The sequence below is a fragment of the Mytilus galloprovincialis genome, chromosome 1 (assembly GCF_965363235.1).
Source record: "Mytilus galloprovincialis chromosome 1, xbMytGall1.hap1.1, whole genome shotgun sequence".
Taxonomy (NCBI): domain Eukaryota; kingdom Metazoa; phylum Mollusca; class Bivalvia; order Mytilida; family Mytilidae; genus Mytilus; species Mytilus galloprovincialis.
The window spans coordinates 78,797,440-78,851,406 of NC_134838.1; the positions used below are offsets into that span (position 1 = coordinate 78,797,440).

The following is a 53,967-nucleotide window of genomic DNA, read 5'->3' on the forward strand; positions in this document are numbered from 1 at the left end:
TAATAATAATAATAATAATAAATTCTTTATTTAAAGAGGGTAACTCAATTAGAAATAGTCTAATTTTCATTGAGGCCCTCAAACAAAATACATGCATACAGTTAACATTCATACATTCATACATTAATTTACAATATATATTACTAGTATATACACAATTCAATCATTGAAATATACAAAGGGTAATAAATGACAATATTTGATATATTTTGTTAGAGGAAAACAAATTAGTTGACTTGCATATAATTTTCAAGAAAATGATTATAACTATGTTTCTTGAATAATTCCACATTAGTCTATAAGAATGCATTGCAAGCAATATTGAAAACCAAAATTGTTATCCATGTGTTTTCTACGTATTAGGGAGTACATTGTATAACCAAGATTAGACACACAAAAAGTTCTACTGTTATAAGAAGATTCCAGCTGAAGGTCTATTTTAAATCCCTAGTTTTCAACCTTTAAAATAATAGATAAAAATAAATAATGCTGTAAGTTTTTGATTCAAATTAGGTAATAAACATATCAAAATAAAACAACAAAAATCTGGAAACAACAATATCACAGTTTATACTAATACTAATAAATGTACTAATAACTCTCTGATGCAAAAATTCCAATGAAAAATTAAAACACTAGTGGCATGTTAGAGTTGGTCTTGACACATCAAAAAGGATGTTAGCCATAGTTGCCATAGATTGGGAAAAATCGTAAGAGTACCTTTTTATGACTTTTTAAGCTATAACAGATGTAAATAACAGATGTAAATTAAATTCAAAGCATCTTGATAATGATTAGAAAAAAAAAGGAAAAATGTTTGTTACTTCTGCTGATCATGATGTAAATGATCCCACAATTATTTTAAGCATACATAACGTAATAGAACCACTTTAATAAAGCAAAAGGAAAATGAATCAAGAAGATGAGAGGTATCTATCAATGTGTCAAAAACCCAACAACACCAACAATAGAAAACTTCTAGAGGTCTAAATACTGCTTGTAACAGCAAAAAAAGACAATTGACATGATTCTGATAAAAAATACATGAACATGAGAAAAATGAGGTATGTTAAATGGCAATTTATCTGCTAGTTCCAATCTGTAAATACAAGCAGTGTCAACCAATTGAATAGATTAACCAATATCATTACAATGTAATATCATAACTTTTTTTTTTCTTTTCACGAACAAAAAGTACTACTAAAGAAATTTTTATCCTCAAAAGCCAACTTTGGTCAAACAACAGCTAAAACAACAAATATACATTTTTGCACAACATAAGGGAATGTCTCTACATAATAAAGACAAGAGACTGCCAGTGTATATACTCCTAAACTAAAAGTTCTACAATCAACCAAATCTCTACGCATCTAGTAGACAGGTTACAATTTGAAAGAGAGAATAATTGTTCAATATGAACAAAAAAGAGATGGACAACAGATGACTAACGATGGCAAAATATTCAAAAAAATTATGCAAAACCAGTGCATTTATGTAAAGCTATAGACATAAAATGACATGAAAAATGTAAGCTATGGTTACATGTTTAGATATTATTCAAATCAAAATCCATGTTATGTAAGTGTTGTATATCCTGCTCCCCTTTTGTGTTTTACAAAAAAAATGAATATTCAAAAGACAAAATTTATAGACATACTAGTAGGTCATAAAAAATACATTGTGTGATTATATTTCAAGTTAGAAATAGAATTGGACAGATATAATCAGCAGAGTCTTTGTAATGTCTGTCACAATTTGGACAGGCAACAAGGCAAAATTAAATTTCTTCAATTATCAATATATATTTGGACTAAAAAAACTTTCACACATATGATCTACATTCAATCTTTAATTGTACCGTAAAAGTTAGTTTCTTAAACCTTATTTAAAAAAAAGTTAAAAAATAAACATCTAACAGACAAAACACTAACTACAGCAAACCTTTCATTTATTTTATGTACTTCGAAATTTTTTAATTCCTTTTTGAGCAATATTAATATTTATCTATTTGCAAATGGTTGTATGAAAATCCATTACATCTTTCCATTATATGCTTTTTGGTTTTATATAATTTTAACTAATTCAAAGTTAACTTTACAATCAGTATAAAAACATAAATATGTAAGATATATATTTCATAGAAACAAATTATATGTGTAACAGAAAACATTGCAATATAGTTTGTAAATAAATATATATAAACAAATCTCATATAATTTTTGGCTGGTGAAAAAAATAAATTTCTAGGTTTAAAAAACACGCTGAGATTCAGATTTGACAATTGAAAAGTTTGTTCATCAAAAGTTATAAAATCTGGAAATAAAAACAATCATAAATATATTGTGTTTCAAGGTAACCAACAATCAAATAAGAAAAAAGTCTCTCAACCAAACAACATTTATATTTATAAAAACTGTCATAATCATCTCCCTTTACTGCTTTGAGCAAAAGATTAAATGTCTATTGTATCATTGATCCAACCTATTAATACTGTAGTTCCTGACTTATTCTTCTCATCAATGATGAAATGTAATAACAAGTTTTATTAAACCATTTAAAAAAACACTCATGTTAAAGTTGATATTTCAGTGTTATAAAATAATTAATGTCAAAAAAGATTTGGGAACTTCATTTCCTAGTTTAAGATATATGTTGTTACAATTGACTTAAAGCACTTTTTGTTTTAAAATCTGTGTTTAAAAAAATTATAAAAATAGCACTTTTATTGGATATTTGTTTTATATAATTATTGCAAAAATAGTCCATTTTGTTAAATGCATGTCTTATTTGTTGTAAAAATAGCACTTTTAATCATTTCTAACTGTAATTATTTTCCATTAAGTTAAATCTATCACTGTTTTTCTGGAGCTGGTCAAATATTATCATGAGAGCAATCACTGTTAACTTTTCATCGTTATCAGTTTGTCTTGGAAAAAACCATTTTACTCATGATCTTCAACCTCGGTTTTACACACACCTGCTTATAACTAAATAACTGTTCTTTATATACAATTTTGAATGTATTTCTAACAAAGATTCTGAATAATTTATATCACAGATTGATACCCTGTGAGTCTGGAATCGTAAAAAATCTTCATTGCTGCCTCTACAGTAATAAATACTGTCATTCAAACTTTGATCTGTTCAGAACTTTACAATTTGCCAGCAGGTTCTGGCTTACTCCATTTGTATGTTCCAGTGTAGATAAAATCCCTGTCATGACAAAGTTTATCACTTTCTTTTGGACCACGGCTGAAAAATAAAACATTTTGAAAATATGTTCATATTTGCATGAAATTGAAATAAATGAATCTAAGTCTATTTTAAGTCTACAAACAAAACTGCTGTACATAGCTTTTGTAAACCTGTTTAAACACAGTATCCCATTCAGCAAAAGGAGTATACAATAACACAAAAATATCAGTCAATACTTAACTATGATACCACAGTTTCCCAATGATTAATTGATTGACTGATTGGTGTTTAACGTCACTTGTGCTATTTCATGACTGTTAGTTTTCATGGTGGAAGCCAGAGTGCCAGGAGAAAACCATAATCCTATTTAATTAATATTGGGAGTCAAAAACAACTGCCTCATACCGAATTTGACCTCATAACCTCAGTGTTGTGATATAAGTCTCTTTGACTTTATAAACTTACTGATTGAAGTTTTTATGATACTGCTGTTCACTCTATCCTCTATAGTTCAAAACAATACCTAAATATTTTTCATGTTTTTCTGTATAGTTTGTTTTGTGCATTTCTCCAGATTATTGTGTTGCTGAATGAAATCTTCTATGAATAGACCATTTTCATATTACAGACTTTTGACTTGAAATATATTTTTCTGACAGGTTACCTGCTCTGTGGTTGGACACCCTGGTACTTGGTCAAGCAGCAGCAACGTAAATAAGTAAATTGAAGATTTTAATCAGTACAATTTGGAGGGAAAGTTTACTGTTTAATGCTTCCTATACATGACTTAATCATGAGAAAGCAGTACTTTTTCCACAATAATTGCACATTTTATAAATTTGATTTTACTTATTTTGGTTGCTCATAATTGACAGAGTACCAGGATGTCTTACCACAGAGTGATTATCCTGTCGAAGAAATATAGAAACCAGAGTCAAAAGTCAGTAATATGAGAATAGACTATTACAGCTAACAATATTAGGTGTAGGATGGCATGATTTTTATTACAGCAGGATATGTAAATTGAGATAGCTTTCATTAATAGTACAATTCTTTTTAAACTACAATTTTATCTTTCATTAATAGCACAATTCTTTTTATACTATAATTTTCTATGAAACCCTTTTATAGAGTCATGTGCTTCTTCTATTAAGTTTTTAGTGTGTGTTCTTAAATGTACCTTTTGTTAATTTACTGATGACATTAAAAAGGGGGAGGGGAAATATCATAATTTTTTTTTTACACCTCCACATTTCCATATGCCTGTCACAAGTCAGCATCCTCATCAGTAGTGGACAAATGGTATTAGAAGTGGGGCTTTCCAGTTGTTATTGTACAAAAAACCAAAAACACCAATTTGTAAGGTAACTATATATAAGGGTTATGACTATTAAACAGTAAATTTTAAGACCTTCAAATTGAACTTTACCAGTATTTAATGGTCTATGATGTTGTGTTGAAGTTTTGAAAGATTTGTTTAAATAGCATTATGGTTATCATATGGAAACTGCTTGTTTGGTTTTGAAACTATTGTGATCTAGTGTCACTGATGAGTTTTATGTAGAAGAAAAGCATGTCTGGAGTATCAAATAATAAGCCTGGTACCTTTGATAACTATTAAGGTAAGTAAAAGGCATAGCTCTGGAACATAACATTAGAACAAACGAACAAGGTGAATACAATAAAGCCCCAACTTCTAGATTGGAGATATAACCTAAAAAAATCTAGTTAGTGAGGTGTATTTGTTATTGATATGTAAAAAAAACTTGGTATGTAAATATATTTATTAATGATAAATGAAAAGTTAACAGAAACAATATATATCTCAGAAATTTATAACGTAATAGAATATACTTTACCAAGTACATAATAGACCCATAAATCTAAAATGCTAGATTTTCCTTGTAAGTTATCAATGAACATGTTTACAAAATTCTAGAAGATGTGACATTACCTTCATGGTAAAACAAAACTTTGACCTGATATGGGACCAAAAAATGAATGAAAAGGCAGGATAATGGGTGTGTGCACATACTGGAAAACATTAATGCCCTCTACTTTTAAAGTTGGGACATAAAATATTTTATATAAAAATCCAATCTTAACCATTTTTTTTAAATTCCCATCTTTGATGCCAGAATTATTTACAATTTCATTTCACTATAAGAAGCTTTTATTAAGTTCACTGATGAAAAGGGTATTGGTTGAAATAAACACAACCTTATATGACCCTACAACATTATGCACGTGCCTGACCAAAGACTGGAAACTTTTCAGTGGTTGTCTGATTTTTTGTAATTTGAAGAATTTCTTGTTGTGCAGATGATCTGTGGTAGTCCTTTGAGACTTATTATGATTTAAAGCTTTATATATTTTATAGACAACTGTCTATTATTGAAGACTGTATGTTGCCTTTTTGTCAATAAGTTCAAACCAAAGACTTATTAAAGCAAATGATATGTAATGCCTCTCCGCTAAGCATGAGGCATGAAAGTGCAAGACTGCTTGACTCAGAGTAATAAAATATCCAGGAAGGGTGACATGTGTTTCTACGAACTGTTACTTTGTGGACTAGCACATTAAAAATCTGTCTGAGCATGTAGGTCTAGTTAAAAGAAGGGTAAATTTTACAGCTGGATGTTAAACAGCCATAAAAGAGGCCCCTCATGGGGGGGTCCTAGTAATCACATAATCACCATTTTTTTGCCAATATAATCACACAATCATTAAATATTTGCTTATCTTTAGTAATCAAATAATCATAAACTAAAAATACAGTCCTAGATAATCAAATAATCATGAAATATTTGGCTTAATAATCAAATAATCATTAAAAAAACGGCCAAGTAATCACATAATCAAAAACCCCATGAGGGCCCTCATAAAACGCTGTCTCATGGACATTTACCATTATCTTCTTTTGTTTATATCTTAATATCTTGAGATTCATACTTCCAGAATGAATGTTCACATGTATAGATCCTCATGAATACATTAGAAATCCTTTGACGTTACAATTTCTTAAACTTTCAACAATGTCAAAATTATCTCTTCTCGTTGTGTTAGAAAGTTGGAAATTAGTAGAATATTTTAATGTACAAAAGACAATTAATTTCAGATAACTATGCTACAGTACATTCTATATATATTTTGTATTCCTGCACCATATTAACAGATAACAAGTACATGTAAAACTATTTGAATAAATATATGAAATATAATATAACTATAAAATATGAGATAAATTGCTTTTTTTCTATTGTTCTGTTTACATCAATGTGTCCTACTTTTTGATAAGTGCTCAATCTACCTACTATATTGCAGTTTGCATTCACACGAGAATTTGGATTAAGAGTGAATTTTCTGAATAAGTAGCATTTTTTCAGATTCAATACTAAATTGATTTCTGAATACTTATTTTTTTAAATAAATTTTACATGTTTGAGGAAACAATATTTAAAATGAAAAGAATAATATTATGCTAAGAAAAAGCTGTGTCATGTATTCATGCTTCGTTTTAAGCCAAAGTATAAATAGAAATGAAAAATAACATATCACAATTTGTAGAAATCTATAAAAAATATAGTTCTATTCTCATTGTTCAGGAATGTAACAAAAACGATTTATAAGCCTGCTTTAGTCTCCTTAGACTCTGTCCATCTGTAAGTCCCTGTGTACTTGAAATCCCTATCTGCCATGAATTCATCTGATTCTTTTGGTCCACGACTGAAAGGACACACAGAAAAAACACTACACTTACAACAACCAAACCAAAATATAAGACCAACACCAAGGTATACCAGGGTTACAATATATATATAAAAAAAAACATACTAAAAGAGAGATATTGAGATACAGTAAACTGAACACAAGTAAAATTGTTCAAAGCTACTGCCACACATAGTTGTTTAGTAATTGTTTATTCCATGCAAAATATATTTAACATACTGTGGATTCGTTAGTATTTTTGGGATACTAATTTTAGTGGAATTTGATTGTACTAGTATAGGTCAATCAAATTTAAATGTTCAATGGAGTACACATTTTCTATCAGCTTGCAATGTAGACTTTGGTAAAACCAAAAAGTCAAATATCCACAAAAACCTGTACCCATGAAAAATAAATGAATTCAAAGTAGATCATACCATTATGTCAATTTAGCCTAAGATCCAACTATTCTAATTAATTTATATAATTAAATAAGTATGAACTATTATTTTTTAAGAAAGAGAGGACAGTTTTTCACATCTGTATTTTTTCTTCTTTATGTGAATTCTGTTGCATTTGAGTAAGCAGTGAACTATTTGGTGGTTCAGTTAAGAAGAAAACAGATCATGTAATTTCTTTTTCAGAATCTAATTCTCCATGGGTGATGTGATTGGTTAAATATCCAAAGAACAGTACCTTGTTAACCAATCATTACAGTTTGGTTAAAACCATTGAAAATATTACCCATAGTTCATTAGATTCTGAAAACAAGGAAAAGGTGAATTGCTACTGAGTAAATATAAGGATACAACACAATGACGTTTAATAAAACCACATGCTAGTTAAATGATAATTTTTTAAGAAAAAAAAAAACATTTAAAAAAGTTGCATGCTAATATAGTAAATAAATGGAGTATCTTCAAGAGATGTCAGGTAAGCACCCTATTCAACAAGAAAGTTGTGTTGTTTTATAATATTAAATTTTATAATATTAAAGGTAACACAGAAAACAGAAAATGTTTTGAGAATATGAATTTTGTCATGCATCTGATTATGTATATCTGGTATGATGATAAAAATGTCTAGGTTATGTTTATTAGTAAATTAGAATTACCAAACAGTTTTAATTTCAAAAACATCACTTGAATATATATTCTAAACAATAAAATACACATGTTTGTTATATGAAGACATTCTTGATGTCAAAAACCAAATCTGAAAACTAGCATGACTAGTTGGATTAGATTTCTGAACCTTTTCATCATTTCTGTAAATTTATCCTTCTGTATACACTTGCTTTCCAAAATACTTATCTTCAAACTTTGGAACCTAATATAGAAGACAATGTCAAGTCCATTGTCTCTGAGTGCTATAACATTTCAAAGAGTCCATCTCCAATTGTTTTATATACAATTTAATATTCAATTATATTCCTTAATATTAGTTCATCAATCTTTAATAGAAGTATGGTATATTATAATTTAAATTATGTGGTATGAATTTGCAAATTCTAAATTATTTTCTCTGTTTGACTCTTTCAAGACAAACAATATATTACCTGCTTAAAATCTATAAATATACATTACAAAAAACAACATCCAAGGCATTACACCAAAACAACAGATCATCTTACCTTCCATAGACATAAGTAATAGGTTTTGGCTTCTCTGTTTCAATCTTGTTAAGTAATGGTGTAAATATTCTCCAGGCTTCATATAATTCATCAGATCTAACGAAGTTTATCTGGATACCAGAAAATACATCTAAAATCAACCTCTCATAGGCGTCTGGAAGTTTGAGATCCTGTAAATTATAAATAATTCTATACAATAAAATGTATTTTTACAATTGTAATGCTATAGAGAATTAAGAAGATGTGGTATGATTACTAATGAGACAATTCCCCCCTCCCCGAAACAAAATGATGAAGAAGTCATATTCTTACTAAAAACTTTTTACTTCACAAACTGTTTTTGTTTCAATTGGGTCTACCTATCAAGAATCCTTGTTGTTGCACAATGTATAACATTCCCTTGATATAGGTATATAACAATGAAAGTACCATGTTCAATAATTATATATCAATGATAATAATGGTCATTTGGAGATTTGAACTACTGGTATCATGACAGTGTTCATCCTTCCAAAAGTTTTATGCTGTCATAGAGTCATAAAACTTTTCTCCATTCTTTTGTATTGATATTTTCTAGGACTCCAAATAAGTGTTTCCATCTATAAATCCCATCTTTGGACTTATATATGGAAGAACTTGCCTTGTATCTAGAAGAGTAAGAGAGATCCAGCTCTGTTTCTTCGCAGTTGAAAGACATCCCTGGTGACTTTGCCATCATTTTAAGATATACAGCTTCATCAGGCTGTACTCTTATCACCAGTTCATTTCTCTTTACCTCCCCTTCAGGGAAAATATCTCCAGCAACATCTTTGAATTGTATCCTCACTTCTGCTTTTCTTTCATTCAATGCTGAAGAAGAACAATTAGTGTTTTCTACTATCATTATTCTATTATGTACATTATTGAGATATAATTTAATTTTGGATGTAACTCGTCTTCTGATTGGCTGACGTTGTTATGTTTACCAGCTCATAGACATAATTTTGTTATGAGACTGTGACATCATCAATGTTTTTTCATGGTTTACTCCAGTTTAAATTGAAATTTAGAATTAAATTATAAGAAATAACTGAAATATTTCTGCTGTCTATTCAAAATAACATAAAAAATGTGGTGCACACTGTAAAATAACCCACATTTTTTATGTTATTTCTTTATAGACAGAAAAAATATAACAGTCATTCCTAAAACACACAATTCCTGTTATCTTTCATGCAAAATTAACCCTAGATGAATTTGACAATTCTGTTTCAGCCCTTTTTAGCCAGATATCTTAATGTTGTAGCCTATCTAAGCATCTAAGCCTATCAAAGCATCTAAGCCTATCAAATGTTTGGGTCTGAGCATTACTAATAAAGTTAAATCCAGAGAGATATTTTGGAACTGCAAAATTTTTAAGTGTTTATGTGATGTGACATCACTGAAGCAGACTTTTTTTTAACTCCTCAAAAGGTAAAAGCTAAGATTACAATAATTACTTACTTCTTATGAATCCTTATTCTTTAACCTGAAAAGCCTTTTAAGGATGAGGTCAAGTGTTATGTAGGTAAATGGAGTACATCATAAAAGGTTTGTCTCAAGTCTTAATAAATGTCTGATGTTTAATGGTTCCAATTGAGACTATTGTTGCATAAATCTGTCTGAGGACGACCATCTTCCCATTTTAAATATATACTTGCCTTTTCCACATCTCAGTATAAAAGGTACACCATCCCATCTCTCATTTTTCACATGCAGCACAGCAGTAGCAAAGGTGGGAGTCACAGACCCTGAAAATAAACAAAAGCTTTGTGAACAAGTTATCAAAATCTAAAACAGCTTGTTTACAGTTCATCTGTACAGAGATCAACATATGGTTGATAGCTCAAAATACACAGCAAGGTAAAGTCTATAGATTTCAAAAAAATATCAGCCAACTTAACCAATAAAACTAACAAGAGTGCACACACTGAAATGTCTCGCCTTCTTTACTAATCATTGATATTATGTTGATAGGCCTATTAAGTATAAAGCTTTATTACAACTGTCACATAAACATTACATTAACCAAGATAACTAAACAAAGACTAATGAACCATGAAAACGAGGTCAAGGTCAGATGAACCATGCCAGGCTGACATGTACAGCTAACAATGCTTCCATAAAACAAATAACGTTGACCTAATACTTATAGTTTAAGAAAAATAGACCAAAACACAAAAACTTAACACTGAGCAATGAACCGTGAAAATGAGGTCAAGGTCAAATAAACCTGCGCTACTAAATTACTAATATATAAATCATAAAATATTTCCATACACTAAATATAGTTGACCTATGGCGTATAGTATCAGATAAAAAGACCAAAACTGAAAAACTTAACTTTGACCACTGAACCATGAAAATGAGGTCAAGGTCAGATGACATCTGTCCGCTAGACATGTTCACCTTACAATCATTCCATACAACAAATATAGTAGACCTATTGCATAAAGTATGAGAAAAACAGACCAAAACACAAAAACTTAACTATAACCACTGAACCATGAAAATGAGGTCAAGGTCAGATGACACCTGCCAGTTGGACATGTACACCTTACAGTCCTTCCATACACCGAATATACTAGCCCTATTGCTTATAGTATCTGAGATATGGACTTGACCACCAAAACTTAACCTTGTTCACTGAGCCATGAAATGAGGTTGAGGTCAAGTGAAAATTGTCTGACGGGCATGAGGACCTTGCAAGGTACGCACATACCAAATATAGTTATCCTATTACTTATAATAAGCGAGAATTCAACATTACAAAAAATCTGAACTTTTTTTTCAAGTGGTCACTGAACCATGAAAATGAGGTCAAGGACATTGGACATGTGACTGACGGAAACTTCGTAACATGAGGCATCTATATACAAAGTATGAAGCATCCAGGTCTTCCACCTTCTAAAATATAAAGCTTTTAATAAGTGAGCTAACACCGCCGCCGTTGCCGCTGCCGCCGCCGCCGTTGCCGCCGCCGCTGCCGCCACCGGATCACTATCCCTATGTCGAGCTTTCTGCAACAAAAGTTGCAGGCTCGACAAAAACAAGAATGTGTCCCTAGTACATAGATGCCCCAAAAACTTTATCCTGAAACTTGCACTTTCATTTTCTATGTTCAGTGGACCATGAAATTGGGGGGAAATCTCTAATTTGGCATTAAAATTAGAAAGATCATATCATAAGGAACATGTGTAATAAGTTTCAAGTTGATTGTACTTCTACTTCATTAAAAACTACCTCAACCCAAAACTTTAACCTGAGGTGGGACAGACGGACAGATGAACAAAGAACGCACAGACCAGAAAACATAATGCCCATAAATGGAGCATAAAAAGCAAACAGTTTCCTAGTCTGAGATAAACGTATCTTGAATGTAGAAGATAATATTTTGCTTGGTTTGTTCTTGTTTCCTCAATGATTTATACAAAACATGTCCTTTGATTTATATTGGGTTCTTTTCATCAATGATTTGTACCCAACATCTCCTTTGATTCATATTAGACTAAGTTATGAAAATTACCTTTAGGAACAGTAGGGTCATCAAGATAACCTTGTGTCTCATCTCCTTTACCACCAGGTTTTACCTACGTACTGGCCTAAAACTGTATCCTTAATATCTACTGACTATGGTGTGACAATTACCTTTAGGAACAGTAGGATCATCAAGATAACCTTGAGCCTCATCTCCTTTACCACCAAGTTTACCTACATACTGGCCTAAAACTGTATCTTTTATATCTACTGACTATGGTGTGACAATTACCTTTAGGAACAGTAGGATCATCCAGATAACCTTGTGTCTCATCTCCTTTACCACCAGGTTTACCTACAAACTGGCCTAAAACTGTATCTTTTATATCTACTGACTATGGTGTGACAATTACCTTTAGGAACAGTAGGATCATCAAGATAACCTTGTGTCTCATCTCCTTTACCACCTGGTTTACCTACATACTGGCCTAAAACTGTATCCTTTATATCTACTGGCTGGATGCTCTTCAATACTTTAACCTGAAATACAAAAATAAATGTTTAAGCAGTATGTCTGTTTTTATAATTTAAGTAGTAATTTTTATACCATCTTTTGGTGTGTAAGACACATTCGGGCATAGTACGCACCCCCCTTTTCACTATACTATATCAAATTCTAGCCAGGTACTAAAAGACATACAAGCCTGCAAGGGAATAAAATGAACTACTATAATCCGACATCCCAATAGATAACAGACCTTTTCATTACGTATGTCCTCAGCATTTGTAGTAGGTGGTTTTTCCATAGCTACTAGGGTTAGTATCTGCATTAAATGATTCTGCATCACATCTCTGTTAAATAAAAATTATATAAATATATACCCAATCCAAATTAATATTTATAAACCATATGAAGTTCATGGGTACAATGTAGATTCTTATTCCAAATCGACATCATTTCATATAGGATAAATATATTTTATTTGAGTGTCACACATTTATTGATACAGTACATATACAAAATGACAACTTTTCTTTGGCTTAAACAATAAAAATGTTTGGTCCAAAATATATACAATATAATGTCAAAATGAAGTTTAACGCTTTTAAATTGATATGATATGTATCATGGCAAAACAATCTAAGCTACTTTCAATCAACAAAAAATATTGTAATTTCAAATTAACATAGCTAAAACCATTTCCTCCTTCAACAGCATCTACATAATTGGTTATTGTTTTTATTTTTGAGGTAATGTTACTGTCTTAATGTTCAATGATGTATATGTATTTATCAAATATCTTACAACTCCTTTTATTTAAGGAATGACTGTAATATTTTTTCTGTCTTTGAAGAGATAACATAAAAAATTTGGTGCACACTGAATAACGCGCGTAGCGGGTTATTTAACAGTGTGCACCACATTTTTTATGTTATTTCTTCAAAGACAGAAAAAATATTACAGTCATTCCTTATTAATTTTTTATTATTCATAATAAACCATGAAAAACGTTGTTGACGTCACGGTCACATGACTAAATTATGTCTAAGGGATAACAACAAAATAACGTCAGCCAATCAGAAGTCGTGTTACATAGATTTAACATAGATAACTATGATCATTTAATAATTACTGGTCTTGTACCTGATGATTCCAAACTCATCAAAGTATCCACCTCTTCCTTGGGTACCAAATGGTTCTTTAAAGCTAATAACAACAGAAGCTATTCCATCTCTGTTCCAGACAGGACTAAAAATTCTGTTGGCAAATCTACAAAGAAGACACTGTATATTATATAGATGAAATATTAAAAAACATTCCAATGCATGAGGCAGAAAATCAAAGGAGTAGGTCCGGTAAGGGCCGATTTTGGACTCAAATTTCAAGTTCATCTAACGAAAGATTTTGGACACTTTTTAAACACTTAAGTGTCTATTTCAATTGATTCAATAAGTTTTTGGGAAAGATTTTAACTGATTTAGTCATTAAAAACAGATGGTATTTGTCAAAAATGAAAGTGGCCTCATCCGTGTTCATCCTCAACCTTTACATATGTTATGTATTATTACCAAATACAACTTACATTTCAATATTATGAATGAACACGAATGCGGCCACTTTCATTTAAGACGGAAACCGTCTAAAATTTAAATAAAATGCTAAAATTGTGAAGATTTCAGTAATTTAGCATGACTTAATGATGCTAGTACCCGATATATGGACCATAATTTGGTATTCGGCCTTTAGTTTCTTTTTGTATCCTTTTTTATAAGTTCTAAAATTTTAACTTTTATTTTGTGGGTTGTGTTGGTGTTAGAATAGTATGAATGGAACAGTTGAGTTTTTCGAGAAAAAATTAATACATTTTGATTCACCGTTTACGTGACAGGAAACCAAACAAGAAACCAATCTTTATTTTCTTTATTTTGCACAATATAATTCAAAAGGCATAAATAATAAACACCATTACTAGTGTTACTTGCTTCATGTTAATATTTAAAATCTATTTTCTATGTTATATTAAAGTTTTTTTAAACGTGACAGGAAACCATAAGAAACCGAAAGCATTTTTTTAGTTTTATTTTATTGCAAAATCTGCTTAAAATAATCTGAACAGTACACTTTTCCTTAAAATCCATCTTAAATGTAACAGTATTATAAAACTCCTAAATATGTGCTTGTTTTGAAAACAATTAGTACAATTTATTCAGAATTTTCCATATTTTCTTCATTGATACAGGATACCATAATCGTTGTATCTTGATGTTTTGGCCAAAAAAATATATTTATATTTGGTTTTGAAATTCCAGTTATATAAAATTTATTCCAAATCATTGGCAATGTAAAATTCTTTAAATCCAGTAAAGAAAAAAACTTTTAACTTGGAATTAAAATCTTTAAAATAGGCACCATGTGATATTTGTGACCTGTACACCATCTACATGGTTTCCACATTTTAACCTACTTTAGTGGGCTAAAATCAATAAAGTACTTCGTTTCAAGTCATGCCTGGTAAAAGTTTACTTTTCCTTTGACAAGTTTATTGCGTTTCTGAAAAGTGTTTGCTGAACATGAATAAAAAAAAATAATTAAAAATTGTGACAAAGTTACCAACTTTGTACATTCCAAGTGTAACGGTATATTAACATGCATTTTTCATTTAATTATCTTTATTCACCTAAAATATCTAGTAATATTTACTGCTGAAGCAAAATCAATACAACGAACATCGACACCATGATAAGAGACGTAATTTCGATTGAATTTTCCAAGGACCCTTTACATCGTTATTGGGAAACGTAGTGTGTTTAAACGTCGGTCAAATCTGAAATCGATTTTGTCAAGTCATTGGGCATTTATTTTCAACCAAGATCGTATGTAACATTATGCACATAGGAAAAATAATAGACCCCCGGCGCAATCTCTTTGAAAATTGTATTTTCCTTTTTTAAACAAGTCGAAACAAGTCTACAGATTATGTTTGCTAACATCCCGTTGGAAACAAAAACAATGTTTAGAACTAGTATATCGTATGTCCGGCTGTAAGGGCGTGATCACATGTTAGTCACATGTTTTACGTATGACCGGAAATGATTAGAACTTAAGGACAAAAACAATTTTAATAAATAACTGGACTTCTGTTTCGTGTGAAATGTAACGCATAACGATAACGTCATTTTCTTACTTAATTATTACGAAGATCAAAACAAGAATGTAAATCATCTCTGATTTACCTGTTTGAACATCTCGCGAGAGTTCATATTTGCATATTGTTTTTAAGAATTCTATTACAACAAAGCAGATTACATCATCTAAAATTTGCATTACGAAATCGGACACAAAAGTCACGCCACTGTTATTACATCTGCTACATAAATACTTATAGTTCTCGGCATTTTCTTCTCACTATTCTTATTGGTCGATGTTCTTTGTTATTTGAAGGCAAAAGTTACGAATTTGCCGGTGACGATTATCTATAAATCAGTCAGCGTTATGCTCTTCGGACGCAAAAAGTAACGCGAGAAACGACACAAAAATACGGTTGTAGAATCTTTGAAATTCGTATATTTTAATTTTTTTTCTAGGGAAGAGTAGCATACACTTGTATGTTGATAAAAATAATGGCATCTTTAGATGTAGTTACAACTTTTCTTACAGTAATTCACATTTTATCACTTTTCTATAGTTATAGGAAACGGAGCCCAATAGCAAATTATGGTCCATATGTACATTGTATTGTCAAAAACAGCCCATTTTTATGTAGCAGAAGCATTCTACTTTCCAGTAAATATCTAAAAGATTACATTTTCACAATTTTGTAAAACTGCTATATTTTGGGGCCAAAAAGTGGTCTTACTGAACCTTCTCCTTTCAAACTTATACATATATTCTTTCACTACATTTTAAAAAGGCAATGCAAAATTAGATGAAGTCCAGATTCCCCAATCACTTTTAGAATAGAGTTATTACTATTTAAAACAGGTATGTTTCAAACCAAAAAGCTGGGAAGCGAAAGGCATAAAATACTTAAAACAATTAAGATGAAAAAGTATGTTACCAGTGGCGGATCCAGAAATTTTCATAAGAGGGGGCCCACTGGCTGCCTAAAAGGGGGTGCTCTTGCCATGCTTCAGTGATTCCCTATAAAAACAAACTAGTTTTTTCCCAAAAAAGGGGGGCCCGGGCCCCCTGAAAAACCTGCAAAACTCTGTCCTTGGTAACAGACAAAAAATTTGACTAAGGACAACTTTACCTATAAAGGAAGTCACAGTTTGAGTATTATACAATACAATATACTGCTTTTGACGTATCAAATTCTCTACATGGCCACCTGATGATTCAATTTTAATAGAATTACCAAAAACAGATCTCTATTTGTTCCATATACATTTGTACAAAAATGACCCTATGAGGATGAGATATCTAAAATTTTCTACCCTACTAAAGGTTATTTAGCCTTAGAAGCCTTAGAAGGGTTGGCAATTTCAGATATCTCAAGACTCATAGGGCTGTTTTATGATACAATCAATGGCATTCACCAGCAGTGAATAATAAGGTTATTAGCCAATATAAATACCAAATTATACTGTGAGGTGATAATTTAAATTGTATACCTTAAAACCATGAGATTCTGTACCATTTCTTTCCCAAGGTAATGATCTATCCTGTATAGCTCCTCCTCTTTAAATAATGCTGACAGATGATTGGACAGTCTGTTTGATGATTCTAAATCTTTTCCAAAAGGTTTCTCAACAATCACTCTTGTCCATTTATCACTGAAATAAATTATATTTCATGTATTATGCAGATTAAGATTTCAGACCTATACATTAATGATTGAGGAAAAATGAAGGAACCTTAAGTGAGCAAGCACAAATACTTCACATATGCCATATATTTTTAATATGAAATTTTTAAACAGCTCCCCATCTGAAAAAAAAAATCCAACCCATTTCGGAGAGGAAAATGCTGCAAAAAATAAACACATGCATTTATCAATCCTTTCATGACATTTTGAAAGACTCAACCAAAATTAAAATGAAGATTCCACAATGACTTTTTTATAAAATATTAAAGTAAAAATATTCAGAAAAGTTTTTCATAAATTTAAAATAAAGTTTAACATTAAATTTACAATTCTATGAAAATACAGCAAAAGATTGATTGATTTAAGTGTTAAACACCAATTTAGTCACTATTGTGCTATTTTGTGGGGTTCAGGTTGTATTGGTGAATGGAGCTCAAGTGCCCAGAAAGAACTACCAGCCTTCTACATGAAAACTGACAATCCTAGCCAAATAAGATTGGAGTCGAGACTTACCTCTTTGACATGCATATAGCTTTTAGATTAAGGGTGACAGATTCATACACAGTTGGTAGAAGAGCTAGATAAAACCTTACCTCTTTGACATACAGGTATCTTTTAGATTGAGGGTGACAGATTCATACACAGTTGGTGGGAGAGCTAGATAAAACCTTACCTCTTTGACATACATGTAGCTTTTAGATTGAGGGTGACAGATTCATACACAGTCAGTGGAAGAGCTAGATAAAACCTTACCTCTTTGACATACATGTAGCTTTTAGATTGAGGGTGACAGATTCATACACAGTTGGTGGAAGAGCTAGATAAAACCATACCTCTTTGACATACAGGTAGCTTTTAGATTGAGGGTGACAGATTCATACACAGTTGGTGGAAGAGCTAGATAAAACCTTACCTCTTTGACATACAGGTAGCTTTTAGATTGAGGGTGACAGATTCATACACAGTTGGTGGGAGAGCTAGATAAAACCTTACCTCTTTGACATACAGGTAGCTTTTAGATTGAGGGTGACAGATTCATACACAGTTGGTGGGAGAGCTAGATAAAACCTTACCTCTTTGACATACATGTAGCTTTTAGATTGAGGGTGACAGATTCATACACAGTTGGTGGAAGAGCTAGATAAAACCATACCTCTTTGACATACAGGTAGCTTTTAGATTGAGGGTGACAGATTCATACACAGTTGGTGGAAGAGCTAGATAAAACCTTACCTCTTTGACATACAGGTAGCTTTTAGATTGAGGGTGACAGATTCATACACAGTTGGTGGGAGAGCTAGATAAAACCTTACCTCTTTGACATACATGTAGCTTTTAGATTGAGGGTGACAGATTCATACACAGTTGGTGGGAGAGCTAGATAAAACCTTACCTCTTTGACATACATGTAGCTTTTAGATTGAGGGTGACAGATTCATACACAGTCGGTGGAAGAGCTAGATAAAACAATCTATTACAGCTGCCTTTTTGTTCTATGGCTTTGTTCAGTTTAGAGAAATCACCAGGAGAGTCGTAACTACCAGCTATATATTCATTGATTTTGAAAAATTGCTCTACTTTTTGTTCCTCTCCATTTTTTATCTAAAAACAAAGAAAATACAAACCTACAATGAGGGAAGTATTATACAAATAAACAAAAACAATCACCTGAACAGTGAGATATTGCTTGAAAATAATACATAATGTATTCTGTGTATTCTGTAAACAGGAAGTTGGTGAGCAATGGTTGTGAAAACACATCACAAGGTATAGCATGCTCACATGAAGGTTGCTTTCAAATTTCAATTCAGAGAGCCTCAATCCAAAGTTCCATAACAAAATTATGACATTTACCATCCTGAGGATATATTTATTCCTTACAATGCATTTAATCATTTTCAAAATATAAAATGTGATGTTCATTTTTAAAAATACTTGAAAATTTACTTTACTATGAATAAAAGATGGTGTAGACGTCACTGATATACAGCAATTGGACAACACAGGAAAAATCATAAAACTCATCTAAGAGCCAAAAAACAGTCTTCAAGAATGGAAGATACATATAGTCAATTTACCATAAAGCTTAAAATGTCCAAATTGTAGATGGTTGTAAATAAATCTAAGAGAGACAGACTACTGAAGATTTTCTCAACACTAAGCACCTTATATATGTAATCAAAAACAACCCTGACAAAGTTCTGGGCTTTGGAGATGCTCATAGAATGCACAAGGATGTGAAAAACATTCTAGTCATCAATACTTTGCCTTTTTTATTTATACATGTAACACTTGTGTTTCTGTTTACCTTCATGAAGGGCAGTGTTTTCTTTTTGATATCATCCACAGTAAGCTTACTTCTGGAATAACCAATAAAATATGTCTTTGGTGGTAACAATCCATCTCTAAACAGCCACCTACAAACATAAAATTGTGTTATTTACTGTGTGCTACAAACAAAATGTGCATTTGGTGAAAAAGTCAATTAAAAACTTTAAGCTTAAAATTTCCTTACATTTGTTTAATTAGATATAGGAAGATGTGGTGTGAGTGCCAATGAGACAACTCTCCATACAAATAACAATTTAAAAAGTAAACCATTATAGGTTAAAGTACGGCCTTCAACACGGAGCCTTGGCTCACACCGAACAACAAGCTATAAAGGGCCCCAAAATTACTAGTGTAAAACCATTCAAACGGGAAAACCAACGGTCTAATCTATATAAAAAAAATAAATTAAACAACTCTGGGGCGGATCCAGCAATTTAAAACAAAAGGGGGGAGGGGGTAACTATATGTTCCCATTCAAATGCATTGAACATCAAAAATAAATTGGGGAGGTACTTATAATTACCAATGTCAGAATTATTTTTTTTATCGCTATCAATCTGAAGCTTACCACAAACATTAAAATTGTCTAAAATATTGGCGATTACCATAACACTAAGATATTTCATGTTATACTTTTAATATCATCTCTCCTGATATGCACTTGGAAATTATTAGGACCAGCCTTAACATATTTATGTATTTTAACACATAGTTTTCCAAAATCCCAACATATTTGCCTTTAAAATATTTCATCGAAAAAAACCATTATTATATGTAATACAAGCAAAATTAACAGCATGCATAACACTTTTTATAGAAATTTTCCATATCATTTTTTTCAATTCAACTTTTACCTCAGAGTACAAAGGATTATTTCTTTTTCATTTTCTCACGATGAAAAGTTATTTTTAAAAAATAATAAGGGAAAAACAAACAAAGGGTTACAAAATAGAATGAAACACTATCTTTTAATAATTTATCATGGTTCATTTTAATTTTAAATGTCACGAAAATTTGAAATTGAGCTTTCTTCATAAACCAAAGCTAAATATTTTAAATATTTTTTATTTGTTTTTCAGGGGTCCAATTTAAGCCTTTTTATATACTGGCCAGTGGGACTAGTGGACTGAAAAATATACTAGTCAGAACTTCAACAAGAGTGCACACGCTGAAATGTCTCGCCTTCTATACTTATCATAAATTTTGCTATATATGTCTCTGATATTATGTTGATAGTCCTAAGTATAAAGCTTTATTACAACTGTCTCATAAACTTAACATTAACCAAGATAACTAAACAAAGACCAATGAACCATGAAAATGAGGTCAAGGTCAGATGAACCATGCCAGGCAGACATGTACAGCTAACAATGCTTCTATACAACATATATAGTCGACCTATTACTTATAGTTTAAGAAAAATAGACCAAAACACAAAAAATTAACACTGTGCAATGAACCGTGAAAATGAGGTCATGGTCAAAAGAAACCTGCAATACTGACATAAAGATCAATAAAATATTTCCATACACCAAATATAGTTGACCTATGGCATATAGTATTAGATAAATAGACCAAAACTCAAAAACTTAACTTTGACCACTGAACCATGAAAATGAGGTCAAGGTCACATGACATCTGCCCGCTAGACATGTACACCTTACAATCATTCCATACAACAAATATAGTAGACCTATTGCATATAGTATAAAAAAAACAGACCAAAACACAAAAATTTAACTATAACCACTGAACCATGAAAATGAGGTCAAGGTCAGATGACACCTGCCAGTTGGACATGTACAACTTACAGTCCTTCCATACACCGAATATACAAGCCCTATTGCTTATAGTATCTGAGATACGGACTTGACCACCAAAACTTAACCTTGTTCACTGATCCATGCAATGAGGTTGAGGTCAAGTGAAAACTGTCTGACAGACATGAGGACCTTGCAAGGTACGCACATATCAAATATAGTTATCCTATTACTTATAATAAGAGAGAATTCAACATTACAAAAAATCTGAACTTTTTTTTCAAGTGGTCACTGAACCATGAAAATGAGGTCAAGGACATTGGACATGTGACTGAAGGATACTTCGTAACATGAGGCATCTATATACAAAGTATGAAGCATCCAGGTCTTCCACCTTCTAAAATGTAAAGCTTTTAAAAAGTTAGCTAACACCGCCGCCGCCGCCGCCGCCGCCGCCGCCGCCGGATCACTATCCCTATGTCGAGCTTTCTGCAACAAAAGTTGCAGGCTCGACAAAAATGACATTCATATGTCAAACACCAATATAAATGATAGATGTTCACTTTTATTTTCATGCTTTCTTTTACATGTACATATATACATAAATGTAAGGCAAGTAAAAGAGAGTCTTGATCCTGATTTTGATAAAGGCTTTGATAATCTCAATGATTTTCTTTATCAAAATCAGGATCATGGACAGAAAAAATGTCAACATGGTCTTCAACATCACCACAATCCTATCCTTTATTCCCCTAGATTTTTTGTGCAGTTCTGATTGTTCATGAGCAAATTTTTATGTAAACAAACTAAAATTGTGATGCAACCAGCGATTTTTATTTACAAAAACCACCAGTTGACAAAATCGAATGGTCCGACGCAAAGTCTACTGGTCTTAGAACACCAGTCCAGCGCTAATTTTGATCCCTGTTTTTATTTTTCAAGAACATTATTTATATGTTGCAAATAAAACATAACACTAAGACAATTTCAAAGGTAATTCATGATGCATCTAGAAACAGAATTACAAAAAGGTAAGAAACCATTAAGCATGAAAAAATCTATAATATAAAGATAAGAAGATGTGATATGATTGCAATTGAGACATAGATGTGGTATGGTTGCAATTGAGACATATATCTACCAAAGTTCAAATGAAATGGATGTAAGCAATTTAAGGCAATTGTACAGACAGCTTAAATGAAAATATTCAAATGCCATGTTTCTAAGACACACCTCTCTTTAAATAGCATCTTAGGGTTTAATTGGGGATTACTTACCAAAGTGTAGGGTATATTTTCTTCTTTGCAAGATCTCCCTACAATAAATAAAAGAAATACAGCTTAATTTTTTTTTTTTTTCATATATGATAACCACTTTTTTTTCAAAAAAAGCAAACAAAGTTAATTTTTATAAAATTTCCATTATTTTATCTTATACATGTCATAAGGAGTTGATTAACAATATCAGTTATCTTAACTTATTTGTAGGTCTTATCTTACTCATCATTCTTGCTGCTTACCGTTTCTCTCAATCTATTTAATTTTGGATCATGGTTCAGAAAAACATGAAACTGGCAATAAATCCTGAAAGGTCAGAGCTCTGTCTGATAATTTTAGGAAGTAGTAAGCATGGTAAGTGGTCCGAGACCACAATTGTCGTCCCTTGATTTTCGTTGTTCACGAATATAGTCCCTAGTGTTGACAGTGGGTTACTTGCCATTAATTTGTATACCCCTTCCAAATTTATTTCTCCATGTTTAATGCCTCAAATGGCAAGTAGGGGGGTGAAATTACACTGTAAAAAATTTGGGTCCAAAATTTGAAAGGAAAGTAGTGATTTGGTCCAGCTGAAAAAGGTTGAAAATTAACACTTTGGAAGCTGTCAAAAGATTCCAAGACGCCCTAAACATAAAATTGTCCATATTTTGAGTTAGAGCCGATGAAGTTTTCTATAATTTTGATATAATTTGTCCCAACAGTAGTACAACACACTGTAAAAGTTTCTTTGAGAATTCGCAGGTAGGATTTTTTTTATTTTCATTTATGTTCTAAAAGAAATGCACTACGAAATAATTGTGTTCTCGGACCAAGTAGATGGATCTTGTCATTCATAGAATTTATGTCCATTTCATATTTTCTCTAAATCTTATATAATTTCACAATAAGACAACTGTGTCCATTTAAATTCTAGCAAAAAAGGTTTTTTTTCAATTTTTTTTTTACAAAAATTAAGGTTTTCCAAGAACTACAGTTGTGTTTCCTTTTTTCACCATGAGAACAATGAAAATCATAAAACATAATTTTAGGAATATATCTCTGATTAATTTTACCCTTGTGCTATATTTTTTTTTTTAAAGAAATCCAGTCAAACCAATTTTGAATTATTGAACAATTAATCAAATGTTTGATTAAGAACTTTTTAAATAAACATTAGGTCCCATAACTCAATTACAACTTTTTTAAAGGGAACTTTTTTTATATAATCATGATTAACCCTTTGCATAAACAAAACCAATTATCTATATTCATGAAGGCAATCATGAATTGTCAAACAAGAGACAGACAGACAGAATGATTTTGTAGAGCACCTCTAAATCTTGGGCCCTTATATCATGTATATTAGTCATAAAACACACATACTTAACCATGTGAAAATATCTAAGGCTTTTTATTTACTTATGTCAGCTAAAATCTTTCAATATCAACTAAACTACTTTAATTGACCTTTCTTTATTTTAAAACAAGATATCATGAAATTAAATATTTTATTACTTTCAACTTTTTTTAAAGACAACTGGGGCATAAGTAACAATACATCTTATCAAACTTCATGCATGCTTAGATCTAAGGTTGTATATGACATCCTGTTACTAACTTCCTAGTATATACCTATGTATAAGAGTGTCATTGTATATGTAAAGAAGGACTAACCACATGGAAAAAAATCTACTACCTTAAGGACATCTATATGGAAATAAAGAAGAAATGAGGTGTTTTTTCCCTGTCAACTTGTTATTGATTTCACTTTTAGTTTTAATCATCTTATATCTGCGACATTATTGAATATTTCTACACTTTAGTTAATCATTTACAAACTTCATTACCATATAAAACCAATAATTTACTGACTTTGAACAGTTGTTAAAATGAAACTTTCATCATAAGGATTACATGGAGATGTGGGTTGGAATTGTCAGTCTCAATGAGACAACAACCCCAAAACACAAAACACCCAGAAAAGATGAGGTTAAACAAACAGTCCTGAACAACAAACAAATAATTAAAAGTGTCTAAACTATAAGTCATGCAGTCTCTTAAATTGTTCCAAAATTTAGACACTTTGAGAATAAATATCAAGGACTAATAAAGATGTGCCTTCAATTAGACTATTTTTTATATTACCAACTTTTGACCCCAGAATTTTTGTCTTTTCAAGAACTTACATGTACATGTACATTTTGTACCTATTCTGTAATAAGACATTCTGGTACAAACATGTAATCAATGCAATTTAGGGGAAAAGTGAATTGTTTTCCAATTGTTCTGTCATTTTTTTATTATAAAAAACACAAAACAGAACTTATATATAAATGCAACTTTGAGGATTTTTTTCTAATATAAATGCTTTTTCATTTAACATGTTGAACATGTGGATAAAAGTTGTTTTTATTAATGTTTTAGGCTCTGATGATATTTATAGAATTCATTATTCAGTTTCAAAATAAAAGACCAACAGGAAGCATAAATCATAATTTTGGAATTATCCATAACTGCCTTATAACAGTGCAAGCTGTTTATATCTTTTAATGTCAAAAATCATAACTCAAAATATTTTTTTAACAGCTGTATGAATAGAAACCACACTTGTCAGCCAATTTTATACTATAAGCTTTATATATGTATGCTATAATTACAACCATATATTTTCAGATGTAAGTCAGCATGCAAAACTTCATCTCAAAGAGTATCCCATACAAAAACATGGAATAATATCGCATGAATATGAGAGCACAAAAAGGAGGAGGGGGCAACAATGCTAATTAATGGTCTTTTCAAAAAATACTTATTCATAAATACTAATTTGCATATATTTGCCACCCTTTACCTCTGCCAATGTCTGAAATACAATTTCAAAGGTTTCAATAAGCTTCTAAGTACTATATTTCATAAACTACAGTGTACTTTTAAATCAGTAGTGGTCCACCCATTTATGGGCCTCAGGTAAGATAATTTATATAACTATACACCATGTATACATGTTACCCTATCAAAATCAATAAAGTATTGTTATTTAAGAATTTAAACTAACTTCCTGGTCTGTTCCCTTTGTTATTAACATGTGAAATTTTACAGGGGAGAAATGCATATAACTGAAAGTGTTCTGATAGGTTTTTTTTTACCAGTTAGGTTTGAAAAATCATATTCCTGTATGGTATTAAAAAAAGAAAATATGAAATGTCCTAAGTAAAGTTGAAATTTAATAAAGAACATGAATCACACAGATTCAGCTAGACTTTTTAAATTCATCTTGCTATAAGGTTTTACATGTATGAAATACTTGGGAAAGATTCCTTCATGTTAAATTAAAATCTAAAAGTACTTAGTTGTCTTTAAAGGTTGAATATGCACTTATGACCAGGAAAATTCTACAAATATCAGTCAGGTTGTAATCCAATATACATGTATGTAGTATACATTTATACCCAGAAACCTACACAAAATTCTGTATACCATGGTACAAATGTATACTAATTATATACATTGTATACATGTATACTTCAAATAATTATGACCGACAGTTTTGACCTCAAATCAATAGGAATCTCCCCCTTATCATTTGCTGATACTAGTAATACACTTTTGTGATCATAAATCTAAGTAAAGTTGCATTCCATATGTAGTCTCTTCTAAGTAAGTATGACCTTGCCCTTTAACATGGTGACCTCAAAATAAAAAGGAATCTTGAGTTACATGTAGCATCCTAAAACAAAATGATGTGACAAATAAGTCGACAAATGTGTATCCCCTGCCTATGCTGCTAAGGACTACATAGTTGCTAGTCTGTATGATGATCTGGAAGGGTCCTTTATAACTCTTTTCTTTAATTTTTAGGTCATTTTTCTCTATTCTTTAATACATGTTATTTATTTTGCCTATTATGAAAACCCTCATCCAGCCCCTCTTGAATAATATGATGAGGTGTATCACATTCCCCAATCTAGATTCTATGATAACTTTCCACCTTAGGCTGTCAAATTTAATAAAAATTCCTCTTAAATTTCCATCATTGAATAAACATGGCCTTTATACATGTTATATCAATAATTTCTGTGTCATTTGGGATCATTGCACATGTTGCAAGGGTTTGAAATCATCATTTGGGGACTAAATAATCGTCTTTTAAATAACCAGTATTAAATTAAAATTCATGTACAAAATATGTTTATATGTATATATTACAATGTATTATACATGTTATATCTTAAAAGTCTCTCATAAATCTTTTTAAGATTGGTGCATACAATGCAAATGTTTTATTTAAATGTTTTAAATCTATTTATAATGTGAATCTCATTTAATGTTTGTATGTGGTGAGACCAGAGACATATAATAACATATTAAATCTGAATCTATAAACTTTAATTTTTAGTATTTAAAAAAAATTTACATTCGAAAGTTTTTAATTGTTTGATTTTTTAATTATAATTGTTCAGAACTTGTTAACTGGATATTGACTTAAAGTTAGAATCACATTTTAGATTGACTCTGACATTTGAATGGATTTGCAAGTTGAATAAAAACTGTAGTAGTGTCAAAATATAGGACAAGAAATAAACCAACACTTTAAAATAATATTGTGTATATATGTGCATTAGCGTAAACAAGGTAAACAGTGTGCACATTGACTGTGCAAAATTTGATAGGAATATTCGTATGTGTCATCATTTGACCTCATCTCTCGCTTGTAAAGGTTATCTGGGAGATCAAATTCAAATATCTTGTACAACTAACTGACTAAAAGAAAAGAGAAAGAAGAAATGCAGTAAAACTGAAACCAGTTAACAATGACATTTCAGATCAATGTCACTGTTTTTAGGGACTAACAACACAAAGTGTACTTACCGATGCACCTAAAACAACAAAAACATGAGATGCTGCTCCACCCTCATAGGCTAATTCATCCCTCAGGATGGAAAGCATATCAACTTTCCCTTGCACTGCCATTTTCCCCAAATACTCGTCTGCTACAGGAAGTAAAATGTCGACTTCCGTTTCCCTAAAAGTGGGCGTGTCACATTTAAGACCCCTCTGTTTTTCTATAAATTCTTTTTTGTATTGCCTGTACATTAATTTCTGTGTCTGAAAACTGTTGATATCAATGGTCAATAACCGTTATATCAAGGGTTTGATCCATGATCCGACTACCTGACTAATGTCCCTTATAATGATACAAAAAATTAACCGAATGCGTGACCTTTATTCAAGTTAAACACTTGACTAGTGTCATTATCTAGAACTTGATGTTCTCACGGAGAATAGTTTCATATTGATTTTATATATCTCAGTATTTACTGTTTCAAACTGTATATCGATCTTTAGACTTAGTTACACTTTTGCAGTAGGTAAAAGAAGTCAGAAATGTATGTCGTGGCGTTCCTTGTTATATATTTTTTGCAAGATGATATTTCAGTTAATGCAGTCGCCTGAAGATTTCATAATTATAGCTAAAAAAATGGGGGAAATAAAATATTTTTAGCAGTATTATATATTATTCTATATAATTTTCCCCCATTTTTTCGCTATAATTATGAAATCTTCAGGCGACTGTGGTTAATGCTGCATGGTTTTGTAATTTTACTTCATGGAAATGTGGTTTTATAATTGGTTCCTTTATCCAAATCTCTAAAAATAAATATTCCAAATCATGCAAGGTGGCATTATGATCATGGTATGCGAGTGGCTTATTATAGAGTGGTTATACTTTGTGGTTTGACCTATCAAAATCAAAATATTACATTTTAAAAGACTTTCTCATCATACCACATGTTATGGTCAATTTCAACAAAAACTTGGTCTAAGGCATTTAAAAGAGACATGATAGGCAGTATGGTTGCCTGCCTATACTTGCTAACATCCACCTAATATTAATTTGAACACTGGTGCATAGATATATAGCTGTCTCATTGGCAATAATTCCACATCTCCGGGTATTTTGATATTGTACCGTTAGAATTCTTCAATCTTACTGCAGACGAGGAGACTATGAATACGTATACATCATATATAAACAGCAAGCCAATAATTGCTGCTTTCCTTATTTGGGTATTGTTTCACAAGGTAACTTTCGTGATACTATACTGATAGGTGTTTTCAAATTGGACTCCATTGGACAGTCTTGTTGAATCGAAAAAAAGCCGTATTTGCACGAAACATTTGATTAAGACCAAATACAACTGTGTGGGGACATAATACGCGAAGGTTCAATACTAAAACATCCTTTTCACTTACACCTTTTAAACAATGACTTAAAATGACCTTTAAAGCTGACCAATAACGAATATGACTGAAGAAAAAATAACACAGATTCAATATGAAATCATTTCATGACACCTGACTCTGAATTACAGCATGTCGCGTGCGTCTAATGTTATGCAGTAATACCAATGTCATGACTGTCTTATGCATGTAGACTAGAGTGAGTTTTGAGCGCTGACAGACAATTTAACCCGCCATCACCACGTTCTTTATGACGGTTGCTGCTCTAAGAAACTGTAGTGCAGTGGTTAACGATGGTTGTTGTTTTCCTTCATCGATTTGATTGGGTAAAATCTTGACCAGACCGTTACGTTTTTTTCCGTTTTAAATTGTGAATTCGCTGGGTCTTTTATCGCTTTCTATTTGGTATGGGTTTTGCTCATTGCCGGTTTAATTAAGATCGTCCGGCGACCAAGCTGTAATTGTTCCCAAAATTATCTGAAATAGATATAGTGGTCATAACAGATTTTTAAATTCATAACAAAAGAATTGCATGGTATAAAATTCGAGAATATTGATGCTCGTTACTTTGAGTTACGAAGTAATAGTAATACAATTCTCTTGTGATCCACTTTCTATCTTACAGAAATATACAACTATAATTCGTTTTCTCTCATTTACAAACAGAGTTTGAGACAAAATATTACCATGGTTACAGTAATGTTTTTTTATGTCTTTTTTTAAGCTAGAGGAAGTCGTGTCTGACTTTTATTTATAACTTCTGGTTTTAGAGGATATATTAATGGAACCCAATCAGAAATGTTCGGAATGCTAATGCACATGGAAAGAACATCACCATCCATATATGTATGTGGAAATTAAATTATCTAGCTTCTTTGATCTTCTTGTTTTTGACAAGTGTCTGAACTGGGAACCGCGACTCTTTAAGAACAGGTAGGCAAGGAGATGCGCACATGTCGTTCCCATAGGAGTGCTGACATTTTGTTGAACAAAGTCTACCTTCAAATTCAACAAATATGTTGTCAATAAGAAACGCCAGCATACTGATCACTTGTTCCTCTGTGTAGCATGTTTTACCTTTTTGTTCACTATTCACATTTATTATTTAAATAATCTTAATTAAGGAGGTTCGCCATTCAGTTTCAAAATAACAAGCTTTTCACCACACTAGAATAAATTGAAAGGGGATTTTTAAAGGAACCAAAAGAGCAAAAATAATATATAAGTCAATGTGCATGCTTTCGAGATACCAGTCATTAAAATTCTGGCGGGAAAACGCTCTCTTTTGACTTTTCAATGCTTTATCATTGACAAGATCACAGTCTCAAAAACTTTAAAAAAAAAAATAACAAAGATTATATAAGACTTTCACAGATGGCTCACAATTACACATGCAAAAGATTACAAAAAAAAATATATAAACTGTGCTGTTTTGTATCTCAAAGTAATAAATTTATAGCGTATGCGAGACCTATACCTCGAACTTGACATGCACGGTCATCTCAGTACCAGAATCTTTGACAAGAGGGGCGAAAGATACCATAAATCAAACTCATAAATCGAAAATAATCTGACAACGCAATGGCTATAAAAGAAAAAGACAAACAGACAAATAAAAGTACACATGACACAACATAGAAAATTAAAGACTAAGCAACACGAACCCCACCAAAAACTGGTTGACAATTGAGACGATTTTAATTTTGAAATTATCAATTCCCCCCATATTAGTAGCAAAATACCAACTTCAACTGCATATCGGATATACATCTGCCAACTTATTCGGTATTCAAGAGCTTGCAGCTCCTACTAAGACTTTGTAACACATCACCAGTGTAGGAACAGAAAGTTGATGAACCAGGGGTATGTCAAAGAACGTCTCGTCATTTTTCTAACAAAAAGTTCATCGCGGAAGGTACCAAGACCTGGTTGATAAATATTCCGTATTCGTTCACAAATAGTACATGATGGTCTTGAAATATGGATTCTAGGTACAGGCGTTGTTTATCATCTTAATAACGTGTTATATTATTCTTTTATTTGTCTTTGTCAATATTATAATACGGTTTAGTCTGTTATTATTGATATCCGCTGTCAATGTGTTATTTTTTATGATAATTCTCGTATTCTTGACTTTCATTTTTGCTAATGTGCTTTGTCTATATGCCTTTTGGTGTCTCTTTGATACTTATGACGTGGCTCTGTACTTATACAGCCTGTTGTTGTGCTATTGTTAAACATTTGTGTATTCTTGTTTTTCATTTTAGCTAATGTGCTTTGTCTATGTGCCTTTTTATATATTTATTTGATACATATATAAGACGTGGCTCTGTACTTATACATCCCGTCATTGTGTTATTGTACTATGGTAAATTTGTGTATTCTTGTCTTTAATTTTTTGCTATAAATATGCTTGATCTACATTGTAATGCCATTTTGTGCTTCTTTTTTTACATTTTTGTTTGTTTTTCGTGTAATTAAGATTAAAATAAAATGTTGACTACTGTACCCCTAATTTTTGACATTTTAACCTATTATATTTGTTTGTTTTGATGACACATCGTTGTCAATATAACGGGATTTGACACGACTGTCATACAAGTGAGAGGTTTAGCCACTAGCTTTAAAACCAGGTTTAATCCATCATTTTCTACATAAGAAAATGCTTGTACCAAGTCAGGAATATAACAGTTGGTATCCATTCGTTTGAAGTGTTTGAGCTTTTGATTTTGCAATTTGATCAGGGATTTTCTTTTTGAGTTTTCCTCGGAGTTCAGTATTTTTGTAATTTTACTTTTTGCTATCATTTTTATGTTGGAAAGCATTGTGGATTATTTCTGTTTGATGATTTTTTCAATTTTACATGGGGAATGATGGTATGCAGGGTTCAGATAAAAATAATTTCAGAGAAAGATCGAGATTAAGAATTATCCATTATTTACTTTTTTTTTAGATTTTTAAAATCCACAATGGTTATAATACCACTACGCGAGTTGAGAGTTTCACAGTATTTCTGAAGACTCTGTCAAAATCGTTGTTAATATAATGGACAGTTCTTACGTCAAACATGCAGATGAGCCGGCAATGTACTGTTGTTTGAATGGAAACAAGATAGATAATATTTGTTGTTGTATGCATTGTGTCGAATTAAAAAAGTATATTTTTTTTTAAATTGGACTTGCATGAAAACATTTTGAACTGGACATTCGGCCAACAAAACTCAATCAATCAAATAATCATTTAATTCTACAAAACTAATAAAATTAAATACAAATGTCGTTGAATATAACAGTATAAACGCATAAGAGTGCATATGCAAATCATTTTAAACTTAATAGGAATATTGAAGGTAAAATGGTGCACAGATTGCTACATGCGTAAATTTAAAGAAGCTACTCCCAAAGAACGTATGTGATGCATGCCAACTGACTCTAATATAAGCATAAACTTATTGTTAAATTTCGTCTGGATCTGTCTTTATAAAAAGCTGAACTTACACGCACAGTTGAACAAAATGGGAAGCTACAGTTACAGCTGTAGCAAATGTTACATGATTCTAAAGTTCATGAACTAGGGAAAAAAAAAACACTACTTTAAGTATAGAAGATTTTTTTTTACAAATGTACAATTCAATTATCATAATGAAAAAAGAAACACAAAATTGAAATATCAAATATATTCATTAAAACACAGCACAAAAATTCTGAAAAATTGGCATAATAAAGCCTAAGATGTGGTTAAAACACTACGTTTCTGATCTCAATATTTACAAGGATTTTTACAGTTATAATTTCAAATGGAATCTTTATACGTTCCCTCTAGAATATTTACCATAGCATTGCAGTATTTTTTTAAAAAGAAAATTAAGAGGATAGCACTCGCCTCGAAGGTAAAAATCCTTTCAATAATTTTTCAAAATCCTTCTGAAAGGCAAAATGTCTGAAATAACCTCAAACTTCACCTTTTGAGTAATATAGTCTAAATTTTCCATTCATCATCATTGATTCGTTTTGTCAGCAAAACCAAAATACCTTTTTACTATTCTGTTAATTACTTTGATCAGTTCTAGGGTGTTTATTAGTAAGATAACTGAACTTCGAAGAAAGTTCAAAACGGAGTCTCTAATCAAATGGCAAAAGCAAAAGCTCATCAATCGAATGGATAAAAACTGTCAATATTATACCTTATATAGATAACAGTAATTTTCTTATGAAGAAAATGATGAATTAAACATGACTTTAAGTAAGCTAATCCTCTCGTTTATACGACAGTCATATAAAATTTCATTACATTGAAACAATGTGTGAACAAAATGAACGGACACAATGGGTAAAAATATTAAGAAATATGAGTACAACAGTCAAAATGTGTTATAATCTTAATCACTTTAAAAAAAAATGCCAACAAAGAAAAAGAAAATGGCACATAGCAAAAACGAAAGACAAGAATACAAAAATGTATAATTAGCATAATAACAGAGTGACGGGATGTAATAGTACCGATCAACGTCAAATGGATATCATCAAAAATAGACTAAACAGTAAAAATGATAATTTACAAAGACAAAAATAAAAGAACACTGTGAATCGTAGTTAAGATGATCAACAACGTCAGTGCCTATTATCTATATCTCATGACCATCGTGTAGTATTTGTGAAGTGGATACGGAATATTTATCAACGAAGACTTGGTACATGATCTTTCCGATGAACTTCTTCATGTGTTAAAATAAAAACGAGACGTTCGATGATATAACCCTGCTTCATCAACTTTCTGCTCAGGCACTGGCGACGTTTTATAATTTGACGAAGTCATAGGTATAATTCTTAAGATAGCCATTATATTTTTTAGGACTTGTTAATACCGCTATTGCCAACCATGTAGAGACTTGTAGTCTGATATATTCTCAGTGTCTTATTAGATATAACAAGATGTGTTATGCGTGCCAATGAGACAACTCTCCATCAAAGTCAAAGTTTGTAAAAGTAAATCAAGATAGGTCAAAGTACAGCCTTTAACACGGAGTCTTGGCTCACATTGAAGAGCAACCTTTAAAGGGCCCTAAAATGACAAGTGTAAAACCATTCAAACAGGAACACCAACGTTCTTTTCTATATACAAAAACGGGAAAAGGGAAATACTTATGAACCACACCAACAAACAACAGGCTCCTGGCTTATAGCTATTTTAAAAAGTCTTATTATCTTACAGACAATATTTTTATTGGAAATAATGCTCTAATTAAGTAACCTTATTGGAAGTGTCTTTTCCAACTTTAAATTTAAAAGCCATCTCACGTAACAAAGTTTATTAGAATGAAATTCAAAATAGTTAGTATATCAAATATAATAAAGCTCATATTGAAATGTCAATGTTATATCGTCAATATGTTCCATGAAATTGACCCTATCTACAAAAATCTACTTGACTGTCATGACTTTTTTTTTTATTATTATTAAATTTGCAAATAAATTTCTTAAATCAATTCAAAGTCAAAGAATATTTATAAAATTGGATATACATGTTCTGTTTATTTCTTTCTATTCCATATCCATATCTGATCTCCACTTCCGGTACATTCAGAAAGTTTTAATTTGTTGTTATAAACTGTCAAACACAGCCAAGAATCTTTATGTTGTATCTGATTGTCCTAAAATTGACAAATTAAAATGTCATTCAAAGTAATCCTTTTTGTTTAGACAGAAAGCACTTTCTATTTTCACACATTTAAACTTTGCTTATAATGATCATTGTCACAATCGTTATTTCTCATTATTATTAGCCCCTGAGACTACAATTTCTATTGAATCTTGTAGTCTAGTAACTTACAGTTGTTATTTCCTTTTTCTATCGCATCATGGTGAAAAGCTATTAGTTCATCTTGAGATTATTACAAAAAAAACCCCACTTAAAACTGTGATTGGCTGCTTATTAGTGTAGCCAAGAGATATGGACTTTGGTTATTTATATACTTTTGCATGGTTTTATTTTGTATGCTCACTCAGCATCTCTTTATAACACAGTTTCAGAAAGAGATCAGAGAAAAAATGCCGAAATATCGGATATAATGTATTTTATCCAAGATTTTATATTAATATGTGAACGAAATGACTTGTATGGTGCGTTTTGGATCTTGTAAATATTAACATCGTGATTTTTTTTCATTTTTTCTTATAGACATTTCAATCATGTAATGCCTTCTTTAACAGGCACCGAAGACAAGCATATACATTTGTTTTATCACAAAGAAATGCATGGTTCAGTGGTTGTCGTTTGTTGATGTGGTTCATTTATAAGTGTTTCTCGTTTATAGTTTTTTTTATATAGATTAGACCGTTGGTTTTCCAGTTTGACGGTTTTACACTAGTCTAGTAATTTCTGGGGCCCTCTATAGCTTGCTGTTCGATGTGAGCCAAAATCCGTGTTGAAGACCGTACTTTGATCAATAATAGTAAACTTTTACAAATTGTCTCATTGGCACTCGTACCACATCTTCTTATATCTATGCATGCGTTTTTTGTGTGCAAAAATTTACTGTAATGTTTGACATCTTTCTTCTAAAATAGAACACAATATGTTGAAATAATTTGTTGAAAGCTTGATTTACCTGTCGATATTCCCATTGAACAATTTTATTAAAACTACATTTCTCATTTCCAACACCATCCTTTCCTTTTGATACCAAACAGTCAACTCCGTGTCGTATTTCTTTATCCGCTGACCATTCCCAAAACTAAATGTAACAGATATGCTTTAAATATACCTATGAACATATATTTAAAAAACTTTTATACAAATTACTGAACAAAAAAAAAAATCACATAAGTAATATTGCATGCATTTATTTTCATTAGTACCGACTTTCGCAGAGGAAGAAACGATTGCATTTTCGTTAATATTTGATTTCAATTTTATACCTAAGTCTGGATATAAACCTATGGAAAAGTTTTATTCAGCTGAACATTTAAATTCGTGGTAACGTATACTTACGAAATCCACGAAAATGAGTATTCAAAAAAAAATAATGAATGCAAAGTAGGTGATAGAACTAATGTATAGTATGTCATGTTGATTGTTACGAAATGTCGCCGATTGGATGACTGTGCTCTCGATTTTCATAACTTGTCGTTCTACAAGAGTGAGTAAGGAACCGTCAATAAGAATATTTGAATAGTTCTACTATTTTTTATATATCCCATGCTGTTTAAATAAATTGATTTACATTCGAAGACCCCCAAAAATTAGAGCTTTCATATCTTATTACATTTTCAAAAATACAAATCTGTGCATTCGCTTTTTTTTTTAATCCTTATGCTCATAAGTTTGTGAAAATGTACATATACAGGATTTAAGATAAATAATAGTATTACTTCAAAAAATGGTTGTCAACATTCTTAACCGTAGCCTTACCTGTTCATTTCCTCTCCAATAGCATTTATCGAGGACAATTTTCCTATGAATACTCAAGCAGGTTTTCTGTCCAGGTCTTATAATCTACAATGTTAATATTCAATTGGATAAAGACCTTTTTGAAACTTTGTTTTAGAATTTAAAGGACCTGTCATTCCTTCATATTAATTTTTGGTTCTTATTTTTGTTCATAAATGCTAGTTGAATAAACCATCTCTTTTCGACCATTGTACTTTGATATATAGATTTAAGAAGATGTAGTATGGGTGCCAATGAGACAATTCTCCATACTAGTCACAATTTCACCGCATTTATATAAAAACCGGCAATATTTCATTCTTGTTGCAAATGTTTGAATAAATGTACATCGCCCTAAATTACTGAACGTATTGATTGCAAACAGTAAAAAATATTAAAGTAAACAGTAAACTACCAAAAATATTCCGATGAAAATTCAGGACGGAAAGTTCCTAATCAAATGGCAAAATCTTATTACGAAAACCATCGAACGAATGGACAACAACTGTCATATTCCTGACTTGGTACAGGCAAATTCAAATATAGAAAATGGTGGATTGAACCTGGTTTTTATAGCGCCAAACCTCTCATTTGTATGACAGTCGTATCAAATTCCATTATATTTATCACAATGCATGAACAAAACAAACGTAAAAAGTACAATTGTCAAAATAGGCGTACAGAAGTCATCACTGTGTCACAATCTCAATTAACACAAAAACAAACAAAAATTTAACAATGAAGCACAGAAAGCATCTATCAAATTTTACAACTACATTCATCCCTTACTTATATATGTATTTTAAATCAACCCATAAAGCAGGCATGGGGTAATGCATGGTAATGCATTACAAGTAATCATGCATTACATTTTTCCAAGTAATTGCATGTAATGTGTAATGCAGCAATTTTTGCATTACATTTAATAGTAATATAATGCATTACTTTAACAAAAAGTTGTATAATTTAATGCATTACATTGCATTACATGCCATTACTTTTTTTTCGCAAACTACATCTTTAAAATATTATTGTTCTTAACTAAAGCAGAATTTAAGATTTCTTGATTAACTAGTATATATAAATCATTTGAATATGTTCTTTATTTCGTTTTATTTCATATATTTTCATACATTTTCCTGAATAAAAAGTTGATATTTGAAAAGCATAGCTATACTGTTGTCATAAGATCAAAGTCTACATTGGCTTGAATATGTAAATTATTATTGAAGTTTGTTATAAAACACTAATTAGTTTGTTTTACTATCAATATTTTCACCATTTTCACACAAATGTTCATTAATTAAGCTCTATGTTCATTATAAAATTAGGTAAGAAATTCTCATTAATTAAATATTTTTATTGAAATTCAAAAACCAAAAAGTATATTTACAAAATGTATAAAGAAAAGTCAACATTAATAAATTTAAACAATTAAAAATGTTATAGCCGAATTGAATAGTCTGCTTACATGTTTACTTAAATTCAATTCATGGAACAGTTACAGAATACACTAGAATCTTTAAATTTGTGTCTTCAATTTTTTTTCAAAATGTTTGATCTTTCTATTTGAACTTATAATACAATTTACAAATGTAATGTGTAATTCATTGCATTACTTTGCAAAACTAATTGTAATTGTAATTTAATGCATGGTATGTCAAAGTAATTGTAATATAATGCATTACATGGTAATGTAATTTGTCCCATGCCTGCAATAAAGTAACCTTTATTTTAATAATTATATTGAGTCTTAAAAAGAGATAAAAATTATGCTCATAATCTTATTAACCCTAAATAGCCGGGCATTAAATACCCGTTTTACTAAATTCCTGAGGAAGAAAACCTATTTTTACTAGATCTCGACGTTGTGGTAAAGGACAATGAAGTTTTATACGATATTTTATTTAATGAAAATGTTATGTGATATCGCCGAATTTGTACCTAACATGTTTAACACGACGGGTGCCACAAGTACAGCAGGATATGCTTACACTGCCGGAACACCCGAAATTATCCAAAGGTTTTAGGTGGTCGGGTTGTATTGCTTAGTCTTTATCTTTCTATGCAGTGTTTTGTGAACCTTGTTTGCCTATTTGTGGTCGTTCGTTTTTACCATGACATTGTCATATAAAAAAGATGTGGTTTATTATAAGCAGAAAGAAAAATCACCAAAATACTGAACTCCGAGGAAAATTCAAAACGGAAAGTCCCTAATCAAATGACAAAATTAAAAGATAAAACACACCAAATGAATGGACAACAACTGTCATATTCCTGACTTGGTACAGGCATTTGCAAATGTAAAAAATGATGGATTGAACCTGGTTTTATAGCGCTAAACCTCTCATTTGTATGACAGTCGCATCAAATTCCGTTATTTTTACAACGATGCGTGAACAAAACAGACAGATAGTGTTACACCAGTAGAATGGAAATACGAACAAATAAACATACAGACTAACAAATTGCCATTTATGATCTGTCTTAGAAAGCAAGAGAATAGTTATACAGTAATATCATGAGGAATAAAGCGTTTAATTCGATAACAATTATCTTTGCATTTTAATTTTGGAATAAAGAAAAGCAAAGAAAAATAAGAACATCCCATATCCTATAATAGAATTCAGACAATGTTTGAATATCAATAAAACAGGTATGCATAAGGGAAAAAAAGAAAACTGCGGACATGAGAGAAAATTGATTATCATCCATTCAATTTAGTACGCAAGACAAATCAGTGACGCTCATATTAAAATATTTATAAAGCCAAACAAGTACAAAGTTGAAGAGCATTAAGGATAAAATTCCAAAAAGTTGTGCCAAATACGTCTAAGGTAATCTATGCCTGGGATAAGAAAATCCTTATGTTTAATCATTTTAAGATGTGCAATACAAGAGGTTTTTTATTTGTAATTGTGTAATGCAATGTCAGTCATTTGTATTAGAAAAAAATACTTACTGCACCAGATGCCTTAAGATTATCTGGTATGTAAAAATGTACTATTTCTTGTATATGATCAAGAAAATATTTAAACGATTTGCATTTGTTCCTTTTTCTTATCTTTTTCCTCTCGGACACATCTCCAGTTTGAAACTGAAAAAAAGTTTATATGTTAATAGTATATGTATATATGACCTGGATTACATACTACTGGAGATTGAGAGTTTTTAACATTAAGATAAGTAATCTATAAAAGGGAAGTATACGACAGTAAAAATGATTGATGTTTTTCTATGAATTCTATTTAACTCCTGTCCACCTTTATTATTCCGATCATGATCCAGTATGCATAATGCTGCCTAAACCGCTCTGGTTCAAACACAGAATGCTCCTATACTGACAACAACAAGATCGTTGTTGCATTCGAAAGACGTGATTTTCAACAAACAATGGGCTGTGTGCTGGAAACATATTCAACCGAAAAAAAATATCACTAAACAGTTAACACATATAATTGATACGTAAGATTTTATATACAATTGAAATGTGCCAGGAAACCCGAAAAAAAACCGATTAACAACAGGGCACGGTCGTTCAAATGTGTCGTTAAGCTAACGCAGTCGTTAAGGTGTCATAAGAGAATCTTCAAATTTAACGAATTTGATAACTGATGTTTGAATTATTTTCTATTAACAATATTAAAGAGTATATGGACAGTTATTTAACATAAAGTAGGGAAAAAAAGAGAGGGACGAAAGATACCAAAGGGACAGTCAAACTCATAAATCTAAATACAAACTGACAACGCCATGGCAAACACTGGCAAAAAACAAAAAACATGGCAATTTAGGCAAACTGCATTGTAATTTAGCTGTTTTTTTGCCATACTTACAGTATAGTTACCATCTCTTTCAAATAACAAATGCTTATATTCATCCATCCATACTTCTGCTACTCTGTACTGGTTTGAAGTCTTAAATTCAGATATCTCTTTTCTCCATTTCATTGAAGTCCTGTAGAGATGTCCAACATGTGAACAGGGAAGAGATTCCATATCACCACCACACATTACATACTGATAAATAACAATTGTGATATTTTAAAATATACAGAGTTAAATAAAAAATAGTCAAATTCCCTTTTTATGAACATAAATGAAATATTAAATTTTGCCAATTATCAAACAAAACAATTACTTTTTTTCAAGTTAAGGTCCAATGAAAATACGTGTATAATATTTATTCATTAAAGTTAAATTGAGTTTTAAAGGTAATGATCAAAGCCAGGAACATAGAAACGATGTTGTTGGGAGATTGTTTCAATGATAAAAAAACATCGTGAAATATACATCTAGCAGTCACCGCACACAACGCGTTTTTGTTTGTACAATTTAGGGACATCATTATTTATCTGGGAGGGGGGGGGGCTGGTCAAAATACAGGGGGGATCAAGTTTTTTCCTGTATGTGGAATAGGGGGGTTCAAATATTATTGTAAATTCAAAATGGGGGGATCAATATTTTTTGCACAAAGAAATAAGTAGTTTGAACACCACTAATCATCGTACCGTTTTTATTTATTTTAAGATCCCTTTAAGTTAATTTATAACTCTCATTCCCTCAAAATCTGTATTTTTTAGGCTAACAATTCAAAATTTTGGGGTTTCTTTCACACATAAATTTATGAATGAAATGTGTCAATAAATGAGTAAGTATGAACGAATAACTAATCCATATAAACCTTATGGAGGTTTCAATAAGGCCTACTGTAAAACTTAAGTTTCAAGCAGCGTCCAAGAGAGGAACATATACTGCGGGTAATAGATATCCCACTTAGTAAATAATGTGTTGTTTCTGTATCAAAAGGTTTATTTTTACAGAACTACTTTAGAAAAAGTTTTCTTCAATAGCTCAATATAGGAAATTAGAAAAAAAGAGTCCGAAAAAGCTTTGCTGCCTATACCTCTTAAAATTCATGGAAGAGCCCTATTTCAAGACAATGTTCCCTCGAAAATTGTTTTTGGACTCAATCCACTGAGAATATTTAATGTTTGTCTCATGATATTTATGATATAATAAATATTTTGCATGTTACAATTTTGACATGTTTAATAGAGGGGGGATCAGATTTTTTAAATGTTTTTGTAGGGGGGATCAAATAAAAATAGTGAAATATTATGATCAAGAAAATTTTATATGTTTGAATTCAAAATGACCAGCCCCCCCCCCCTTCCCAGGTAAATAATGGTAAGTCCCTTAACCAGGCAAAGGACAATGGAGATATGCCAGAAGGAAACGTCAGACCACACGTCTTATAAATAAGAGGCATTGAATATCCAGCTCTTTATCATTATCAAAATATGGGTTTTAAAGAATAAAAACCTGGATTTACCATCCCTATAAGGGAACAGTCATTATTTATCAGCTGAGGGGGTCAGTGCATTTAAAAAAGGGGAGGGTCATTGCCAAAAATATCATTCTACTGAGGGCGGTTACCATAGAAAAAATATTTTAACTAGGCGGGGAGGGGTCACACAATAAAGGTTTTTATGTCTGACTAGTAATACAATTGTTGACAAAATTGAAGTGAGTGTGCGATCAGTGAAATAATGTTTGTTTTTTTTATTAAATCTTTGATAGTGTAAACTGTAATGCACCAGCAGGGTGTGCCTAATTTCTCAAGGGCAGTGAATCTGATCACTCCTTATCACAGTTGTGTAAATTTACAATCAATAGATTAACAACTGTATGAAACATTTCTCCCTAGTTTTGACCACGGAAACAGTGAGTTGGAAAGGTTTCTAGACATGCATAATTAACTTTCTATAGTCATGATAATGTTTAAATCATTTTGATGTGATTCTTGAGATGAAATGGGAGTGTGATTTTGATGAAAGCAAGGATGCATGTTAGTTATATGTCCGTCACGTGGTAATAAGTATACGTTTTTATGAAATTATTACAAATATATCGAATAAGAATAAAAGATGATCTCGATATTAGGTATTTCCCTTTTGTATTCTTTAATTTTTAAGGTAATATTTCTCTATTCTTTAGGTTTTTTGGCTCTTTTCTCCTTTTCTTTATATTTGAACACAAGTGTTCTCTGTTCTTTTTTTTTATCTTTTTTTTTTGGTCCATTTTTCTATAAATGTTACCCATTCTCCGTTATTCTTTCCTTTCCATATTTCATACCTTAATAAAAAAAATATACTTGATGGGCATCATGGCATTTACACAGATTAAACAATACACTATATGATTTGGAAAAAGAACAAATATATTCAGCTGGGGTCCCTAAACAAAAATGTGTACTTGTTCAGAGAAAAATGATAACACACTAAACTCTTAAAAAATACATCTGTACAAAATAAAGAAAGGCCAGAGGTTCCTGGCTTGGTTGTATATTTCTTTATCTCAAATAAATCATTTACATATTTAATCAAGAAAGGACAAGCACCATATTATCAGTGTTATTTATTTGCACTTCCTAAATCATTTGTACATTGGAATTCTGAACCCCCCTTCATGACTAGATATTTTAAGATACAAAGGTTAAAAAAATAAGATACAAGGGCCTGTGATTGGGATTAAAATAACAGTCAGTATTGAAAGTTAATCTACCGGTATACTGATAAAATTTGTAGAATTATAGGTTGCAGTAAAATAAATTTATAAATTGGAACATACAATTTTCTGTATATTTTTTTTTCTATTTTTCTACATGCACATGTCAGATATTCCTTTTTGAGAAACAAAAAAACAAGAAGAAAACCTGCTTGTTATACTCAGAATTTCTCAAAGCCGGTTACTATGTAGCTGGTAATCATTACCTCAACACAACTGGGGATTTTTTTTGGGGGGGTCAAACTTTTGGAATAATGTTTTTAGGGGGGAGGGTCATTATATTCTCTCATATTCTGTAAAGTCTTACAAATCACATATCACATGACATTTTCTGTTTATCATTTTTTTTCTCATTACGACTTATCTATCAATTAAAGACTGATTTATTACAGGGTTGTGAGAAAGGAATTAATGGTAAAACGAGAAAATATCAGACATATATATATATATATTATATATAATTATGAAATAATTCAGAATCAGTGATTTTTTCCCCTGAACTGTTTAACTGAAGTCAAACCACATACTTTAAACTACATCCTGAAGGCAATAGTACATCGTTGCTCGTTTGTATCGGTAGTATCCCTCAGTCACATTGATGCACCAAGTTACAAAAAGCGATTTTTTTAGAAATAAAAGCATAATGGTGATTTCATAGGATAATATTATATACTTTTCGTTTAAAAAAATCCTTCGCAAGATACTTTACTAGATACGTTAAAAAAATGTCGACAAGAATGAGAGCAAACTTGGAATCCATAAAATACCAATAAGAGTATACGCCTACCAACCACAAAACGTATTGATTCGTAGAATATAATAATAAGATTGCATACATTTACCTTAAACATGAGTTCCATCTGTATGGCTCCCCAAACTTTCATCCCTGGGTCGAACCCTCCTAATTGCATGAAGAAATTTGTGTTTACTGCAAATGCGTTTCCCTGATGTCCAGGAATTCTTCCAAATAAAATAAACAATATATTTAAAGCAAGAACAACAAAATATTATTACTAGTCTCATTTTCAATATTCTCATTCTCGAAACACCAAAAATCATTATGCCTCCTTTTAAAAGGAAATCAACCTAATCTTTTAATCCACATGACTCAAAACCAGATAATAATCGTTTAAGATTACCGAAAAGTTTATAATCATATAAATCAAAGTTAACATGATATTAAGATATTAGTGTATTGAAATTAAACATAGAAGGTCGGCTTTATATATTGATTCCTTTTCTTGGATATTGACACAACTGGACGATTTTAAACTATAATCGGTGACAGATATGTTGTTTTCAACTATCCCATGGTCATCTTACTATTACTCAGCAGTAGCAAAACCTCTTTCTCAATCATCATGGATTAACAGGCATTAACATAAAAGATCTATAAAGCAAGCGAGAAAAATAAGCATAATCAAGCAAATAAGAGTAAACAAAAATAGTAACAATAATACGACATAATATAACGGAATACAATATATATATATATATATATAAGTACGTCTGAGTCAGTGACAACCCTACAACAGATGTATCCATCGGATCGCCATCAATGATGGTGATACATGGCTGTGTACATAATGTATATACAAACTCGTATATATATATATATATATATAACTCGTCTAAACATCAACTCAACAATGTTAGATCTGTAAATTTGCTTTCGCAAATTTTTGGTTCTTCCCTCGCCGGGATTCGAACCCATGCTACTGTGATATCGTGACACCAAACTATTAAAATGACTCTATTTTTTTATATAAAATTTAGTTTATAGTTATCACAGTAGCATGGGTTCGAATCCCGGCGAGGGAAGAACCAAAAATTTGCGAAAGCAAATTTACAGATCTAACATTGTTGGGTTGATGTTTAGACGAGTTGTATATACATTATGTACACAGCCATGTATCACCATCATTGATGGCGATCCGATGGATACATCTGTTGTAGGGTTGTCACTGACTCAGACGTACTTATGAATATAATTATTTTCTGTGACTGTGTCTTACATTAATTTGTAGGATCCTTTACTATAGATAATTTAGCTGATCTGTAACAATAACATCTTCATGCCTTATATATCATGTACTGTAGTACGCCGCTAGATTAAAACTGACGTGGAAAGGTAACACATGGCCAGCGAAAGCTCTTTTTTTGAGAGCCCAGGTGGTCGTGTGGTCTAGCGGGACGGCTGCAGTGCAGGCGATTTGGTGTCACGATATCACAGTAGCATGGGTTCGAATCCCGGCGATATATATATATTGACGGAGTATAACATTTTCACCAAAAAATGTATAGTGATTATGGAAATAACATTTCAAGCACATTTATGAATAATAATTCACTATCAAATTAATTAATGACTTTATCCCAGGGGTTCCAGTACATGTTATAATCGTTCACACTCATATTTTTTTTAGGAAATATGTTTTTCTAAAATAAAATTTTCTTTGATATATTTTTCAAGTCCCTCTATGTGAGGTTTTTCCTCTCTCTTACATCTAAGATCTGTATATGAAATACTTTAATATTAAAATGACTATTTTTTTTATATAAAATTTAGTTTATAGTTATCATAAAACCAAACATAACTATATCCACATTTAGTGGAATTTCAATATGTGTTGTTTCAAAATAATCCAGGCATTCAGATGATGCAAAACGTTTGCTACAATATGACAGCTCCACAATAAGTGCTCTATGCTTTCTGGTTCTTCCTTGCAAAATGTACATAAATTACACTGAACAAGGTTCATTTTAAAAGTAAAGTATTAGTACCTAAAATACGGTGAAAAATTTGGTATTGAAACCAACAGTTCTTGGTATTTTTTTTGAAATTTTAGTGACACAGTTTGGCTATATACATATTTTGATATGAGCGTCACTGATGAGTCTTATGAAGACGAAACGCGCGTCTGGCGTACTAAATAAGCTCATCATAGTTACCAGGACTAAATTAAATATATACGCCAGACGCGCGTTTCGTCTACAAACGACTCATCGGTGACTAAATTATAATCCTGGTACCTTTGATAACTATTTACACCACTGAATCGATACCACTGAGGGTGGACGTTTCGTCCCCGAGAGTATCACCAGCCCAGTAGTCAACACTTCGGTGTTGACATGAATATTAATAATGAACACAACTTTTTGGAATTTTGGATCCTCAATGCTCTTCAACTTTTTACTTGTTTGGCTTTATACATATTTTGATATGAGCGTCACTGATGAGGGTTATGAAGACGAAACGCGCGTTTGGCGTACTAAATTATAATCCTGGTACCTTTGATGACTATTATGGATTGTTTTCAAACCCCCCACAACGTTTACACTTAATATACACTCCCATTTCGCTCAGCTGCTATTACAACTAGTATCGCACCTTGATTTAAAATATTGTAATGCCGGCTTCCCCCCCCTTTTTTTTATTATAGTAAACCTATGTCTGAATAGTTTCTTGAAATTATTTAGGATAAACGATAGATGTTAGTGAGATGTTTAATGTTGCAAGTAATGTAAGATTTGTAATTTGTTATTTTGGCTGTTGTTTCCATTATACGACAGATTTCTGTATGTTAGTTTGTGTAAGAAGTTTTATTTCACGTACTGATTCCGTATTTTCGCGGTAGTTACCTTATTATACTATAAACTCAAATAAGACTGTTCTAACGATCTTCTAATAAATTAAAAGTCAAAACCCATCTTTATTAAAAAGATCAATTCATGATCATTCATGTTTACAAACTATGTGAAACAATATCAACATTACGGGAATTTCCCTTGTGTGATCCATAGTTTCTGATTGGTAAACAATATGTAACAAGCTCTGCCATTGGTCAGTCGAAAGTATAAATACAAAAGCAACAACAGAAACGAGGGATTGTTGGATTGACATGATTGGGAAGTGACAAACTTAAATAGAAACTGGAATATGTCTGAGAAATACAGACAAGCGTTGAAAGTTAACTTTGTTTTAATTTAAGATTGTCGGTGCCGGTGACGGTGCTAAATACAGTTGCCGATGACGGTGACAGTGTTATTGAAGGTGCACATTAGGAGTTCTGTTGGCGGTTTTGATATTTTAATATGTCATTTAATGTGCTATACTAAGTTTATGTCTTTTTAGTTTTATAATGTAGAAGGGTATTTTAATCCTTTAATTAAGATTATAGAAAGATACAAAATAAGTGACAACCTTGTTACTTGACTGTTGAAGTATATACATGTACTAGTTGTGTGTGTCTATGTAAGACCAACCTTAACCGGGAACCTGACCAGACCAGTGACGGATCCTGCAAGACCAATTCTCTCCGCGGCGTGGATTATTTTTGATATTAATAAAATATGAAACTTTATTTTATTCAGATATTTTATTTCATAACTGAGAATTATATATAAATACAAGTATACGTTTTCCCTTTCTGTAACGTGTTTTGGTCCGACAGTAAACAGTTGACGTCGAACCTTACACTTTATAGATCCTTTTACTCTCTTTTTCTTTGTGACCGTGTGTTCTCTGGTGGCCCGCCCTAGCACCAGGGAGGCGGCGTTACAATATTATACATGTCTTTTAAACCTTTATTTGACTTTAAAAAAAATGTTAATATTAAAAGGTAAAAAAGCTTGTTGTTTTTTTCCCTTTCAGTGTTGCTTCCCATAGATTGTAACCATTTTTTAATGCTACTTTTAATGCTACTTTAATACCATAAAATTGTAAAATGTGGATTTACAGGAATATAGCTGTTCAAAATTTTGATAAGACAATATATTTCCATGTTCATCTAGAAGGTCATTCACAGTCCATACTCCGTTTTGTGTCCAACTTCTATAATAAACACTGACGTTATCAATTTTGATGTTCTCATTATTCCATATAGATGTAGATATGACTTCCTGAAAATAGCGAGGATGTCGTAGTCTAGACATATTTTTTCCAGGCACAAATAACTTCTTTCCAAAAAACATTCTCTATTTTTTTAGTTGTTCCAAAATAATCCAACTCTGTAAAATTTATATTTTGTGTAGCAGTAAATAATTTGATCCACTTTGAATTTGAATTTAACCCATGTCAATTTTATCCACTGTATAAAATTTCTCAAATTAATCATTTTTAAATCACCTCTGCAGTATTCTTGACATAATAACTCCCGATTTACTTTGTCGGGTTTACCATCTCAAATGAAAGTATAAATTTTACTATTGAGTTGTTGTCGTAAATTTTCATCTGGACTTAGGATGGATAAAAACAGATGATTCAATTTTGATATAATTAAAGATTTTACAATAGTTATTTTACCAAATTGAGTAAGCGACTGTTTTGATCATTTTTGTATTATACTTTCTTTTTCTTGAATTCGAGGAGCATAATTTAGATTTAAAATTCTATTCAAATCAACACAAAAAGTGATACCCAATAATTTGAAGGTACTGGAACCCCAAGTCAATCCCCACTTTACGCATATTTTATCTTGACTATATTTATTACTTCCTATCCATATAACATTTGTTTTAGCATATAATTGTAAGATACGGAGGGATGCATCTAAAGAGGAAGGAGATCCATATAATATAAGTGATGTGTCATCGGCATATTGAGACAATATAAACTCTGTATCATCTATCGTAATACCTTTAATATTATTACTATTTCTGACTAAAATGCCAATGTGTTTCTGCACATAGCAGGAAAAGGTTAGGATAGAAAGGTTCTCCTTGTCTACAGCCTCTATCCACACGAAAAGAAATCTGACAGACAACAATTTTGAGTTACTGTGTTGCTTATTCTTTAGTTTTCTATGTTGTGTCATTCATGTGTACTATTGTTTGTCTGTTTGTCTTTTTCCATTCTTAGCCATGGTGTTGTCAGTTTATTTTCGATTTATGAGTTTGACTGTCCCTCTGGTATCTTTACTTTCGTGCATGTGTACACTATGTGGATTCATTCATAGGGATGTGCTACATTACATGTACAAAAACTGTCCCAACAGGGGATAGAGAAAGACCGCTGAAATCGACAATACATAATATTCACGATCATCATGATTTGGTGTTACAACACACTATCGACTTGTTTTACTGGTGTTAAATCTTCTGTTACCAGGAAAAGTAATCTGGCTATTAAGTTTACTGATTATGGCCTTTTTAGGATTGTGACATTTTTCCTGCACGAGTGTGGATTCGAATGATGGTGATGCCTGCATAGAAGGAGACTCTACAGCCGATCTCGCTTCTTTTTTGAGTTTTTGTTTTTCCCTCAGGTTTTTGTTTTCCTTGGTTTATATCGTCTCAATGGATTTATAAAAGAAATAGCCATACAATGTTCATCAGAAAAATTACAATACGACATTCAACAGTCCACAAAATACTTCACAGTAAATGAAACACATAACCCAAACTCAATTAAAATCCAGGAGTAAACTGGTGTGCCCCGAATTGAGCAGCAGTTTCTACGTTTTTTTCCAAAAATATTGCATTTATAGTTTTTAATCAATAATTTATCGGTTTTTCCTCTGTCACAATTTAATTGTGTTACTGATTTCTAGTATGATTCCTGTAATAAATCAGAAATATGACAGTTGTTAACCATTCGGTTGATGTGTTTGACTTTCCATTTTGAAATTTTCTCGTCGTTCGGTATTTTGTGATTTTATTTTTTTCGTATCAGCTTGAACAGTTACACTACATACCTTATAGGTTCTGTTGGCTTTAATGTTTTAATATATTCTTTCTTAAACGGTGACCACTGTTGATATAAAAAGAAATCGAACGTCATGGCCTTAAAGTCTTTGTATAAATCCTTTGGATAATAATAGAAGTACTCTAACGTGCTTGAATAGATATTACCAACCATGGGTGTGACTAATAATTTTGGATTTTCTGTCAATCTTTGGAGTAACGGTTGTAGCCAGCCTTTAAAATATAAATAGATATTTTTTTTATGTATTGACAATATAACATGAACAAATAAAAATAAACTGTAACTGAATAAACCAATTTTTTTTTTAACTTTTTAAACAACCGCACATCACACATAACTTTAAAATAACATTTTTTTTTATCATAATGATTTTGAAAATGTTCATTGAGGTAGATTGCAAAACATAAAGCAGAATACGGGTTTCGATGCAGTGTAATCAATTTTATTCGTTGGATACTAATTTTCGTGGGTTTTGTGGGTACATGCGAACAACGAATTTTAATGATCTATGAATTACATTTTTTTTATAGGCGAACATGCAAGTTTTCCTCAATCCACAAAAATAGGTACCCATTAGAAAAAAAATATTCCCCTTAAAAAAAAGAACGTTAAGTGGCGGTTTGCTGTTCAATTTTGGCAATCTCTTAATTATTATTAGTTCAGAAAATATAAAACTTCTGCTCAAAATAAACTCACTATGGGACGAAATTTAACTTAGCGCTATAACTACAAACAATTGCTGTCTTGGTTCAGCCGGGACATGGAACAAAACAAAAATTAAAATAAACATATGGTTGGGTTAAACAATGTATTATATTACCTCTCAACCAACCTCTTATACACTCGATAAGAAAAATAATAAAAACTCACTAAATATTCAAGGCCTACAATTTGATACATCAGGATGAAGCGCGCTTCTTCGTCATTAGACTCCTCAGTGTCGTATTAGACCTTTTCAACAATTGTCTACACCTACAGTTGAGCTCGACTACAACAGGTAAGATGTGAGGGGTCGTCTGAAAAATAAAAATTGACAATAATACTATACATCACTATTAGAGATGTAATGCTTGAAATTTATTTGATTGACAATGATATAACTTTCCAACAGAGTAAAATGGAATGGATTTTTAAATTTAGAAGAAAAAACAAAGATCAACTCATTTTCTGTACGGTGAAAAAAAACCAAGATAAAAAAAAAAACCCAAAAAACAGCGATCTCTGATCGACTAAAAAGGAATCAAATATGAACACAAAGCATACTTTCCACCCTTTGAAGGCCGTACACAGTATCAACAGTTTCAGGACTTGGTTCAGGCGCACAAAACATGCGACGGGGTCAGAGAACAGACGAAAGTTAAAAAGAATCATTAGTACGAAAAAAATAAAAGATTATAAAATCGGCAAATATTTGTCAGGGAAAAAAAAGCGAAACATTTCTGACAACAAAATAAAATATAGCAATTACAGTGTAACATGTAAAACCAATCATACTTGATCAACACGGACCCCATTAAACGCTGTTGCTAAGCTATTTCCGCTTCTTGCAAGAAACTCGGATGTCATTTTCGAGAACAGGGGAATGGCTCTACGATAAAAAGGACAACGTCTGTTGTTTTTTCTGTACACGGTCAATTATATTGGACAATCAGTTCGCGAGGACGACCATATAATTAAATGAGGGAAAAATAAGTCATTGCACTCCCAACCCCTGCTTAGCACTATCCAAAATTAATTTACAATGGCAAAGCTATATAGTAACTAGTATGTTGAATTATAAATTCCATACGCAGGTATGTACTGCTTAAATGTTGATACAGCTCCCCTTATTTTCAAGAAGGAAATACACCAATTTTAACAAGGTATCTTGATCTTTTCCTTCGACCTTTGAAATCAGTATGCTTTTATCCCTCCCAAAATTGAATGTGTACATCGTAAAAAAAAGTCTCGACCGTGTTTACAAGTGTGATAACAGACAGTCCAGTAATAATGTTTCAGAAATTCTCAGAAAAACTATTACAGATACACATTTATTCTTATTGGCATGCGGCATAATCATAAAGTTGAAGAGAAAGCTGATCAGGATGTGGAATGATTGCAGTTATTTTGTAATCAATTCAACGTGAAATGTCGTGTAAATACATGTAATTTAGAATATTGTATGATAGAGAAATATTTGTAGATAAATATAATCGCCAAACCGAATTTATATGTCGTAATGATAATCAGACGTTTTTTTACTTTGAGACGATCCCTCTATTTTATCTGTAAACTGTAGGTGTCATAATTCGGTGTCGAGAGTTGTTGAAAAGGTCTATTAAGAAATAATAAAACATATAGAAGGCCACTGAAAACGTCGGCTGTTAATCATTAAACAAAATAATGTGTTGTAACCTGTAATACTGGTACATGAGGTAGCAGAAATCGCTATAAGGAAAACAACACTGAATAGCACCGCATCAAAAGAGGGGCTAAAGATACCAGAGGGGCAGTCAAACTCATAAATAAAAAATAACTGACAACGCCATGGCTAAAAATGAAAAAGACAAACAGACAAACAATAGTACACATGGCACAACATAGAAATCTAAAGACTAAGATTAAGAAAAAATATGCTCGCAGATATATTGTGTATACTGAAAGCAAGATCAAAATTTTCTGACGCAGATCGATAGCGTAATAGACCATTTTCATATTACCGACTGTTGACTTCTGAATTCTATTTTTTTCGCCAGGTTAAGAAATAGACTTTCCGCTGCTGTACTTCGCAACAATGTCATGATTCGTGTAGGATGACAGGATCGTCTGTTTTGTCCGAATTGATTGATTTTAAAAGAATGTCGAAGGAGAACAAATGACAGAATCAATTTGAATTTTGTTTATTAAGATAGACAAAGAATACATTTAGTTTGTGCTAAATGATGTTCATATTTTTATTTGTTATCATTGCCAGTTTCTTCACATGCATTTATAATTAAATGCAGCAAATTTATCATTTAAGAAAACAACAAAGTCACACAAAATATATATCGATAAGTTTTAGCAAATCAAAAACGCATCCTACACTATTTCATTAGATAAGAAATGATTCAATATCATAAACGTAGTAAAATAAGCACAATTTATATATAGTTATTTACTACACAATATTGAAGGAAAGCTGAACACAAATAATTGGTATTGTCCGATTTAGTAATTTGAAATTGTAAAATCAAATGTTTTTCAAACGCATATCGATGTATATTTTATGCCATATGAACCTGCTGTATTTATTTGCACCTGTCATAAGTCCGGAGCCTATAGTTCAGTGGTTTTCGTTTGTTGATGTGGGTTATAAGTGTTCATCGTTTCTCTTTTTTGTGTGTTGATTAGACCGTTGATTTTCCTGTTCGGATGGCCGTATTTTAATTTTAAAAATTGTAACTTGGATGTACAGTTGTCTCATTGACACTAATACCTCATCTTCTTATACTTCTTATATATATTTAAAAGTAATTCATTGATAACATTTGGTTACCTTCGTATACTTCAGAATGAGAGTCCAGAAGGGCAAAATGTGTTGTTTTTACTAAGTCAGCTGCTTTCTGGCATGCAGCCATTTTTCCTAGGCTTTTGTGCAAACGCATTATTCTTACTTTAGGAAGGTATGAAACATATAAATCAAGCCTGTATTTCAAATCATCTGTAAAATAAAATGATATTAATTCACTACAATTATACGGATAAATATAGATTCTACCACTGCATCGAGTTGGATACGGTATTAATCCACTCGAGACATTAAATTTTCAAATTTTAAACGAGAGGCTCGACGAGCGTTTTAAATATTTAAAATGTAACTGTCGAGAGTGGATAAATATCGTATTACACGAGATTTGGTGGTGGAATCTGTTTCTGTAATGATTTTCAAATAATAAGAAATAATAATAACTTAATATAAGAAAGGCTAAAAAGTTTTACTTTCAATTGCAAAAGATGGTAAAGTTGTGCACAAACATTTAAAGCCTCTAACCGTTAGCAGTTTTCGTCATTTCCAAACACAAAATATGTGATTTTCTACCTACCTTCTAATGATCCGTCATCCACTAGCATAATTTCTTCCAAAATAGTATGAGGGGTTCTGTCTAAAACACTATGTACAGTTCTGATCAGTAAGCTCCAAGCTTCATCTCGAAATGGTATTATCACTGTACATGGATCCAAGTTTTCGTTATAAATAATACTTTTACACCTGACAAACATATTTGGACATATGTTATCTAATTAGCCAACCTCGTCGGTTTGATTTTCTAGTACGTTTTAATGTTTTACTTTGTAACTCTTCATATTTACTAATT

General features: G+C 31.4%; 2 protein-coding genes across 2 annotated transcripts; both read right to left on the minus strand.

Annotated features, from left to right (window-relative positions):
* Positions 1-297: 297 nt before the first annotated feature.
* LOC143085107 (glucose-6-phosphate 1-dehydrogenase-like) lies at positions 298-27,826 on the minus strand. The gene is made up of 12 exons (XM_076261300.1): positions 27,554-27,826; positions 22,709-22,746; positions 19,649-19,757; positions 18,734-18,942; positions 17,147-17,308; positions 13,677-13,802; positions 12,790-12,883; positions 12,445-12,571; positions 10,216-10,305; positions 9,177-9,385; positions 8,537-8,706; positions 298-3,252 (listed from the first exon to the last, which is right to left on the minus strand). The coding sequence occupies exons 1-12, from the start codon at positions 27,776-27,778 to the stop codon at positions 3,153-3,155; spliced, it is 1,659 nt and encodes a 552-aa protein (XP_076117415.1). The 5' UTR covers positions 27,779-27,826; the 3' UTR covers positions 298-3,152.
* A 6,394-nt stretch (positions 27,827-34,220) lies between these two features.
* Positions 34,221-53,283, minus strand: LOC143045498 (putative polypeptide N-acetylgalactosaminyltransferase 9). The gene is made up of 8 exons (XM_076218090.1): positions 53,148-53,283; positions 49,620-49,842; positions 43,767-43,884; positions 40,192-40,374; positions 39,318-39,452; positions 36,338-36,421; positions 35,535-35,660; positions 34,221-34,577 (listed from the first exon to the last, which is right to left on the minus strand). Exons 1-8 carry the CDS (start codon positions 53,254-53,256, stop codon positions 34,458-34,460), a joined length of 1,098 nt encoding a protein of 365 aa, XP_076074205.1. The 5' UTR covers positions 53,257-53,283; the 3' UTR covers positions 34,221-34,457.
* Between the last annotated feature and the right edge of the window lie 684 nt (positions 53,284-53,967).

What these genes read in the sequence shown, in the direction of transcription:
- LOC143085107 (XM_076261300.1), bottom strand. Translation starts at nt 27,778, where the DNA reads ATGTACAGGCAATACAAAAAAGAATTTATAGAAAAACAGAGGGGTCTT. An exon ending in GCTACATGTATGTCAAAGAG is followed by an intron (nt 17,309 to 18,733) that starts GTAAGGTTTTAT and finishes AATTTATTTCAG; the next exon opens with TGATAAATGGACAAGAGTGA. An exon ending in TGATCCTACTGTTCCTAAAG is followed by an intron (nt 10,306 to 12,444) that starts GTAATTGTCACA and finishes GTTTATTTTCAG; the next exon opens with GGTCTGTGACTCCCACCTTT.
- LOC143045498 (XM_076218090.1), bottom strand. Translation starts at nt 53,256, where the DNA reads ATGCGTTTGCACAAAAGCCTAGGAAAAATGGCTGCATGCCAGAAAGCA. An exon ending in TCATTCTGAAGTATACGAAG is followed by an intron (nt 49,843 to 53,147) that starts GTAACCAAATGT and finishes TATATTTTAAAG; the next exon opens with GCTGGCTACAACCGTTACTC. An exon ending in AAGCCAACAGAACCTATAAG is followed by an intron (nt 43,885 to 49,619) that starts GTATGTAGTGTA and finishes TTTATTTGGAAG; the next exon opens with AATTCCTGGACATCAGGGAA.